The 72,089-nt window shown below is 36.9% G+C and overlaps 2 protein-coding genes across 5 annotated transcripts; both read right to left on the bottom strand.

Annotated features, from left to right (window-relative positions):
- Positions 1 to 17,458: 17,458 nt before the first annotated feature.
- On the bottom strand, positions 17,459 to 22,127 carry LOC116583518 (melanoma-associated antigen B10-like). Its single transcript, XM_032331588.1, has 4 exons — positions 22,029 to 22,127; positions 20,942 to 21,081; positions 18,923 to 19,046; positions 17,459 to 18,823 (listed from the first exon to the last, which is right to left on the bottom strand). The coding sequence occupies exons 1-4, from the start codon at positions 22,125 to 22,127 to the stop codon at positions 17,948 to 17,950; spliced, it is 1,239 nt and encodes a 412-aa protein (XP_032187479.1). The 3' UTR covers positions 17,459 to 17,947.
- A 6,874-nt stretch (positions 22,128 to 29,001) lies between these two features.
- On the bottom strand, positions 29,002 to 32,334 carry LOC116583222 (melanoma-associated antigen B10-like). Of its 4 annotated transcripts, none has more exons than XM_032331253.1 (2): positions 32,274 to 32,334; positions 29,002 to 30,205 (listed from the first exon to the last, which is right to left on the bottom strand). In XM_032331253.1, exon 2 carries the CDS (start codon positions 30,196 to 30,198, stop codon positions 29,179 to 29,181), a length of 1,020 nt encoding a protein of 339 aa, XP_032187144.1. In that variant the 5' UTR covers positions 30,199 to 30,205; positions 32,274 to 32,334; the 3' UTR covers positions 29,002 to 29,178. The 4 variants fall into 4 exon arrangements, 3 of the variants coding, with proteins under 3 accessions (XP_032187144.1, XP_032187145.1, XP_032187146.1); XM_032331254.1 differs by having other exon boundaries at positions 29,002 to 30,258; positions 32,274 to 32,291; XM_032331255.1 differs by lacking the exon at positions 32,274 to 32,334 and adding an exon at positions 30,907 to 30,932 and having other exon boundaries at positions 29,002 to 30,258.
- Between the last annotated feature and the right edge of the window lie 39,755 nt (positions 32,335 to 72,089).

Here is a 72,089-nt window from a genome sequence, read left to right as displayed (position 1 = left end):
ATCTTCCCAGATCCTACATAACAAAGACCTACTCTCCAGGGTGGTACAGAAACCTTATCCTACTAGGGGAAAGACTTTCTACCCCACTCCATCTTCCTCCAGCCTTTCTGTCTCACCTAAGGGAAATAAAACAAGACATAATCAACAAAAGACAGGTCTGCAAAGAAACAGAGAGTGAATGATGCAGCCAGGCAAGGAAGTAGGGGGTGCAGGTAGGTGGGCAGGGAGCTATATTACTGGAAGAGGGACAAATATTTGTGGTGGTCATACATCCTTGAAGCAGGCTGAAATATTTAGATTTAATTAGAAGATTATAGAACAATTCTCCTACACCTCATAGTCCCACCACAGTAACACCCTCCAGTATAACGATAGTGGATTACAGCTGAATGATGCACAACACAGATGCTCCCTGAGGACCAATGCAAAGAGAAGCCCTAAAGCAAAGGCAAGAAACAAAAATGAGACACTAGAGGAACTGGAAGCCTCTGGTATCTATAGCTATAATAAACATTAAATACAGGCCAACTTCCAGCCATGTTAATATAAATACACAAAAAGCATGTTTCCTTCAGTACCTAATACTGCTACATATCTGTCTTTCAAAAAAAAAATTAAAAGATATACCATAAAGCAAGAAAGAACATTGTCTGAAAAGACAAAAGAGAACATCAAAACCAGAGAGACATGGTACAGATTTTTAAATCATTAGACAAAGAATTTAATAAACATTATTACTATTTTAAGGGTTTTAATTGGACAAACAGACAACATGCAAAACCAAATAGATTGTGTCATTAAAAGAATGGAATTGGAGGGGTTTGATGTGGCGGGGGCGTGGGAGGTTGGAGTACCAGGTGGTGGGTATTATAGAGGGCACGGATTGCATGGAGCACTGGGTGTGATGAAAAAATAATGAATACTGTTATGCTGAAAATAAATAAAAAATAAATTAAAAAAATTCATCAGCTAGCCAAATTAAAAAAAAAATGGAATCTCTAAGTAAGAATCAAAGCTAAATGCTAGAAATTAAGAAAAAATGTAATAGACATGAAATGTGCCTTTAACAGGCTCATTAGAAGATGTGAACAGTTACAGAAACAATCAGCAAACCTGAATATATGTGGAAAGCAACCTCTCAAAGTGAATTAAAAAGAGAAGGAAAGAACAAACAAACAAACAAACAAAATACCCAAGAACCATGGGACATTATTAAAAGGAATAATATACAAATAATTGTCATGCCAAAAGGAGAAGAAAGAATGAGGGTAGAAACCATATTTGAAACAATAAGCCAATGACTTTCTAACATTTGTGGCAGACAGCAAATCATAAATGCAGGGATCTCAGAGAACACCAAGATAAATACTAAAACAAACAAACTACACCTAGACATATCATATTTAGACTGCAGAAAACCAAAGACATGAAGAAAATCTTGAAGAAAGCCAGAGGGTTGGTAAACACCTTCCAATAGAGGAAGAAAAATAAAATTATAGTAAACTTATCATCAGAAAACATGCAAGCAAGAAGGGAGTGAAATGAAATCCTTAAAATATTGAAAGAAGAATGTCAATCTAGAATTCTATATCCAACAAAATTGTCCTTCAAAACTGAAGGAGAAATAAAAAAACTTTCTCAGTCAAAATATGAGTTAATTCACTGTCAGTAGACCTACTATGTAAGATATGCAGAAGAAAATTATAGATCAGAAACTTGGATGAATATATAAAAAAGAAACCATCAGAGAAGGAATAAATGAAGGTAAAATCTTTAACTTTACTCAGTCCTAATTTTTAAAAATTGCTTGTTTAAGCAACAATAGTAATAGTGGATTAGATGATTACAGCACATGAGTAAGTGAAATGATTGAAAGCAATGTCACAAAAGGCAACAAATTGAAAGTACTCTGTCAAAAGGATTCTATACTGCATGTGAAACAGTATAGTGCTTTCTGAAGGTGGACTTAGATTCATTTAAAATGTATATTAAAAAACCCTAGGAAAACCACTGAAAAGGCCAAAAAAAGCATAAGTGATACATCAAGAGAAGAAATAAAATAGAATCACATAAAATGCTCAGTTACTACCAGAGAGCACCATAAAGGTGATATAAAAAGAACAAATTCAACAGATGGAAAACAGCTACACAAGTAGTAGATTTTAGTACAATTATATCAATAATCACTTTAAATGTGATGGGTATTAAGGAAGGCATGTATTGCATGGTGCCCTGGGTGTTATACGCAAACAATGAAGCATGGAACACTACATCAAAAATTTATGGTATACTGTATGGTGACTAACATAACATATTAAATAAAATAAAATAACTCCCCCAAAACAAATGAATAAAATAAATGTGAATACCACCAGTTAAAGGACAGAAATTGTCAGAATGGATAAGAGAATTTTTAAAGACTCAACTAAGTTCTGTCAACAGGAAACCTATTTTGTGTATTGAAACTCTTTAGCAGTTTAAAAGTAAATACAAGAAGGATTCTAAGATAGTGAAACTCCTTTGTATGATACTATAATGGCAGATATATGATACTATGCATCTGTCAAAATCTAAAGGGTCCATAAAATACAGAGAATGGATGTAAACTATGAACTTTAATTAATAATGATGTATTAATATTTGTTCATTAATTATAAAAAATGTACCACACTGATGCAAGATGTCAGTAATAGGGGAAAACTGTGGGTATGTGTTGGGGTGGGAGTATACAGGAACTAGAACTTAAGGCTCAATTTTACTGTAAACTTAAAACTGTTCTAAAAAATAACTCCTATTAATTTTTTTAAAAAAAGCAAATAAAATCCACATATATGGTGGACATATAACCAGCTTAGTGTAAATTAACTAAATTTGTATTGTAACTGAACTAAAGCACTGCTGGATCCCCTGCTAATTCTTTAATTTGTCTTATTTTTAGTACATTGATTCCCATATTCTGGATATTGCCCACAACCCAATTTAGCAGCTCTAATCTATCTGCCACACTCCCCTGTTCAACTTCCAGGAGTTACTTTAGAACATCCAAGATCAGACCAACAACCTGGGGGGTCATGGTGGGTGACATCTAGTCAGTATTCCACTATGGTATCTTTTTAAAGGAAGTATCCGATGGCCTCCTCACTACAGGCAAGGGTCAGCTGCATAAAATGGAAGAGTTTTTACACTCTTAGATGATGTGATGGATTAACTTGTTAGCAGCATACTTCTTAGCCATCTGGTAGATAGCTTTATCCTTAACTGACCAAGTTTCAGAATGTGCATGGGGTGCCTGGGTGGCTCAGTGGGTTAAGCCTCTGCTTTCAGCTCAAGTCATGATCTCAGGGTACTGGGATCGAGCCCGACATCGGGGTCTCTGCTCAACGGGGAGCCTGCACCCCCCACCCCCGCCTGCCTCTCTGCCTACTTGTGATATCTGTTTGTCAAGTAAATAAATAAAATCTTAAAGAAAAAAAATAAGACCAAAGTGCAGAGAAGGACAGGACCAACCTTGAAGCCTAGGAACCTAAGCATAAAACACATTAAACTTGTCCCTTTTACTAGTGCATGATGCAGACCAATAGATGACATCTATTATATTGAAATGAACCTATTAGGAAATCTGAATTGAGGAAGCAGGAAGCTAGAAAATGCAATATCAACTGTGCTCATCTCCAGATGAATAAAGAACTTTAAAGTTTGGGTAATTAACAGATAAATTCTGTTGTTTACTTGGATGGCAAGAAAAGATTGCTAGAAATTGCCACATTTTCATCTATATCTTCATTCATAAAACACTACTAAATAAACCTTAACAAATTTAAAAGAATATAAATCAAAGTATGTTCTTAGGTGATGACAGAATTACATTACAAATCAATAACAGAAAGATAGGTGGGAAGTTCCCAAATATTTGCGAATTTAAACAACATACTTGTGGATAACCCATGAGTCAAAGAAATCTCAAAATAAATTTTAAAATATTTTGAAATAAATGGCAATACAAATTACCAAAATCTGTAAATTGTTACTAAATGAGGGTTAAGCAAGAAATACAGAGGATTAAATGCATGTATTAGAGAAAAAAAAGAGAAAGATGTAAAATAAATAACTTAAATTTCCCCCTCAGGAAACTAGAGAAAAAAGAGAAAATTAAACCTAAAATGAGCAGAAGAAAGGAAATAATTTAACAATTAGACCATAAATGATATTTAAAATAGGTCAATACAATCCTCAATGACATCAGTAAAATTGGAAGTCTCTAGCCAGAATAACCAAGAAAGAAAAAAGAGAAGATATAAACTACCAACACCAGGAATGAAAAAAGGGTCACTACTACTGATTCCAGAGATATTGAAAGGATAAAATTGGAATAGTATGAACAACTCTTTTTTCTTTTTTCTTTTTTTTTAAGATTTTATTTATTCATTTGACAGAGAGAAATCACAAGCAGATGCAGAGGCAGGCAGAGAGAGAGAGAGGGAAGCAGGCTCCCTGCTGAGCAGAGAGCCTGATGCGGGACTCGATCCCAGGACCCTGAGATCATGACCTGAGCCGAAGGCAGCGGCTTAAGCCACTGAGCCACCCAGGAGCCCCTGAACAACTCTTTTTTCAAGCCGAAGCCGAAGTCAGATGCTTATCCCACTGAGCCATCCAGGCACCCCTGAATTATAATTCTATCTGTACAAATTTGAGAATAGATGAAATGGGTCAATTCCTTGAATGTCACAAACTACCTAAACTCATTTAAGTTGAAACAGATAATGTGAAGAGCCTTTTATCTATTAAGTAAATTGAATTAATAGTTTAAAACCTTAAAAAATGATTCACTAGGCCTAAATGTTTCATTGATGAATTACATCAAACATTTAAGGGTAAAATAATACAAATAATCTGTAATCTTTTTCAGAAAACAGAAGAATAGAGAAAGAAGTATTCATTTTATTAGGCTAACATCATTCTAAGCCCAAAGCCAGATAAATACATTACTAGAAAACTACAGACAAACATTTCCCATGAACATTGACAGGAAAAAAATCTTAACAGAATAATGGCAAATAAAAGCCAGCAGTACGTAAAAAGAATAATACATCATTACCAAGTGGGGCTCATTTCCCAAACTTTAAGCCAAATTCAACATTTGTAAATCAATTAGTGTATTTCATCATATAACAGACTGAATAAGAAAATAAATGTAATCATATCAGTAGATGTAGAACAACAATTTGAAAATTTTAATGCCCATTTATGATAAAAAAAAAAAACTTTAAAAACTAGGATTAGAAGGGAACTTCCTTAGATGAAGGGTATATAGAAAACATGTAGCTAACATTGTACTGAATGATCACAGAGTGAATTCTTTCACCCTAAGATTGGAAATGAAACAAGAATGTCTCCTCATTAATCCTATTCAGTATCATAATGCAAGTCACAGTTAGTATAAGACAAACATTAACAAATAAATAAAATAAAAATTTTAATTTTTGTGGAGGAAATGATTCTCTATGTCAAAGGAATAGCACAGAGGACATTAGGGGAAGGAAGTGAAAACTGAATGGAGGGAAATCAGAGGGGGAGATGAATCATGAGAGACTATGGACTCTGGGAAACAATCTGAGGGTTTCAGAGAGGAGGGGGTGGGGGCATGAGTTAGCCTGGTGATGCGTACTAAGGAGGGCACATGTTGTAATGAGCACTGGGTGTTATACACAAACAATGAATCATGGAACACTACATCAAAAACTAATGATGTTTTTCAGAGTCCATAGTCTCTCATGGTTCACCTCCCCTTCCAATTTCCCCCAACTCCCTTCTGGATTTTGAAGGGGCGGGGGGTGAGAGGTTGGGGTACCAGGTGGTGGGTATTATAAAGGGCACAGATTGCAGGGAGAACTGGGTGTGGTGCAAAAATAATGAATACTGTTATGCTGAAAATAAATAAAAAACAAAACATAAAAAACTAATGATGTACTCTATGGTGACTAACATAACATAATAAAAAAAAAAAATCTCAAAAAATCTACAAAAAAACCTCCTGGAACTAATACCCATGTATAATTCCTTTACTATATATGAGCAACAAACAATTGAAATTAGAAATTTTTAAAAGGCAAAAATCATTTACAGTTGCACAAAAAATGAAATGCTTAGATAAATCTAACAAAATATAAACCAGACCCATTTGCAGAAAACTATAAAGCACTTACCAAACAGGATCTAAATAAATGGAGAAACTATTCCCTTTCATGAATTGGTAGATTAACTATTATTAAGATGTCAATTATTTCCAATTTGGTCTATAGATTTAATGCAATCATAATGAAAATCTCAGAAATTTTCTTCTCAGCAACTTTTTGTAGATATCCGCAAACTGACTCTGACATTTATATGGAGTAGCAAAGGTCCTAGAATAGCCAACACAACATTGAAAAAAAAGAACAAAGTTTGAAGATTCACACTATTCAAGATTCACCCTATTTCAAGGCTCTACATAAAGCTATAGTAATCAAGACAATATAGTGTTGGTGAAAAAATAGACAAATAGATCATTTTGAGAGCCTCAAAATAGACCGACACAAATATAGTCAACTAACTTTTGACAAAGGTACAAAGGCATATAAATGAAAAAGAACATTTTTTTTTCGCCAAAATGCGCTAGAACAATTGGACTTCTATATGGGAAAAATGAACTTAGATTAGACACAAACCTCACGCCTTACATAAAATCTAACTCAAAATAGATTATAGATCTAAATGTAAAATGCAAAACTATGCAACTTCTAGATGAAAAACCATGCAACTTTCTAGATGAAAATCTGTGGCTTTGGGTGTGATAATGAGTTTCAGACACAGTACCAAAATCACAATCAATAAAAGAAAAATGATAGATTAGACTTTTTAGAAAAGTTTTGCTCTGCGGAAAACACTCTAAAAAAGAATGAAAAAATAAGCTGTGAATATTTATAAATCACACATCTAATAAATGACTTATTTGGAAAGAACTCTTGTAAGATAAGCGATCAGTAGTGGTGTGAATAGTGTTTCTAAAAAAGTATGTCCATTTCCTAGTCTCTGAAACCTGTGAATGTGATACTATTTGGAAAAAGTCTTTGCAAATGTGATTAAGTTTAGGATCTCAATATGTGATCATCATGCATTTATCTTTCTCAGGGAGAACTGAAACAAAACTAGAGAGGAAGGCTGTGTGAAGACAGGTATGGAGGCAGAGATTGAAGCTGTGCATTTACAACCCAAGGAACACCAAGAATTGCTTAATAGCTACTGGGAGGTAAGAAAAAAGCATGGAATATATTCTCCCTCAGAGCCTTTAGGGGGAACCAAGTCTTCTGACAGTTCGATTTCAGACTCTGCCCTCCATAATCGTGAGGAAATAAATGTCTTTTCTCTTCAAGCCACCCAATTTGTGTTTATTACAGTTGCCCTAGGAAAATAATACACAACCGCTTTTCTAAAGTAGGGAAAATATCTGAACAAAAATATATCAAGGAAGATATAGAGATGGCAAACAAGCATATGAAAGGATGCACAGCATAATTTGGCATTAAGGAAATGTCAGGTAAAACAGCAATTAGTTATAAGTACGTACCTATTAGAAAGGCCCAAATATCAATTACTAGCAAGGATGCAATTAGATCTCTCAACATATTGATGTTGAAAATGGAAAATGGGGGGTTCCTGGGTGGCTCAGTCTTTAAGCATCTGTGTTCTGCGCAGGTCATGATCCCAGGGTCCTGGTATCAAGTCCTGCATCAGGCTCCCTGCTCTGTGGGAAGCCTGCCTCTCCCTCTCCTACCCCCCTTGCTTGTATTCCCTCTCTTGCTGTCTCTTTCTGTCAATTAAATAAATAAATAAAATCTTTTAAAAAATGGAAAATGGTGCAGTGGTTTTGGAAACAGTTTAGCTTTTATTATAAAGATAAACATAGTGTTGGGGCTCCTGGGTGGCGCAGTCAGTTAAGCATCAGACTCTTGGTTTCCACTCAGGTCGTCATCTTGAGGTCCTAAAATCAAGCACTGGGCTGGGCTCCTGTGCTTAGCGTGGATTCTGCTTGAGATTCCCTCTCCCTCTCCCTTCTGCCCCTCCAGCTCATGTGCACACGCGAACTCTCTCTCTCTCTAGAATAAATATTTTTAAAAAGGTAAACATAGTTTGATTATATGATCCAGAAATTGCCCTCCTAGATGTTTCTCCAACTGATTTAAAAAACATATCAGCATGCACATAAATGCTTACAACAGCATTAATCATAATCACCATAAAGCAAGCTGCCTTTGATAGGTGAGTGAATAAATAATCTATTTCACATACACATAGTAGAATACTATTCAGCAATAAAACCTAGTAAGTTATCAATTAATGAGATAACATGGATGAATCTTAAATGCATGTTGCTAAGCAAAAGAAGACAGTCCACAAATGTTGCATGATGTTTGACTCCGTTTATATGACATTATGGAATAGATACAACTAAAGAGACAAAAAACATATCAGTAGTTCCTAGGGTTTTCTTTGCAGGGAGCAGGGGAGTGGTTGAAAAATTGACACACAGGATTTTTTTAGGATGGTGAGACTACCCTGTATGATATTCTAATGATGGATGTGTGACACCATGCATTTTTTAAATCTCATAGAATAAAATTAAAGCACAGAGATTAAGCACAAAGAGTTAATCTTAATGCATGCAAATAAAAGTCAGTTCAGATATCTAGGTATTACGGAATGAATGCAGACTGTGACCAAATCATTCCAGTGGTATTACAAATGCGTGAAGTAATATCAATGAATAGGATCGGGGAAGAGAGGTGCTCACATAAATAACTTTGAAAATGAGTGGATGATGTATGATGAAGAAAAAATAACTGTATACAGATACTATATTCCAGTTAGCAAAATTGTTTCTCAGAAGGGTTTGGGTTAGTAATCTGAAATCAATAAACCTGTATACTGGGATTGAATGAATAAGTATATGAATGGTGCATAGTTGGAGCCAATTTTCTCACAGAGGTAAGCAAAGGGGGAGCATAGAATGAATTGTGAGATACTAGATTAGAGTTTGGAGATATCAGTATAACTCATGTTTAGCTTAGTATAGGTACAGATGGACAAATAAAGAAATAATTATAGATATATATGCATACATGGGTTAGTATACAGACATTTTCCAAACTCTATCTTCTCAGAAGGCTTAGATGCATAAAATTCTAGTAGTAATGGAATAATTTGAGCAGGAAAATAAATAACGTAATACTGGCTTCTAACCCAAGTATAAAATAAATAGCCATGAATCCATGCTTCTATAAATAGGTGGCTTAATGAATAAATAAATCTGGGAGAATAGACAAATTGTATGTATAGACTAATTACAAAAAAAAAAAATTCATGTAGCTAATCTACCCTCGAGGAGATGGAAACTCCCCACTCTTTGAGTGTAGGCTGAGCACGATGACTTTTTTCCCCAAGGAGTCCTGTATTGAAAGGAAGGGGAAAGAGTAGCTTTACAGTAGAGAAACTTTACAGATACTACCTCGGTAGCTAGCTGATATCATCAGTTAAGTCATGTTTATGGTATGTAATACCATAGATAGATGAATGTATTGATAGATACATGTAATGATAGAATGTAATGAAAATAGTACCTTACTACCGAGGCCTTCCCTCCAAGAAATCATAGTGCCAGTCTAATCTTGAGAAAAACATCAAACACATCCCAGTTGAGGGACAGTACAAAATACCTTCCCAAAACTGTCAAGGTCATAAAAAATAAGGAAAGTGACAATCTGTCACCGCCTAAAGGAGCCTAGGAGAAATGATGACTAAATACACTGTGATATCATGGGTGGGATCTTGGGCCAGAAAAAAGATATTAGGGAAAAAATAAAGGAAATCTGTATGAAGTACGGACTTTAGTTAATAATAATGTATAGATATTGGTTCATTAGTTGTGACAAATGTATCATATTAATATAAGATTCTAAGAATAAGGGAGAGTGAGTACTAGGCATAAAGGAACTCTGTACCATCTTTGCAACTTTTCTAGAAATATAAAACTAATTTATAAGTTTATTTAAAAATAAATGATTTTAAAGAAATACGAATATGGCAATTTGTGGTATACTTACCTAGTGTCCACCAATGTTCAAGTCTCTCATTCAGCCGCCCTTCCTGGAGCCTGCCAGCAGGGGTTGGGCTCTGTGGAGATCCCTCTGTTCTGTTGTGGGTGGTTTCTTTAGAGACTTCATTTGGAGTTCTTGTGTTTACTTCTGTTAGAACCTGGGCTTCCTTCCTCTGCTGGCCTGAGGTCAATACCCTGGTCTAAAACTCTCAGCAGCCAGAAACACACAGGGAGAATTTAGAGGTGCTAAATCAGGTTGCACCTGCCTAGGTCTACCAGGGCTGGAAGCAGAGTTGGTATTCTGTGGGATACCCTTCAAATCTGGAGTGGGTGGTCCCCTCAAACATCACTCAAGGTCTTTACCTTACCTCATGGCAGGGCCTGGGCTCCTCCTCCATTGGCTGACCTGACTTCTCTGCACTCACAACAAAGCCTTCACTACTCTGACACACCAGAGGCAGAGGTAAAGGGATGCCAATTCCTGAGACCCCTGCATAGAGCCTGCCAGGGCTGACAGTAAGGGTGGGACTCTAAGCTGGTCCCTCTGTTTTGCAGGAGAAAATATCCTCAGTCCTCACTCAGATTTCCAAACTTGACTCCTAGACTCCTAACTTGACTCCAGGGACTCCCTTTTCTGCTGAACGAAGTCAGCTAGCTTTAGATCAAAGCCAAATCTAACCCCCCGGCCCGCCTATATGTCCTTCCCCCACCCCAATCTCAGGAGTGTGCAGTGAAGCAGTGCTTGTGCTTAACAGCTATAGCCAGTGTTCCCAGTGCAGACAGCAGAGGCAAGGCTCTGTGTGGGCAGTCTGTTCTCTGATGGGCATTTCCTCCAGACTTTCCTCCTGCTTCTCACCTTTACTTCTGTTTGGGTGGGATCCTTCTCTCTGCTAGCTTGAGATTGATACTCTGGTCCAATAATATCAGTTTTCATTGAAAGGTCGTAATATTTACTACAGAAATGAAAATGTTGAAAATAGGCAATACAGAATTGTACTTTTTTAATTCAGTCAAGCCAGAGTTATTATAATAATAAAGAGCTTTAAGCACTACATAGCACCATCACCTCCAGTCAATTTAACAAGGACCGGCACTATTTGCAGTGATTCTCTCCATCCCTTCCATAAAACATTTACACACCTGGGTTCAGCTCTCTGCCCCTAGAACGTATATGGTGGCAACATAAACCAGCAGACAGAGCCATAGGACATTCTTGCTCTGCAGGAAAAGGGGAGGCAGTCTAAGTTGACTTAGCATCTAGATCATTTTTTTAATGGTTTAGCCTCAACTTCAGTGCTGGAAGGGTGCTGTACACAGGAGAAGAAATAACCTTCTCCATCAGGCATCAAGACAGCTCTTGGCCCTGGTATACTGGAGAGGATGCACAGAACCATGAAAGTAGTGAAGAGATACAGGCTTCCCAAAATTCATTAATATTATCACTGGGTGATGCATGGGAACTAACTATATTCTGACTGAGAGTGGGCAGGAGGGATTCTAAGGCACAGAGGGGTATCAAGTATGCCTCTGGTTCTGTCATCCTAAAGATCCACCCACTCAAATAGCTGCACAACTTTAGGCTGGTAATAAAGATACATAGATATTCCAAGCCTTTTCCTGGAAGTTGTCCAGGACCCTCCAAGATTCCACATGCTTTCTCCTTCTGGTCCCCTTTCCATTATACACTGAGCTGTAAATTCACAACCCAGACTGCCAGCCTGCCCTAGGCTATCTGGGTTTTGTTTAGTATGTGGTCTCTCTCAGGGGCTCTAGAAATTTCTGTACCCTTCAGACCTCCTGATACTCCTCACTAGCTGACAGCATCCTGTCTAGACTATTTTCTGAGACCTAGTCATTCTGACCAAATCCTTGCTTCTTATAGTAAGTGGAAAAAATTTTAGCAACAGAATTTTGAAACACTTACTCACAGATACCCCAGTACTCAAGATACCTAGCAAAATATTGTCCTTACTATGGATGGGGAGTTAATTATTAAAGAATTATTTTTGAAGTATATAAGTAGAAAACATGGAAATTCCAAATAAAATAATGGTGAGGATTTATTTTGACACAAAACATTGATCAGCATTTAAAACTGACTTGAATGCCTGTGAGAGTTTAGGATATTTGTGTACATTAATATGTGAGAGTATAAAATGGTACAGCATTATTGAAACAGAATATTAACAAACTCATAAAAATTTGTAGTATCACACTACTTCCACTTTAACCCAATGTTTACTTTTCTACCTTTCCTATAAGAGATCATCCATATTTGTCCAATATTTTATATTTAATAATGTTGATATCAGTTTTATTAGTTATAGCAACAAATGTAAAGCAACTTATGTGTCCATCAGGAGGAGACTGATTAAATTAATTGTGACATATCTGCACATTAGAATTTTGGAGACTAGTTAAGAGTCAGGTGGATCTATATGTGCTCTCACAGAAAGATCCTGCATTTATTTTATTAGGGACATGGGCAAGAGAAAAAACAATATGTGCACCATTATCCAAGTACATTAAAAAATCCTCAGATTGTATTTTCCCAGTATGTTTATGTAAGAAAAAGCCCAGACTATATTTTAAAATAATATATGCAACATTTTAAAACTGTGGTTACTTCTGGGGAGTGCTGAATTTTGGAAGATGTAGTAAGGAAAGGGCTTTCTGATTTATCCATATTTTTAGAATTTCTTTAGCACCAAGAATATGTGCACTGCATGGAGTACTGGGTGTGGTGCATAAACAATGAATCTTGGAAAACTGAAAAAATAAAATTTTAAAAAATAAATAAATTCTGTTAAGCTAAAAAAAAGAATATGTGCACTATTTTGTATTTAGTATATTTAAGAAAGGCTAAAAATAGAAAAAGTAGCTGTGTGATATTCAGATGAAGTAACTACTATCTAATGTAATGGAAGGAACTTGAAATCTGGATGACTTAACACTACAAAAGTTTACTTCTCATACACATAAGGCCTGATGGGCTGCAGGATCTTTCCTGTCTGGTGACCCAGGGATAGAGTCTGCTTACACAGCATGGATCAACCTCTCAACACAGGATCTCCTTGATTTTGCTGTATGGGACAGAAAGCTTAAAAGTGGCGTACTGACTCTCAAATGCCTTGGTCTGCAAATGACAACCATTGTTTCTGTTCATATTTCAGTGGCAAGGGTAGTCACAAAACCTTTTTCTAATACAAATACATTTGACAATATAGTGTACCCCTGAGCCCATGAAGGGGAGAAAGACACGATGTGGAAGAACACTTAGAGTGTCTCTATAAACAGTTACAGAGTAGGTCATCAGTAGAGTACAACACTTAGAATTTGTATGATAAAAGCCCTCTTCATTCTTGGAGAAGTTTCCAAGAAGGCCCAAATTGCCTAGCAACACTCTAAATCTTTCGAAGTGCCTACTATGTGACGGGTGTTCAAATACAGAATCACAGCATTTTTCTAAAGGACACTGGAAATCTCAGCAGGGATGCATCATCCTTCTTCACTCTATATAGCACCTTCCTGCCGTGACCTTTTCAATAACCTCTACAGTCCCAATACTGTGAGAATTTTCTTCTTCCTTTTGCTCCATGGGCATATCATAATTTGAGTTTCTGCTATACACCACTTGATGAACATGACTGAACACTTGTACGGGTGTCCTTGGGCACACTGAAAACCAGGATTTTCCCCTGCAGCACATACAGACAAAAGTCAGTAAAATGATGGCCTGTTAGTTTTTCTTTTCTTATCAAAGCTGGCATGTGTCCCGGGAGACTTTTTCCACCTTGGAGGTACACTGAGTAATTGCTCCATGAAGATACCCATACCCTTATCTCCGAAACCTGTGAATTTGTTGTTATACTTTGTAGATGTAGTGAGGTTATGAAAACGACTTTAAAATAAGGCGATTATATACTGCATTATCAGAGTGGGCCCAATCGAATGACGTGAGCCCTTGTAAACAGAGAACTTTCTGTGACTGGATACAGAAGAAATGCAGCAGAGTTGGGGAGGGGCAGTTAGAGAGATTCCAAAGGTGAGAAGGATGCAATATTTTATTGCTGATTCAAAGTAGATGGGCTCAGGACTGGAGGCCTAGAAAAACTCTGTCAGCTTTGGCTGACAGTCAGAAAAAAATAAATATTAAAAATAAAAATAGGGGCACCTGGGTGGCTCAGTGGGTTAAGCCTCTGCCTTCAGCTTGGGTCATGATCTCGGGGTCCTGGGATCGAGCCCCACGTTGGACTCTCTGCTCGGCTGGGAGCCTGCTTCCCCCTCTCTCTCTGCCTGCCTCTCTGCCTACTTCTCTCTCTGTCAAATAAATTTTTAAAAATCTTTTAAAAAATAAAATAAAAAAATAAAAATAAAAACAAAAAACAAGGCCTCAGTATTATTTCCACAAAGAACTGCACCTGCCAACAACCTGCATGATCTTGGAAGGAGATTCTTCCCAGAACTCACGAGGAGAGGCCTACCAGCTGAAAGCTTGACTCTGGGCTGCAAAAATCCGAGCGCAGAATCTAGCAAACCCATTCCAGCATTTACACGTACAGAAATGTAGATAATACCTACTGAGATAACAAACATGTGCTGTTGTAAAGCAGCAAATTTGTGGTGATTTGTTACAGCAGCCACAGAAAACTACTATAAATTCCTGAAAAATTACAGGGTCTGTTAGAATCCATCATCTGCCAATGGTAGCTACACAGTGATTTCCCTTCCTTCCTCATCTACAATGTAAGAGGGAGGCTTTGGTTTTTGACCACTCGGTGCAGCTTACTGTTCAGTGTGTGAATTCAGTGGCCAGTCTCAAATAATTCATTAGCTTTAATTTTCCCTTATTTCTATTTTATATTCTTCTTAATATCTCCTAACTTCATGAATATATTTTTGCTCCAAGATATTATAGCCACTATATTCTGTGTCAAATTAGAGTCTACCTATCAGCAGGCATGGAACACTGGGTGTGGTGCATAAGCAATGAATTTTGGAACACTGAAAAAAAATTAATTTTTTTAAAAAAATAGACTTTTGTGAATGTGGTGGAGGTATCCAGGGTGGGGGGTAGGGGTAAGGGAGTGTCTAAACCTCACTGTCAGAATTACAGGGGAAGGCAATTGCTGTGAGAGGAAGAGCCAGGAGGAGAGATGGAAGCTGTAGAGAGTTGGAATGCTCTGAGTCAGGGGAGGCTGAGGGACAGCAGCTGTCTCTTCCACCAGAATCAGGTGTATCCTCCAGAGGAGAACACAGAGGAGAGCTGGCCAGCAGGTCAGATCCTAGTTTGGACACAAAGGCCCAGTGGGGAAGTCCCAATGGAGGGAGCTGTCATGCAGGAAAGTGCCGGGACTGGGGACTCCACACAAGTGCTGAGACCAGGGCAGAGCCAGTTCTCAAGGGACCCTGGGGTGAGGGGCAGGAGGATCCTAGGAAAATGAACCCCATGAACCCCCAAATTGTGTTTGATTTTAATTTGCACCTTCCTTCTTTAAACCTGCTTTTAGTACTTCGGCCACAGGGTCTTTCTTTCATTGCCTCAAAGCCATCACGGAATAGTGAGAAGAGAAAGGAATTGAGAGACAGAAGGTTGGCTTCAGGCTGCAACCGCGTGGGCTCCAGAGGAATTCAGACCAGGGCTTTATTCTCACGGTTGTGTTTTCTGAAACATGTGAAGTCATGAAAATTTCAGAGATATGTGTGCCTCAGGTTTCTCGTCTGCAAAATGGGCTTAATGTAGTCAGCTTGCGCTCTGGCTCAGTGATACCTTGTGAGGTCAAAAACTGTTGGAATGCAATTTATGTAAGGCACCTGGTACAAGGAATGGCTTTTTGGATATTTAATAATTACCAGTTATTACTATTAAAATTCTGACATCAAATGCTATCAACCTCCCATCTTGGAATTTTAAAATATATTTTTATCCTAGATATGTCAGAGAATATACATAGCAATACAAAGCTCTAATACATAGCACACCAAATCAGCCAAGATACTTTCAACCAAATAATAGTAAGTTACCCACTAAGGAACATTTTGAGGATTTTTATAGTGAGCTGGGAAAATCTTCCCCCGCTGTATGCATAGAATGTTCATAGAAAATGTGTCAAGGGCTACCTAGTTCACTTTCATCAAAACATCTATCTCTTTTTTTTTTTTGAGTTTACCAATTTACACACAAGATAACTTAATTTAAATACCCTATTAAAAGAGTGAGCTCTTAAAAAAAAAAAAAAAGTTAAAAGAGTGAGCTCTGTCTTTGACAGTACAAGTCAAAGATTGCCAGCAAAATGGCTTCTGAGAATCACAGGTTAAGGCGTAATTAATTACCCTTATTTCTCAGAGACTCCCTGGAAACAATCTACATAAAATATCTAGTTTGTGCACTGTGTTCACCTATACTGAGACAAGAGCACAGCACCTTTCATTTCTGTCCCATTTCTGGCTAATTCGTGATCTTAAAAAGTAATTTCTAGAAATAGTTTTCCAAACCAGGCTTTATTTTTTTTAAATATTTTATTTGAGAGGAGAGTGAGGGAGAGAGAGCATGAGTGGAATGTAGCAGAGCAGAGAGAGAGGGAGAAGCAGTCTGGTTATTTTCATAACCTCACTACATCTACAAAGTATAACAACAAATTCACAGGTTTCGGAGATAAGGGTATGGGTATCTTCATGGAGCAATTACTCAGTGTACCTCCAAGGTGGAAAAAGTCTCCCGGGAGACATGCCAGCTTTGATAAAAAAAGAAAAACTAACAGGCCATCATTTACTGACTTTTGTCTGTATGTGCTGCAGGGGAAAATCCTGGTTTTCAGTGTGCCCAAAGACACCTGGTATGGGGCTCGATTCCAGGGTCCTGGGACCGTGACCTGAGCTGCAAAGGCAGAAGGTTAACTGACTGAGCTAGGCATCCCCACACCAGGCTTTAGCCTCTTAACTCTGGACACAGCTTCTGAGGGTTTGGCCCTTGCCTCACTCCCACAGCAGCTTCATCTGATCCACCACCCAGCTTCAGGTAAAGCTGACTCACACCAAAGGACTTGCAGTTTTCCAAGACCCCAGACCCACGAACCTCGGGGTGCTTACACTTGACTTCTCACATCTGGATCCTCCCATGTCCTCTCCTTCTATTCTCATGTCCTTAGGTCTTAGGGTGTATCCCATCGTCTTTCTTACTTGACAGCTGTTTCTACACTCTAAAACTCTATGGGCACGGTGGGTGGGTCTTGTTTATTCTGACACTCCCAGTACTAGCAGAAAGCCTCCCAAAGATGCTGAAGGAATGTCTGAGAAATAAACGAGACAGTGTGCAAGAGATCTAATTTATTGTGCTACAATTAATCCTACATTCTTAAGTAATCTATATGTATATGTACACAGGCAGTATCATTTAGTTTTAAACAAACTAAAAGTGAAAAGAAAATGCAATATTTGGCCATCTTTTACTTTTTCTCTATTTCTTGACCCCAAGTATCTTACTGCTGAATTCTTTTACATTTCCAAGGAAATGCCTAATCCACTGACATGTTATCATAGTCCAAATCAGTAAATAAGATGAGGAATTTCCCAATTTGGTTTACAAAATAATAATCTCTTACTCTTAAATCTCATGTACAGCACAAAATTTGAAAATGTTATTCATAACCTTGGATTTTTGAAGCTAATAAACCTTCTATCGAAAGAAAAAACAATTAAAAAGTAACATATAGAATGAGAACATAAACAGTCTGTTTTCTCTGCCCCACCCTGACCTTCCACTAAGGAGAACATGTATTTTTTTTTAACAACAAAATGAAGAATCTGTCTCACATTTTACTAGGGGTGGGAGGAGCTGCTAGCCATGGCCCTGGAACGGGCACTGGCCATGGCCTTGGAGCGTGCATTAGCCCTGGCAGCAATAAGAGCCTTGGCTGCAGCTCTGGCTTGGGCTCGTTCTTCCTCATCTCTCAAAGCCTCTTCATAATAGGATGGAAAGGCAGACGGGACGGTATCATGGATCTTGGCCAAAAACTCAAGAACTCTCATCTTGCTGGTCTCAGCGTGGGCTCTGGGACCCCACAGGAACTCATAGCGTGGAGGATCACTGTTGACCACCTGCCTATACTCCAGGTAATTTTCTTTCACCAAATCTCTGGTGATGAGCTTCCTAGGCTCCCCATAGATGAAGTGCTTCCTCCCAGGATATAACCCCATCATATTCAGCACTTCCCAGACTTGCTCCTCAGTGGCACAGTTGCCCTTTGTGAAGATCACGCCCAGAACGGTCATCAGCAGACCAGTCTCAGGCACACTACTCTCATTACTCAGCCTCCCATCATAGCTTGGTTCCAGTTTGTTGACGAGCACATAGATGTGCCTATTGGGATCCACCTCCTTCATGTCGAGGCCAAAGACCAGCTCTAAGTGATCAGAGGCTTTCCTAAGGATCACATGGAAGTAATTCCTGTAGATCTGAATTACATTTCTAAGCATATCTGCCTTGGTAATGGGCTCTTTGGTTTGATACTTATATAGCAGGTAGTATACCAATATAAACACCTTCTCCCCCAGAGGGCTTCTATGGAAGGGCTCAGTGGCTGTTGGATTCTGGAAGGATCTTGGCCTTCCCTGTACTTCATTGGTGCCTTCATTTGATCTCATGTATGACACAGCTGCAGCAGTAGTGGCGGTGAATGTGGCTGTCCGAGGACCCTGGGGATTGCAAATGATTCAGCTAGTGAGCTCTAAAGGAATGCCTTCCAAATGAGGGGAGGAAGAGGAGTGCAACTGAGCAGCGGCTTGAGCACTTACCAGATCCTGTGAACCTTCTCGGGCCTGTCGGCGTCTCTCACGGGCCCGGAGCTTACTCTTCTGACCCCGAGGCATGATGACTCTGTTCAGGTGCAGCAGAGATGTGGACAGGTGAACCAGTGACCTGGAAGAAAGAGGATAAGATGGTGTGTGCCCATTCACAGGGCGATGCTGTCTTGGCTTTATAAATGACTACCTCTGCAGGTTTTCTTACGTGCACTGCTCAAGGATACGTGCACTGCTCAAGGAATTCACAATGTTCATTTCCTCTTCTCAGCTTGTTTCCTAAGAACCTTGTGAAGGTAATGAGAGTTCACCTTAAACTGCTACCTGCCTGATCTGCCTAGGGCCTTCTAGGGTGACAGCAAGGCCTCGAATAGCCAGGCTCTATGGAGGCCTCTCTGTTTGGGGTAGGTGTGTTTCTCTCATTTCACTTCCAGGACTATCATTTTGGTTTCTGGCCGCTTCTGGTTTCCCTTTATTGCTTTCAGGCTGACCTCATTTCAATATTTCATCTCCCTTTGATTCCAGAGGAGAAATTGAGGGAGACTTCAACTGACTATATCTTCTCAAGGATGACAATACAGAAAGAGCTCAGAAGGACTCTCTCCATCCTGGGGTAATTAGGGTCCTTACTGTTCACTCAGGGTCCTCACCTCATCTTCTGCTAGGGCTTGGTACTCTTCCCTCTCCTGGTGTGAGACCACATTTTAAGACAAGGCCCTTATATTTTTAAAAATTACTTAAGAGGTCATTAGGGAGCCCTTAGTCTGACATATCTGCCTGATACCTTCAGGGTTTATAGCATGGTTGGCACTCTGTGCAGACCTGCTTTGATATGAAGTCAGTGATTTTCTCAGAACTCAGTCAAGGTCTTTCTCATTACTCTTGCTAGAACCTGTAACCTCTTTCTGCTTTTCCGAGGTTGATGCTCCAGTCCAATGGCCTCACCTCTCTAAGTTCTCACAAGGAGAATTCAATGGATGCTTCATCAGACAATTCCTGCCCAGGGCCTGTCAGAGATCTGTGTGACCCCTTACCTTTTGGGATAAAGAGGGTTCCCTCAAACCTTTTGCACTACCTCTTGGCAGGACCTAGAAGTAGTTTCTTTCAAAAACTAAAGCAGCCCTCATCACATGAAGCCATTCACTTTGAAATGCCAGATTTTGTAATTTAGGATGCTTTGCATCCAACCACTCTCACCTTCGCCCTCCCTAGGCTGGAGAACAGTATCAGGACTCTGAAAACCCATTTTTTGGGGTGGGAGGTCACTCGGACCTCACTCAGTGTCCTCACCTTTACTTCTGTTAGGACCTCAGACTCTTCTATTCACTGACCCGAGGCCAGAAACCCCACCCCAATGCCATCTCCTCTTTGAATCTACAAAGGAAGAATTTAGAAGGTACCACAGAGGATGTTCCTTGCCCCAGACTCACTGTTGCTGATGGCAGGGCCCGACTCTGTGTAGCCCACTCTTACTGGATAGTGGGTATCCTCATATCTCATGAAGGGACTTATCTTACCTCCTGACAGAGCCTGGGTCTTCTCCCTCTAACTTACACAGTCCCCTTTGCACCAATTCTTTCATTTCCCTGAGACCAGAGATAGAATTCTGGGTGTCTTATATCCGGCCACTCCCACCGGGGTCTCCCAGGCCTGGCCGGAGGGGCCCGGGTTCTGACTAGCCTTTCTCATCTGTTGTAGGTGGTTCCATCAGAACTTAGGGTCCTCAACTAGCTCTGGAAGGCCCAGTGCCAACCCCTGATCTGATACCATCCACTCCCTGTCCAGAAAGGGAGAATTTAAGGGCACTACATGAGGTAATCCTCGTCCAGGGTCTGCCGGGATTCTGCCAGCCGCCTCCCCCCCTCCCCCCGCCTTTCTGGTGTGCACGGCCACGCGCGCATTCCTCAGACACGGAGTGGGGAATAGGGGGGTGGTGTGCCCTCAAGTCTCATTCAGGGTTTTTACCCTAATTCCAGACGGAATGGAACTCTTCCCAAGAGTTCTCCTGCTCACCTGATACCACCAGCCGGAACAATACTTTCACTTCTCGGAGAAGCCAGAGACGGAAGTTGGGGGGAATCCACTTCCCACTTCCGGTTATTCCCATAGGGGCTGAAGGCAGGGGTGTGGCCTTTGGAGGTGAGGGGTGGAGTCTGTTTTGTGGGGGTGGAAGACTCTGGCGAAACTTACTCAGAGGTCTTTCATTGTCTCCTGGGAGGTCTAGGACGCGACTCTTTCGTGATTTGAGTCAGTGAGCCTCAAGCCAAGACTTCGTCGTCGGGTATCCCACCTTCCAACCCTCCATTCCCAGTTGCCAGAGGGTGAAGTGAAGGAGCCCCTGAACCTAACAGCGAGTTATGGGCTTAGAAGTGCTGATAACAGGGATGGGTCTGTATAGGTCCATTCTGTTATGGTGGAATAGCTCCCAAAGAACTCCCTCAGGATCTTAACTGTTACATCTTAGGATCTGGGACCCTTCCCTCTAATGGCCTGAGGATGTGGATATAAAAATTTCTTTAGATTGTGTGATAATTTTGAGAATGGTTAGTCCGAATCGTGTTTTTAATTTTTTTTATTAAATATTTTTAAAAATTTCAATTCAGTCGAATCAGGGTTGTGGCAGTAATGGAGTTTTGGATTTCACATATAACCATCATTCCCAGCTTAACAAGAAAGTGTACCATCTCCAGTAGTTTTCTTTTCTTTTTTAAAAAAGATTTTATTTATTTATTTAACAGAGAGAGAGAGAGATCACAAGTAGGCAGAGCAGCAGACAGAGATAGAGGGAGAAGAAGGCTCCCTGCTGAGCAGAGAGCCCGATGCGGGGCTCGATCCCAGGATCCTGGGATCATGACCTGAGCCAAAGGCAGAGGCTTAACCCACTGAGCCATCCAGGCACCCCTCTCCAGTAGTTTTCCATCCACCCTGTAAACGTTTGCATTGTGAGTCTACCCCCTACTCTAGTTAGTGTCTGGTAGCAACACAGACCACCAAACACAGCCAGAATACATCTGCCCTCTGGTGTGCAAAGAAGTCAGGAACTACAGGAGGTAACCAGAGCTGGAGATAACACCTGGGTTGTTTTTCAAGGCATGTCTACACTCAGCCCTTTATTCCAAGGGCCACTGGGGTAATTAGCCTCCACGAATTCCCCGTCCAGTTTTCCCTCCTTGCAGTTGCACAAGGGCACTGCCCTCATTGGTAATACTTGGTAATACTTGGCCTATTTTAAACATTCTGAATCATCACCAAGCCCACCTGCTTGCACAGCTTCAATATCAGTGGCAGAAGGCCATGTACATAGGGGAATAAATAGCCTTTTCCATCAGGTATCAAGATCTCTCATAACTTTGGTCACTGGCATGGATGCATGGAATGATTAGAGTAGTGGAGAGATGCAGCTTTCCCAGATTCCATCGGTAACATTACTTAATGGGTGACACAGGGGAGATTTATTGTCTGACGCTGGTCAGGGGGCATTTTTTGGTGGGGGGTTGGGAGATTGGTGGGGGTGGGAGTGGGAAAGGATGCTGGGCTTGCCTATGGTTCTTTTAACCTGAAGATCTACCCACTCATATCACTCTACAACTTTGGGCTGGCTGTGATGATTCAGAGATTTCCTAGCCTATCCATGTAAACTGTCTGGTACCCTCCACCCAGATTCTACACGTTCTTACCTTCTGGCAACTTTTCTATTTTTTTTAATAATGGTTTTTATTTTTTTAATTTATTTTCAGTGTACCAGAATTCATTGTTTATGCACTACACCCAGTGCTCCATGCAATATGTGCCCTCCATAATACCCACCACCAGACTCACCCAAATTCCCACACACCACCCCTTCAAAACCCTCAGACTGTTTTTCAGAGTCCATAGTCTCTCATGGTTCATCTCCCCCTCCAGTTTCCCCCAACTCCCTTCTGCTAAAGCCTTCATTCAGGTTCCTGACCACCAGCTGCCCTGGGTTCTCTGGACTGGTTTTACTTACTATGTGATCTCTCTCATGGATCCTGAAAATTGCTCTACTTCCTCCACCCCTGGTCTTCCTGATATTTCTTCACTCATTGATGCTTTCCTGTCTAGGCCCATTTCCTGGTGCCTGGTCATTTTGGTAAATTCGAGCTTCTCGAAGTAAAGAGGAAAGTCTTATGGACATAGAATTTTAAACTATGCACTCAAAGGAATCCTAGCACTTAAGATATCACTATAGAAATCTTGCTTTATATAGGTGAATGATTAAATTAATTTTCTGCTTAATCTGTTTAGAAAATAGGGTAATACAAATTAAATTATCAGAGAGATAGTATATTTTTTATCAAAAGTTTGACCAAAATTTAAAAGATTGATAAAATAAAATGCCACTGAAAGCTTAATTTATTCACATATATAAATATATGAAAAGATAATTTGGTATAAAATTATTAGAACAGAATGTCATCAATATTTGTAAAACTTCACTGTTGTCAGATTCTTTCCACTCTAATTGCATTTTTCTACATCTCTCCATAATAAAACATCCACATTTGCCAAGAAATGATGTTCAGTTATGTTGATATCAGTTCTCTTAATCATGAGAAACAATTTACTGTGTCCATCAAGAGGAGAATATTTAAATTAATTATGGCACATATGTGGTTTAGAATTCTAAAATTAACAGAGTGAGGTAGATCTATTTGTGCTCTCTTGGAAAAATCCTGCATTTATTTTATTCAGGGATGAGGACAAGAGGCAAGATGATATGTACACTGTTACATGTGTATTTTTGAAACTCACAGTGTATTTTTCTTTTAAAAAAAGTTTATAGCAAAAGATATTCTTTACATTGGTACATATAATAACATGGATTAGAAAAAAATAAGTACCCAACATTGAGGCAATGGTTAAATGAATTGTGGTTTAAAGTCAATAAAATCAATCTAGTTTCTAAAAACTACAATTATAGAAAACAAAGTAAAACATGGCAAAAAATGGAGAATAAAATAAGAAGTAAGCAAAGAAGTAATAGAGAATTATATGTATCCTGTGATTTCTACAAAGTAAACATGTTCACATAGCAATACAGATTGAAAGGGGATATATGAAAATGGATATAAATGTCTCTGAATGATTGATTTATGGTTTTTTTCTTCAGAATTTTATTAAATAGTTCATATTGTTAGTGTAAAAGTTAGAATAGATTAAAAGGGTGTAGATATCTTTTTTTAAATTTAAAGTAATTTTTTATTATGTTATGTTAGTCAGCATACAGTACATCATTAGTTTTTGATGTAGTGTTCCATGATTCATTGTTCGCATATAACACCCAGTTCTCTATGCAATATGTGCCCTCCTTAATATCCATCACCACTTATTGGTGGAACACATGGAATAGCATGGAGGACATTAGGAGAAGGAAGGGAAAATGAAGGAGAGGAATCAGAAGGGGAGATGAACCATGAGAGACTGTGGACTCCAGGAATCAAACTGAGGGTTTTAGAGGGGAGGGGGGTGGGGGGATGGCTGAGCCTAGTGATGGGTATTAAGGAAGGATAATGGATATCCTCCACAAATAAGTGAAACCATAAGACAATCATTACAGTGTATTTTTCTAACCCATGTATGTAAGAATAGGCCTAGAGGGGCGCCTGGGTGGCTCAGTGGGTTAGGCCTCTGCCTTCGGCTCAGGTCATGATCCCGGGGGCCTGGGATCGAGTCCCGCATGGGGCTCTCTGCTCAGCAGGGAGCCTGCTTCTCCTCATCTCTCTCTCTGTCTGTCTCTCTGCCTATTTGTGATCTCTCTCTCTGTCAAATAAATAAATAAAATCTTTAAAAAAAAAAAAAAAAGAATAGGCCTAGAATCAGTCTTAAAATACTACACACAAGATTTTTTAATGCAGTTACCTCTAGGAAGGGATAAAATTTGAAAGAACATAGTAAGGAAGAATTATAATCTCTCCCTATTGTTAGAATTTTTTTTAAGATTTTATTTATTTATTTGACAGAGAGAGAGGGAACACAAGCAGGGGGAGGGCGAGAGGAAGAAGCAGGCTTCCCACTGAGTAGGATCTCAATCCCAGGACCTTAAGATCTTGACCTGAGCTGAAGGCAGACGCTTAACAACTGAGCCACTCAGGCGCCCCAAGCCACCCAGGTGTCCCTATTAGAATTTTTTGGCAACAAGAACATATGCCCTATTTCCTTTGTCATTAAAATATTTAAATAAGAGAACAGAAATACTATCTGTGTAGTTTTCAGGTAAAGTAAATGAGATGTAATTGGAAAAATCTGATTGCAAATGGCTTAATATAACAAAATTTAAATTGTTTTGTACATAAAATTTGATGGGCATTGGCAGGATGTCTCCATTGTCAGGTGACCCTGGAATCCACGGTGCTTCTATCATGAGCTTCCACATCTCAACATAGGCTCTGCATGTTTGCTGTTCAGTGAAACAAAAAGCATAGAGTTGGCACACTAGTTCTCAAATACCTTTGGAGGTGAGAGGCATGCTTCTGCGCATACTACAGTGTCAAGGATAGTCACATGACCCTTTGTAGCCACTGGCAGGTACCTCTCCATATGAACCAAAGATAATGAGACCTGAAGTGTCCTGAAGATCTGTAAACCTTCCCATTAATGGGTACACAATAGGTACTCAGAAAAGAGCAACTGTTCTAGTTTGTTGTAACATTAGCTCTCTTTGTTCCTGGAGGATTTTCTGAGATCAGATTTCCTTGCAATTCAGCAACTTTTTCTAGTGCCCCTATGTGACTAATGTTTTCAAATACAGAACCACAGCAGTTTTCTAAAGGACATTGAAAATTTCAGCAGGGAGGTGTCACCCTTTTTCACTCTATAACACCTTTCTGAACTTTTACCAATAACCTCTATACTCTCAATACACTGAGAATTTTCTGCTTCCTTTTGCTCAATGAAAAACCTCTAACTTGTGAGTCTTTGCTATCCACCACCAGAAGGACATGGCTGAACACTTGTTCAGGTATCTTTAAGCACACTGAAAAAGTTTCAGAATTTCCATCTGGTGCAGATATAGACAAGAGTCAGGTGTATGCTAACATTTTTTTTTTCTTTCTTATCAAAGCTGGCATATCTGCCAGGGAGACATTTTCTTCCTTGGAAGTGGACTGAATAATTGTTCCACAAGGATGCCCATACCTTTATCTTGAAAACTTGTCAATATGTTATGTTACATGGTCAAAGGCACTTTGCATATGTGATTAAAATTTTGAATGGACCTTAAAATAGGGAGATTATACTGTATTATCTGAGTGGGCCCAATCTAATGACATGAGCCCTTAGAAGCAGAGGACTTCGTTTGGCTGGAAGCAGAAGAGAAATGCAGCAGAGTGGGGGGCAGAAGAGTTTCCACATGAGAAAGAGTCAACATGCTGTTTCTGAAGCAGGGGCCCATATGCAAAAAGTGGAGAGAGACCTTGAGGAGCTATGGCAGTTCCAGCTAACATTCAGCAAGGAAACAGGGCCTCAGTCTTATAGTCACAAGGCACTGAATTCCTCATAGAACTAGATTTTGAAAGCAACCTGTGTATGTGTGGAATGAGATCCTTGTCAGTATCTCTCAGTAAGAACCAAGACTGACAGCTTGATTTGGGCTTTGTGTAACCCTGAACAAAGAAAACTGCACAGCCAACCCATATATATTACCTACAAAAATGTGAGATAAAGAGTGTGTGTTGTTCTAAGTACCTTGACTTAGAGCAATTTGTCAGCAGTAGAAAATTACTACATCCTCATGGAAGGACACCTGAGATTTTAGGAATCTAGTCTCTGCCATGGTTGCTATATAATGATTTCTTCTGGCTTTCCTCATCTACCACTTAGGAGGAAGGTTTTTGTTCTTGACCGCTTTGTTAAGTTCACTTATCAACATATGGGTTCAGTGGCCAGTCTCAAGTAAATGATCAGATTAAATTCCTCTTTATTAAGAATTTCATCTGCTTTCTAAAACCTCTTCCCTAACTTCAGGGTTATCTTACAAGAATCAGTAGATCCTGTGCCAAATCAGACTGCTCACAAGCTGACTTGGAAAAAACTTAGAAGCACCCAGAGCAGATGAGCAGTCTAAACTTTATGGCCAAAGGTCAGGAATGGGACAGACAGTGGACATCTTCAAGGGTTTGGAATGTTCTAAGTTAGGGGAAATGCAGGTGATTCTGGGCTTTCTGTTTCATTGGGAACATCCTGAAATTGTTTTTAATTCTCATTTTCTTTTTTATTTGTTAAACCTGGGCTTAATACATTGGCAAGAGGGTCCTTCATCTCAGTCGCCTGAAAGACATTGTGGAGCATTGAGAGTAGAAATGAATTAAGAGACAAAATATTTGCTTTATTCAAAGAGACATGAAATAGTGAGGAACCCTAAATGAATTCAGACCAGAAGTCCAGTCCCACTTCAGTCATTTATGACAGGGGAAGTCAGGAAAATTTCAAAGATCTGTAAGGTTTTTCTATGAAATGAGGTAGAGAGGCCCTGATGTGTAGGATTCCTGGCATGTATATAATGTATGAAAGCACTTGGCATAGTGTCTGGCATGTACTGAGTCTAATAATTTTCAGTTATCTTTTTTTTTTTTAATCCAAGAGGTATGGGAGGATATGTAGCACTCTATGAGACAGCATAACAAATCAGCCAACATGATGCATAGCTAAGTTGTAAAGCTAAATTGCTTGCTCTGCAAGTTTTCAGGATGTTACTTATAGCATGCTGGGGGGAGTCTTCCCCAGTTAGGTGGAACTTAAGGGTCCTTTGTGTCAAGAAGCACCTCCCTCCAACTGTCCTTTCATCCAGACCACTTCTGTTTTCCTTTATTTCAGTTCCATTAAAAATTTAGCCCTCACTTAGAGTTTGCCAAATTACACAAAACCTAATAAAATGAACTTTAATGTAGTGGGCTGTGTCTCTTCCAGGCCAGAGCTAATATCGTTAGCACAGTGGCTTCTGAACATAGCCATTTTGTATATCACTCCTATTTCTCAAAAACATAGTTTGTGTGCTGTGCTTAACTGCACTGGAAAAAGAACAGCAGGAAAGGATGCAGGACACCTTCCACTTCTGTCCCTGGTGGAGATTTCTCTCTGGTTAATTCATGATCTTAAAGTAATTGCGTGAAACAGTTTTCCATTCCAGGCTTTAGCCTCTTAACTCTGGACACAGCTTCTGAGGATCCGGCCCTTGCCTCACTCCCACAGCAGCTTCATCTGATCCACCCTCCAGCTTCAGGTAAAAATAACTCGTACCAAAGGACTTGCAGTTTCCCAAGGCCCCAGACCCACTAGCCTCAGGGTGCTTACACTTGACTTCTCACATCTGGATCCTCCCAGGTCCTCTCCTTTTCACTTGTCCTTAGGTCTTAGGGTGTATCCCATCCTCTTTCTTACTCGACAGCTGTTTCTACACTCTAAAACTCTATGGGTGGGTCCTGTTTATCCTGATACTCCTAGTACTAGCAGGAAGCCTCCCCAAAGGTAAGATGCTGAAGGAATGTCTGAGAAATAAATGAGACGGTATGCAAGAGGTCTAATTTATTATGATGTAATTAAGTCTACATGCTTGAATAAGCTAAGCACATCTAAGCATATCTCTTAAATTTACAGAACAGACCAAATAGTGATAAAGGAATACAAAGATGTATCATCTTTTTCTTTTTCTCTATTTCTTGATCCCAGGATTTACTGCTGACTTCTTTCACATTTCCAAGGAAGTGCCTAATCCACTACTACATTATCTTTTTCCAAGTAACTGAATAAAATGGAAAAATTCCCAATTTGTTCTATAAAATAGTAAAACGCTTACTCTTAAAACTCATAAATGTCAATAAATGTGTGATTTACACCATTCACAAACTCAGATTCTGAAGCTAGTTAACCCTTCTATTAAACAGAACAATATTGCAGTGCCTGAGTGGCTTAGTCAGTTAAGTGACTCTTGATTTTGGCTCACGCATGACCTCAAGGTCATGAGATCAAGCCATGTCAGGCTCTGTGCTGGGCGTGGAACTTGCTTAAGATTCTCTCTCTCCCCTTGCGCCTCCCCACCATTCTCATCCTCTCTCTCTCAAAAGAAAACAAACAAACAAAAAAACACAAAAAAACAGACAAATATCCAGATTATTATGTAAAACAGGAACACAAATGTGTCATGTACTCTCTTATCTCCAGGCTCACCCTGATCTTTCACTAATGAGAACATTAGCTCTTCTCTTCAAACACATAGTAATAACCTTCTTCAAACTTCACTTGGGGCAGGAGAAGCTGCTGGCCATGGCCCTGGAGCGTGCACTTGCCATAGCAGCGGTACAAGCCTTGGCTACAACTCTGGCTCTAGCTCGCTCTTCCTCATCTCTCAAAGCCTCTTCATACCAGGTTGGGAAGGCACTTGGGACGGTATTATGGATCTTGGCCACAAACTCTAGGACTCTCATCTTGCTGGTCTCAGCGTGGGCTCTGGGACCCCACAGGAACTCGTAGCGTGGAGGATCACTGTCGGCCACCTGCCGGTACTCCAGGTACTCTTCTTTCACCCAATCTTTGGTGATGAGCTTCCTGGGCTCCCCATAGATGAAGTTCTTCATTCCATCATATAACCCCATCATATTCAGCACTTCCCAGACTTGCTCCTCAGTGGCACAGTTGCCCTTTGTGAAGATCACGCCCAGGACAGTCATCAACAGGCCAGTCTTGGGCACACCTCCATTCTCATTTACTCTTCCATTATAGGTGGATTCCAATTTGTTGACAAGAACATAGATGTTCCTGTTGGGATCCACTTCCTTCACGTCAAGGCCAAACACCAGCTCCAAGTGCTCAGAGGCTTTCCAGAGGATCTCATGGAAGTGATTCTTGTAAATCTGGATTACATTTTTCAGCATATCTGCCTTGGTAATGGACTCTTTCATTTGATACTTGTACAGCAGGTAGTATACCAACATAGCAACCTTCTTATCTATAGGGCCTCTGGGCCAGTGCTCAGTGGTATCCTTGGCCTGTGAGGCATTTGGCTTTTCCTCCACTTGATTTTTGGCAGCTTCAGCAGTAGTGCTGGTGGAGTGGACTCTGCCAGTAATTTGAGGATTACTGTGTGCTCCTGTGGCAGGTGAGCTCTGGGGAGCATCTTTGAAATGAGGAGATGGAGATGAAGAGGGCTTTTCTTTCTCTGGTACAGTAGCCTGAGCATCCACCAGATGCCCTGACTCTTCTCGAGCCTGGCGGCGTTTTTCACGGGCACGAAGCTTACTCTTCTGGCCCCGAGGCATGATGATTCTGGTCAGAGAAGCAGGCACGAGTGTGAAAAAGACTACAGATGATTCAGTGAACTGGAGGAAAGAGGATGAAATGGTGTGATATCCTCTAGCAGGGAGATACTATCTTGGGCTTTATCAACAGCCACCCCTCCAGGTTTCCTTGAAGGCTCTACTCTAGGATCCTTCAAGGCTCCCCTTCTTGGATTAACCTTTACCCTGAGGACTCTGGAAGTAACCAGAGCTCACCTTGGGCTGAAGCCTTTCGCCCCTACCTGAGTCCTACTGGAGCTGATACAGGATTTGGCAAACCTAGGCTCTATGGTGCCTCCCCTGTTGTGGAGTAGGGGTATTTCTCTTCACATTCAGTGTCATTACCTTTACTTCTTGAAGGACCTAAGGTCCTCTGCTTAACTGATTTGATGCTGACCCCTCAGTTCAAAGCCCTCACCTCCCTGACATCCTGGAGAAGGAACTGAAGGAGAACCACTTCTGAGCACCTCTGCCTAAGGGTGTCCTGAGATGACAGCAATGGCAAAGCTATGTGGACCTTCCCCATCCTAAGATATTAGGGTTCTCACTCCTCACCTAGAGCCCTCACTTTGGCCTCTTGCAGGGCCTAGGACTCCTCTCTTGGCTGATCTTAGATCTATCCCCTCATAGCAAGACTCATATTTTTGAAAGGTTTGAGAAAGAGCTTAGGAAGGACTCAGTTTAACATACCTTAACCAGGAACCCCTTTGAGAGATGATATCACATGGAGTGCTCTGTGAAACAGCCTCTGTTCTGTGATGGGTGGTCTGCTCAATGCTCAGATTCCTTACCCTGGCTCCTCCCTTTGACTCTTGACTCTCAGGTATCCCTGCTTCCACTGACCTGAGGTCTATAAAATCACACCAAGGGTCTCATCCACCTGATATCCTGGGATTTGCAGTGGAGGGGGGTTTGGTGGGGGAGGCGGTGGGGGAAAGGGGGAAGGGTGGAGAGTCAGAATGCAGTTCTCTCCAAGGTTTTCCAAGACTGACCACAGAGGAGGATCCTAACTCTGTATCTTCCCTGCCTCTGTTCTCACTTTGACCTCTAGAATGGCCTGAGTCATCTCCTTTTAATTGGGCTCATCTCCCTGGGACCACTGAGGATAGAGAGACATCTTAGCCTCATAATCTTGCTAAGGATCCACCTGAGTTTAAGCATGGGAGACACTCTTTGGGACCCTTTTTGTCCTGAGGGAGGAATTCCCCTCAGTCCTTGTTTAAGGTTATGAATTTCACTCAAAACCATTCCCCTAGGGGGTCACCTGGGTGGCTCAGTGCATTAAAGCCTCTGCCTTCACCTCAGGTCATGATCTCAGGGTCCTGGGATCAAACCGCACATCGGGTTCTCTGCTCAGCAGCGAGCCTGCTTCCCCCTCCCCCTCTGCCTGCCTCTCTGCCTACTTGTGATCTCTGTCAAATAAATAAATAAATAAATAAATAATCTTTTAGAAAATTAAAAAAAAAAAAACCCACCCCTAAGACTCCCTCCACTTACCTGAATAGTATAGCCTTAAACCAAGGCTTTTATGTACCCCTCTTCCCCCGACTAACCAAAAGGTGAAGCGACAGGCACCTGGGCCCTGCAGCCATACTAAGAGCCTCCCGGGGCTAACAGCAAGAGTGGGGCTCTTTAGGGCCTCCACTGTTCTAGGGAGGCTGTTTCTCCTAGACATAAATAGGGGTGTTTGTCAACTCCTGGTAGAGCCTCGGACTCCTTCCTCTGATAACCTGAAGCAAACACCCGAGTCAAATATCTTCAGCTATTGGGGTTTCCCAGGGCTGACAGCAGGGGCCCGGATCTGAGGAGATGCCTCTGTTATGGGGGAGGGGAAGTTCCACTGAATTCACAGAAGGTCCTATATTGACCCCTCCGATACGAACACCCCGGGTCCAGGCTATTATTTCTCCGAGTTCTCAGAACGAGAATTCAGAGTATTACATCGGTTTATCCGTCCCCGGAACCTTCTAGAGCTGACAGCAGGGACAGGACCGTGTGGTCTTAGGGCTTTCGATATAGGGGATTCCCTCAAACCTTACTCAATATTCTTATTTTACCTGGAGTTGAGCCTGTATTTCTCCCTGGGCTGCTCCGACGCCGTCCTTCTCGCAACAAGACCTCTCCTCCCACAGACCCCCAAAACGGAAGTCAGTGTGCATACATCCGGCTACTCCTGGGGGCCCCCCCAGGGAGAGCGATAAGGAGCGCGACTTTGTGGTGCCCCCTCTGTTATGGTGTGAGTAGTACCGAAGGTCTTCTTGTGAAGTAGATCCTCATTTCGGCTCCTGGTTCATTGATTAAAGGCTCCTTAGAAAATACCACCTCCTCTTCGTAAACTGGGCAGTTTGTCAGCTTAAACTCTTGCAGATGGTGGGTCAGTGTTCCATCCAGGGTGTGAGATTGAGAAGCTGCAGCACAAGGTAGGGGGGCTAAGACAGATTCTGAGATCTCAGAGAAAATACATAGTGATGATAGGATTTCTTTACTAGTCAAACAGACTTCGGGGAACTTTTTGTTCAAAAAGATCTACTTGCTACAGGAAAGAGGCAGATCTGCATAACTTTGTGAGACCCAGGTATTTTGATGTATTTAATGTTGAACAGTGTAGTGAAATTCATTTTAGTTTTGATTCTCATTTATAATACATATAAACATATTTTAATAATTACTGCTTTGTACGACAAGGCTGTTCATATTACTATAGTTATCTATACACTAGTTTTTTTAAGTCCTTATTTACTTAAATAATCTATAATCTTTTCCCTTGGATTTTCTAAATGATCATATTTGCAACAAATAATTTCTATTCCTTTTTACTATTCCTAACTTTTATTTATTTTTGTATTTTTATCCTCTGGCTATGCATTCTGATCCAGTTTACAGGTAGAGTTGGTAACATACTGCTGACTTGCTCCTTACGTTAATGGGGATGCTACTAACATTTCACATTTAAGTTTGTTTGCTATAAGTTTTAGGAGATGGAAGTTCCCTTCCAATATTAGTTAGCTAAATGGTATCTTGCATTCACATGGAATTTTTTTTCAGAAGTTTTTTCTTTACTTCAGTACATGATCAAATGCCTTTTAAATCTTATCTGTTAATGTATTTTAGGCAGTTTTTTCCTAATGTGATATTGTTATATTTCTTAGATTCAGCCTCTTTTTTTTCTATTTAATTCACTGCTATATTGAAACTTATATGAATTTATTTAGGATTTTGCCTGTGTGGGTGAGCTTAGCTTAAGTGTTCTGTTTTCAACGTGTCCTCAGCTGATTTTCTTATCAAGGAGAAGTAGACTAGGAAAGTAAGCTGAAAAATTGCCTATCTTTTTGTATGCTTTGGATGTGTTTACATGAGATGGTTGTTAATTTTTTGTTTGTTATTTGTTAGAACTTGTCCCTGACCACTTTGTCCTGAAACTTGAAAGTGACTGAAAATTGGAGGATGGTTTCAGTTTGTATTTCTTGTTAATAGTTATCTATTTCTGCTTGAACCTATTGAGTAATTAATATTTTTTTCTAAATAATTATCTATTATCACTTGGGGTTTTAAATGTAATGGCTATGTATATATTATATATATTGTAGAAAGTTTCAAACACATATAAAAGTAGACTGAATAGTATAATAAAACCAATATACTTCAGTCATTCACACACGGCCTACCTGGTTACATTTCTACCCATATCTACTCTCATCTCTTCCACTGAAATTATAAGAAATAAATCCTAGATGTGAAGCCATTTCATCTTTAAATATTTAAGTATCTATTTCTAAAAGATAGGTATCCTTTATGAAACATAATTGTTCAATTATACATATCCTACCTTAAAAGTAATACCATCAAATGTCCAGTTATTTTTCACATTTAAAAATGTGCCTATTTAAAAATGCTTTTTTCTTGAATCAGAATCAAAAGTCTATTCATTGTTATTGCTCTTTAGGCACATTAATTTGTAGATACTACACCCCCCACATCCACATATTATCTATTTTCCTTGTCATTTTTTTGTTGTTGTTGAAAAAAAAAAACCTCATGTTTTGTCCAGTTTTATATGGCATGGGTTGTGCTGATTGCAACACTGGTATTCTTCTCCCTCTGTACTTCTTTAAATCAGGAGAAGTTTCATCAGATTAAAGTATAGTTTTTTACTCTCTCTTTTTTTGTTTGGAAAGACTTTCCATAGGTGATATTGTGAATTTCTATCATAAGGAACCTAATGTCTGTCTTCCTTTGTGTTCATGTTCACAATCTTTGAAGATTAGCATATTTATCCATTAATTAAAGGTTGCATAATGTTAATTTTGTATTTCTATCATTTTTTCTGAGTTTATTAGATGAAATACGTTTCTATGCAAAAAGCTATCCTTATTCACCATTTGGTAATTACTGTGAATAATTACTTATAATTTTTAAATTATAAATATAATTTATACTTATAATTTTTAAATTCCTTTTGCACCTATATTGTATACAATATTATTTAACTAATATCACTTACTTGTGTTTCTTTTGTTTTTTGATGAAATTTATAAAACTGTCAGTTATATCAGTTATATCAGGCTTTTTGGTAGTTGGCTCCACTGTCTTCTGATTCATCATTTCTGCACTTCATTATTTTCTACATTCTATTCTTTGGGTTCAGTATGGTATTCTTTCTCTAGTTTCTTGAAATTTTTGCATGTTGTAAATATTTCCATTTTTTGTTCATTGAGATTTTAATTTCAATAACTGTATTTTTATTTTATTTCTAGTTATTGTTTTTATTCTTTTTCAAATTAGCCTACTCTTTTTTCTTCTAATTTCTTGTTCTTATGGTCTCCATGTTTTCTCTTATCACTAATGGACTTTATTTTTTTAAACTTCTTTTTTTTTTAATTTTATTTATTTATCAGAGAGAAAGAGGGGGAGAGAGCGAGCACAGGCAGACAGAATGGCAGGCAGAGGCAGAGGAAGAAGCAGGCTCCCTGCTGAACAAGGAGCCCGATGTGGGACTCGATCCCAGGACGCCAGGATCATGACCTGAGCCGAAGGCAGCTGCTTAACCAACTGGGCCACCCAGGTGTCCCTTTATTTTTTTTTATTGAGGTATAATTGACATATAATATTAGCTTAGGTGAACAATATAATGATTCAATAGTTTGTATATTGTGAAATGATCACCACAGTAAGTCTATGTCACCTTTGCCCATTTCACCCACCCTCTGCCCCCTGCTTTTGGCAACCACTAATCAGTTCTCTTTATCTTTGAATCTTTGAGCTCTTTTTTTTTTTTTTTTAAGATTCCACATACAAATCAGGCCATATAGTTAGTATTTGTCTTTCTCTGACTCACTTTACTTAGTATAATGCACCTCAAGGTCCATCTTTGTTGTTGCAAATGGCAAGATTTTATTTTTATGGCTGAATAATATTCCACTGTGAATATATGTGTGTATATTTGTGTGTGGGTGTGTGTGTGTGTGTATCACAGCTTTTTTCCCTTCATCCATCGATGGATCCTGAAGTTGTTTCCATATGTTAGCTATTATAAATAATGCTGCAGTGAATATAGGGCATATGTCTTTTTGGGTTAGTGTTTTTATTTTCTTGCAATAAATACCCAGAAGTGGGGTTGCTGGACCATATCGTAGTTCTGTTTTGAATTTTTTCAGTAACGTCCATATTGTTTTCCATAGTGGCTGCACTATTTTATTAATAAATATACTTAAGACTATAAATATCCTTCTGAGTACCACTTGGGCTGTTTTCCACAAGTAACTCTACAGAGTTTTAGGTGTAGTGCTGTAATTTTCTTGCAAGCTGAATATGTCTCTGCATTTTTTATCTTCTTAGAATTTTTTGAATACACAGACAATACTAGTGAGTGCAGAAAATTATTTTGGAGAAGAATGTGAAGAAGAGAGAAATAGAATTATTTAGAGAGGGGCACGTGGATGGCTCAGTGGGTTGAGCTTCTACCTTCGGTTCAGGTCTGATTCCAGGGTCCTGGGATCGAGCCTCACAGTGGGCTCTCTGCTCAGCAGGGAACCTGCTTCCTCCTCTCTCTCCGCCTGCCTTTCTACCTACTTGTGATCTCTCTCTCTCTGTGTCAAATAAATAAATAAAACCCTTTAAAAAAAAAGAATTATTTAGAGGAAGTGTCAGGGCCCTAGGGCTGTTTTGCTTTGTTTTGTTTTGGTTATATGTGATCCAAGAGACTTGAGTACATTTAATTGTTTGTGACTGAGCTGAATTTTTTCTAGGAATGAAAAGAGGATTCACAGAAAGTCAAATTAATTAGTATAATTAGCTAAGTGCAACTGTCAGAAATTATACAGGAAAACAGAAATTACTCTAATTCTAGAACTCAGATGGAATTTAATGCGAGATATTGGTTATTCAGATGACGGAGAGGCCAAACCAGGTAGTCAGGCACACCAATACTTAGGAACTTTAGGAAGTCACTCCCATTTCTAGTGTAGAAGGAGAAACTGAAGAAGGAAGTAGTGTTACAGGAGACTGGGAATTGGCATCAACAGAATCTAAAACCATGGTTAACCAGTAAAATGGGAGTTAGAGCTAGAGTCACAGAGAAGATATAACCATTGAAGGAGAAGCCGCCTGATACAGAGGAAAAAGGCTCTTCCTGTCCTTCTGGGCTATAATCTGCTGGTGTCCTTACTGCCTGAACCATGAGAACAGCCAAATTTTGGAGAACTTAGGAATTGGAACCTACAGAGGTTATCTCCTGAACATTAGAGAGCAGAGTAAGGAAAGAGGAAAGAATGATTTGAAGGCAAGTAAGTACAGGACAGGCTTACCACATTGACAAATTAAAAGAGAAAAATATCTAAGTTGTTAAATATCTGCTCTGTAAAAGTCAGTATTAATCTGTGATAAGAAGAGATGTTTTCAGGGCGCCTGGGTGGCTCAGTGGGTTGAGCCGCTGCCTTCGGCTCAGGTCATGATCTCGGGGTCCTGGGATCGAGTCCCGCATTGGGCTCTCTGCTCGGCAAGGAGCCTGCTTCCTCCTCTCTCTCTCTCTGCCTGCCTCTATGCCTACTTGTGATCTCTCTCTCTGTCAAATAAATAAAAAAAAAAAAGAAGAGATGTTTTTAAACTAAATAATGGCTAGCCACCAACAAACAAACCCTCTATCAAGCATCATGCTTAGTGGAGAAAGAATGGAAATTGGAAATTAGATAAGAATAGCTACTATCACCATTATCATTCCATGTTGTAATATAGGTACCTGCCAGCACATAAAAGGAAAACAAATGAAATAAGAGTTAGCCTGGTAATGGGTATTAAGGAGGACACAGATTGCACGGAGCACTGGGTGTTATATGCAAACAGTCATTCATGGAACACTACGTGAAAAACTAATGATGTACTCTGTGGTGACTAACATAACACAATAAAAAATTACATAAAAAAAGAGTTAGAGACTGGAAAATAAGATGCTTTGGTTGTCATTTCTCCCTAAAGTGATCTGTAGATTTAGTAAAATTTCCACCAAAATCCCAACAAGACTTTTCTTAAAAGAAATTTATACGTTGTAAAATGTACACGGAAATACAATGGTACAATAATAGGTGAAGTGACTTTGAAAAAGAAAAGGAAATTTGGGGGACTAACACTACTTGATTTTAATGTGATGAAGCACTGTATGCAGCATTTATTATTTTTTATATTTATTTTAAATTTTTAAAAATTTTTTATTAACATATAGCCCCAGGGGTAGAGGTCTGTGAAGGTTTACACAGGTTTACACACTTCACAGCACTCACCATAGCACATACCTTTCCCAATGCCCACAACCTACCCCCTCCCTCCAGCAATCCTCAGTTTGTTTTATGAGATTAAGAGTGTCTTACAGTTTGTCTCCCTCCCAATAACATCTTGTTTCATTTATTCCTTTCCTACCCCCCCCAAAGCCCCCACGTTTCCTCTTAACTTCCTCATATCAGGGAGATCATATGATAATTGTCTTTCTCCAATTGACTTATTTCACTAAGCATAATACCCTCTAGTTCCATCCATGTCATTGCACGTGGCAAGATTTCATTTCCATGATAGCCAAACTATGGAAAGAACCTAGATGTCCATCAGCAGATGAATGGATAAAGAAGTGGGGTGTGTGTGTGTGTGTGTGTGTGTGTGTGTGTGTGTGTATATATATATTATGCAGCCATCAAAAGATTTTGAAATGAGATAAACATAAAGCTTTTACCACAGTTTATCAGTTTCTTAAAAAGTGAACCATACACCTGCAATTATATCTAGCTGTTATACTACCAGGCATTTACCTGAAAGAAATGAAAGCTTATACCCATGCAAAGGTGTATATATGAAAGTTCATAGGATCTTTTTTAGAATATTTTATTTATTTGAGAGAGAGAGAGAGCGAGAGAGAGCGAGCATGCAGAAGTGGGGGGAGGGGTAGAGGGAAAAGGAGAGAGAGAATCTCAAGAAGACTCTGCATTGAGCATGTAGCCTGACTCGGGGTTGGATCTCACAACCTTGAGATCATGAACAGAGCCAAAACCAAGAGTTGGACGCTTAACCCACTTAGCCACCCAGGCATCCTGAAAGTTTATAGCATCTTTATTTGTAATAGTGAAAAACTGAAAATACCTTAAAATATGCACCATCAGGTGAACAGATAAACAAACTATAGTATATACATACAATAGAATATTATTCAGCAATAAAAGGAATTAACCATTAATACATGCCATTGCATGCATTAATCTCTAAATAATTATTTTGAATGAAAGAAGCCAGGCTAAATAGCACATACTGCATAATTCCATTTACATAGAGTCCAGGAAATGAAAATGAATGTATACTGATATAAAGAATATTATTCAGTGTTGGGGTGCCTGAGTGGCTCAGTTGGTTAAATGACTGCCTTCAGCTCAGGTCATAATCCTGGAGTGCAGGGATCAAGCCCTGCATCGGGCTCCCACCTCCACTGGGGGTCTGCTTCTCTCTCTGACCTTCTCCCCTCCCATGCTCTCTCTCACTCTCTCTCTCTCAAATAAATAAATAAAATCTTTTTTTTTTTAAAGGATATTATTCAGTGGTTGCCTATAGACTGGGAAAAATGCCAAGGAGGCTTCAAAGGAGCATGAGGAATCCTTTGGAGATGATAGATATATTCATTATGTTGATGTGGTTGCATGAATGTATACATATGCCAAAACTTAACAAATTGTGTGTTTTAAATACATGCAGTTTATTGTATGTCAGTTACACTTTAATAAAGCTGTTAAAAGCTCTGGAACAAGTCGATCTAATTTATAGCTGACATCAGAACCATGGGAGAAGAGTGATGTAGAGGTGGTCCATTGGAATTGGCTAGAAAAGACATGAATGATCTTTATGAGGTGGTGGAATAATAACATACCTTAATAGGGAATGGTTTACATGCATTTGTGCACCTAGGTTTTGTGAATATGTTCTATGATTATTATATAATAATAAGAAGAATATGAATATTCAGAATAGAAAAAATGAACTTTAAAGAAACATGACTATTCCATTTTTATTGGTAATGCTTAATTATCCACTTTATTTAATCTCTGATAAAACATAAGTTAATACTTAGTTCTTCTTAACTTTGTATACATAAAATATTTCACTAATTTTACATGTATCTTTACTCTTCAGCATGCCTGCAATGGTATTTTATATATATATATATATATATATATATATATATATATATATATTCCTCAACTGATTTTTTTAAAAGATTTTGTTTATTTAATTGACAGAGAGAGATCACAAGTAGGCAGAGAGGCAGGCAGAGAGAAAGGAGGAAGCAGGCTCCCCACTGATCACAGAGCCCAGATGTGGGACTTGATCCCAGGACCCGGAGAGATCATGACCTGAGCTGAAGGCAGAGGCTCAACCCACTGAGCAACACAGGTGCCCCTGATTTTTTTTCAACTGATCTTTTTATCTCTTGGACATTTTAGGGCTCACCTTACTCTTTTATCTAGAATCAGTTTCTGGTATTTGTTGGTTGTAACTAACCCAATCCCAAATACTGCAATTAAAAAAAAAAAGAACAACTAACAGTGCTTTGTAATTAAGGCTAAATAAATTTTGGATGAGGATGTTTTAAATCCTGAACTGTTAAAAAATATAAGTAGTTAACCACGTACAGTGTTGCTAGTAAACAATCATTGTTATCATAATGGAAGCACATTACTGTATAATTACCATAAAAGTACAGGAAAATTCAATAAATTATTTTAAACAAAAGCAGAGAGAGTCAATTATCATATGGTTTCACTTATTTGTGGAGCATAACAAATAGCATGGAGGACATGGGGAGTTAGAGAGGAGAAGGGAGTTGAGGGAAATTGGAAGGGGAGGTGAACCATGAGAGACTATGGACTCTGAAAAACAATCTGAGGGTTTTGAAGGGGCGGGGGGTGGGAGGTCGGGGTACCAGGTGGTGGGTATTATAGAGGGCACGGATTGCATGGAGCACTGGGTGTGGTGCAAAAATAATGAATACTGTTATGCTGAAAATAAATAAAAAATAAATTTTTAAAAAAAGAGAATAATGAACTTACGACAAACAGGTTATGTTATCTAAAGGCATAAGCTCCAAAGAAAAGAGTAAGATGTGGTGTGTGAGTAATTTGCATATTACCTAGACCCTGTTTAGAAGGACAAGTTTTACTGTTCATCTCACAGGTAGCTGGTACTTTGTTCAAAATAGGCTACTTCTCCTTGAGATTGGTCACCACATTGATAACTGTGCTTTACCTATGCATCTGATATGGTCATTCTCATGAAGATCATATTTTGATATTAACATTTACTTTTGTGAGCCCTAAAGCAGCTTTTAAGATCCAGTTCATTATTTTGACATGTAATTTATGCAACAGGTATCCTTACCCCTTTTCTATTACTTCTATCATTCCTAAATCCATATTTAATCAGTCACCCATCAGCCACAAGCCAACACATTATGGTCACTACTTTATTGACAATATCTCTTGTGCTAATATTCACCACATCCTTAATTTCTGTCTGTTTCTTTAAGTTTGAACTAATTCCTGATTCTGTTTTCATTATCTGTTTATGGGGATTAGGATTGAGGATGAGTTGAGATTTTTGGAAATACTGAGTTAGCTTTAAAGAATAAGTAAATACTTCCAACATCATATAACATATGTAAGATATAACAACCATCAACATTTTTGTCTTTTTACTTATCTGTGTTTCCTAGCATACTGCTTAGCAATTAGGGACAATGGTGTCATTGCCTTTTTGGAGTTTATAGGTCTGAAAACAGGAATAGTGGAAGAGGAAGCACAGACTTCAAACATCCTTAAACTAATAGTAATGTGGTGAATGTCCAGAAGTCTCTTTTTCATGTCTACTTATATCTGGGTTTTTTGGGGGCCTAATCCTAAGCATGGAGTCATGCTGATACTATAGCTGAAGGACAGAATTCAGTCTAGTGAGCTAGAAAAGTTTCTTAAAAGATCAAAATTGTACTCTAATTCTAGTCTTCCAAGTTTTCCATAATGAATCCCTAACTGCATAAAAATGATTGACTAAAACTGTACCTATTCCTCAGGCTAGTCCTCATCCTTTGGTGAGAGAAATAACTTTGTGAATGTTGTTCAGAACTCTCACCCCACCAGCACTAGTATTCTGGTCAACACAGGCCAAAAAATTAATCCTGATGCTGATGAAATCTAGGGAAATGATATAATTTTGTCTAGCAAGCACCACAGTAATATAGCTAACTATGGCATGGAATTAATGATATTGCTGCCCACTTGTCTGTGTAGCTCAGTGATGATATCCACAGCATCACACCTGGATATAAAATTGCATGTTTTCCTTCCTTCACAGGAATACATGTTTGAAATTGTGCAGCAGTTAAAATTAAAAAGGAAAAAGACATGAGGTACAGATAGCAAGATAGTTGAATCATTATATTATACTATTATATTGTATTAGTATTATTATTTATATATTAGTATTATATTTATATAATTATACATTACATAATATATAAAATACAATTATATATTTATATAATTATATATAATTAGTATTATATTGTATTAATATATAACATTTATTAATTATTTTTCGATTTAAAAAATAAATAAAAAAGAAGACACGAAGGAGATCAGACATGAGCTTATGAAAGAAAGTCATGAAAATTTTCAGTAAATACTTCTATTTCCCCCTATATTCTTGCATATAATCCCATGCAAACATTTTTAGTTGTTCACGCATAAACTTAGAAGAAATTCAGTTACATAATTAGCAAAGGAGCTTATTGTGATATGGCTTAAACATTCACATGTATTCCTCAATATGGGAGTGAAATATATCTGTGAGTAAAAAATACATATCTTTGTGTATAAGACAAATATATAAATAGTATTGAAATACCTGTAAGTTTATATTGATGTATATTATACAAGTATATCATATATCCATGCATATATTATTTTTACTCCTCTGACATTTAAAGTAAAAAATGTTTGAACATAAACAAGTAAAAATAATGTATATGTAACAATATGGAGTTTATTTTTATAATTACTTAACTTCAGTGAGTTTGATGTTCTGTTAAAAAATTAAGGGGTGCCTGGGTGGCTCAGTGGGTTAAAGCCTCTGCCTTTGGATCAGGTCATGATCCCAGGGTCCTGGGATCAAGCCCTGCATCGGGCTCTCTGTTTGGGAGGGAGCATACTTCCTCCTCTCTCTCTCTCTGCCTGCCTGTCTGCCTACTTGTGATCTCTGTCTTTCAAATAAATAAATAAAATCTTAAAAACAAATTAAAGCAGTACTCCAAGTAGATAAGTTAAAATGGCTGTAGATTTGCTTTGATAAATAACTAATATCAAACATATATTCCTTTATTTACTTCCATTCCTCATCATATTACATATCTCACTTTTAAATGATATACATGAAGCTAGTTAAATGATTTGAAGAAGTTCAAATTGGTGATACATATTAAAATTTATTAACAAATAAAATAAAAACAAAATGAAAAATTTAAATGCTATTTTTATACCTTTTAAAAGCTATTTTATAGGCTAATTTTGTTTGTTTTTTCTTTGCAAAAGGAAAAATGAAGATATGTGATAGCTGTCACGAACTGTGAAGAGGCTTAGATTTTTATTCTTCTTGCAAGCTAACAAGTTAGCCTGTCACAATTTCATGGATGCTGGCAAAAGGCTCTTGGGTAAGAGACAAAAAATTTTATTCTCATAGCAGTAGTAGTCACCAGAGTACCTGCATTTTCTTACAGGGATAACTCAAACCTCAGTAATCACAGACTGATATGAAGAGGGCCAAAACATGCAGTGAGTTGCGTTTCAGGAGAGGAGCTCTGTGCTTAGGTAACCTGAATCTTATATAATGGGCAATAGGCAAGCCTTTCCCCCTCTCTGGAGACATTTTATATGTCTATGTCTATGTCTATGTCTATTTCTATGTCTATATCTATGTCTATGTTTATCTGTAGATAGATAGATATCTTCTAAGGCTCTTTGCTACATGGAATTTCTTGAAAAGATTATCTAGAACAAAGGGCAACTGCTGCCTCACAAGATATACATAAATGCAAGTGACCCATAGAGAATTGTCCCCTAGCCATTACATATTCTAGTTAGTAGGTAAGGTCACTTGTATAGTTGATTTTCTCCTTCTTAGACCTAACCTTTTGGTGAAGTAATATGAATAGATTTATTTGGGGAAAAGAGACACCTTTACAAAAATGTATTGTCTCACTTGATCCCATTTTCTTAACATCCATCTGGTACATATTTTATTGGAAGAAAATAAACATTAGGACATAAATTAAAATCCACATAAACAAATTGGTATCAAGTTATTATATGTTTAAGTGACAATTTGCTCACAAAGTGCTTACTATTATAAAACTTATTTTAGATGAGTGTCTTCAATAGAAACTTAAGGCTTAAGAAAAATGAGAAAAGATCCTTTGTTTTTCCATTTTGTATATCAAAATTAAATATTCCATGAAAACGTCTATGTGCCCCTAAGTGGAAATAATCAAAGATACAAAGGACAGATAGGTAAATATAATGAACCTGGAGGGATGGCATACACTGTTAGTTTGGTATCGTTCTGACCCCAAGGTCCTAAGCTTTTCAGTAGCACAATAAGTATTCATTTCCTTCTCTAATGAAACATATATTGTAGTCTCTAGTATCCTGTGCTATTAGGAGTTGGTGAGAGATATAATAATACATGAATCCTTACCAGAATACATGAAATGTTCTAATAGGAGTAACTTCTGGTTACAGGGAATTTTTTGAAGTATAACTATAAAATTATATTTAATGTTGTAAGCACTGTGATAATCTCCTTATAACAACCTGAAGAGTGGTCATCATTACCTTATAATTCAGAAGAAAATGCTTCTACTTGAGTTTTGAAACCACTAGTGTTTTGAACAGATAAAGTTTCTTGTCAAGGAGGATGGGGAGTGCTTTTGGATCAGATAGTCTTTAAACCAACTCAAATCACAGATACACACAAAACTGCTAAAAATCTTCTGGTTATTATATCACATCAGAATGTGTTGAAGCTATGTTTCAAAACCAAATATAGTCATATTAAAACTGCCTATAAAATAGTCCAAAACATATCAGCTCTGCCTCTAAAAATTCATGAGGGTGTAAAAATAAAAATACTGAATATGCCATCTAAGTTGAAGATCCCTTATGATTAATTTCTCTTTCTTGCTGCAAGTTTATAAACATGCCAATAATTCCTGCACTACATTAAAAAAAAATCTTTATTGTGAACTGACCGTAGTGACAAGAATACAAAAGTCCACATTTTTTTTTAAATATGAATTTGAATTTCTCCTTAATGTGGACATAAAAGCAAGCAGTGACTAGGAGTTGCATCAGTCCTTCCCAACTGTCTCAAAAAATATGTGCACTGTTACAATAAAAACAGTTCACCAGCTGTTTATGTAAAAATTATTTGACGAAAAACAAGCATGGCCATATGGCACTCTAGCTCTGCTGTGGGAGCATGAAGAATAATTTTGTAGGCTGTAGTACATAATGGTCATGCTAAGTAGGGTGTCAACTATTGCAGGCACATTACATTAATAGTTAATCTGTCCTTTTATCCTCTAAGTACTTACATTTCTTAACAGCTTGTAGTTTAGAAACAAATTAACAACTCACTGATTAAGAATTAAAATTTTGGAAATGACAAAATATTTGATGTAATGTGGACATAATATTCACTTGCTAATTAAAGATATTATTTAAATAATACATTAATTGGGTGATAGGAATGTGGTAGGGGAGCTGGTTCTTATTTCTATTTAGAGGTTCCAAAACTATGAATATATTGAAGGCACTATACCACTGATTTAGAAGAAAGAATAATTAGAAGAAGTAATTCATTTAAGAACCAAATCAACATATATACTCACATTCTGAGACTGTAAGAATTGTACCTCACTCAACATTATATTCTTTGCAATACCTGTAGCTGTGTCTTACACATAGTAAGCATGTAATAAATATTTGCTGAATAGAGTATTGTTGGAGAAAATGAATTATAAATGCCTCTGGCAGACCCTAGAGTCTTTAAGTTTATTTAGAATGTCTGGAATACATTGGGGAATAATCCTCATCCATTACATAGACTGCATACTTGAATGATGTTTATTAGCTTATAAAACTTCAATATTTTACTCTCACATTAATATTCCTTTTTGAGTTGTTTACATATTGGGAGCTAGAGTCAATTGAAAGACAAAACTGGATGGCCTAGCTCTCATTTAGCAAATGAGAGTACTTAATCCAAAATCCTGGAAAAGAAGGTAGAACAACCTGGAGAAGAAACCAGGTTAAAATCTAGTCATCCACATTCATAGTTTTAGTTTATACCCTGACAAAAAGATGTTCATTGACATGTGGCTCTGTTATTAATAACTTTAAAATGTCAACTGAGTGTCATGGTGACATTAATAACTGAGAAAGAAACCACAGTAGACATAGTTCTGTAAGAAAAATGTTGCAGACAGACCATCTATTTCTAAAATGCCTATTCTTTGTGGTTTTCATGTTTCATTTGATACATAAATACCTAGTTTAAATGCATAATCTATGTGGCTTCCCCCCATATCAGTTCCCAAACAAAAATGTTAATCTTTAATTTCAGGGATTCAGAACTTCACATTAAAATTTTCAAACTGGTAATGATTTCCTTGTTTACAAATGGTTAACACAATTCATATGTAGGTGATTATGTCTCAGGGGACATTGGAAGAAGTCTACAAACTCTGCTATGGGTATATAACTCATATTGGTTCATGGAATATAACAATCACAATAAGGGTGTACTATGAAAATAACTTGCAAAGTGTTCAAGGAAACAAACTCTTTAAGTTGGTATAGAATCAAATGGTAAGAGCTCATGGCTTAATATTTGAATGATGGGACAATTAAATACTACAATCAGAGAAGTGTCAATATTTCAATTGATGACAGTCACAATGAAGCAAATCTCACATGATTGGAAGAGACTAAGATATAACATTATTATCCCTCTATGATATTAATATTTAAGAAAGATTAGATTTTTTTAGTCAAATTTGTTCCACAAAATTGATCAAAAAGGCAATTTTCCAGGGGTGCGCATCTTTTTATTGATATTTACTATAACATGTGGTTAAAGTAACTGATATTTATCACTTTAAAAGATGGTTTTACAAGAAAGTCTACTGCTCATTTGTTGACTATAAGAAGTATTATCTTTAGTATGATGTTAGTTACATATATATTTAAGTTTTCAAGGTTACACGTATTTGAGAAGATAATAATAAGAATATCAAAGGATATACTCACCCAGAATGAGTATGGTAGTGTGAAATAATGAGTCATAATTAGTGAACTAAAGTGCTAATTTATGAAATAAAAATCAGCTGGTATTAAGAAATAAGAATACTTTTCAGGGGAAGTTGATATTTCTTGATTTATGGATACATATTTTTTAAATGCATGTTTTTAAAATATTCATTTTATGCTATTCAGATATCAAAACAAGGCATCCTTATTTTAAAAGTAGGGATCTGTCTAAAGAAGAAATAAAAATCACGCATAATTTTCTATCAAGAGAGAGCCTCTTGCTGAGTTATTTCACTTAGCTAATACTCTCTAGATTTCATTCTTTTTGATGGCTGAATAATATTCCATGGGATGGAGCTAGATATATATATATAGATATCTATCTATATAGATATCTATCTATCTATCTATCTATGGATAGATAGATAGATAGATAGATAGATAGATAAATCTTCCTTATATGTTCATCTGTTGATGGACATCTGGGCTCTTTCCATAGTTTAGCTATTGTTGATAATGCTCTATAAACATAATGCTCTATAAACATCAGAGTACATGTATCTCTTAGAATACCATATGGTTTCACTCATATGTGGAATTTAAGAAATAAAACAGATTAACATGGGGAGAAAAGGGGGAAAACCAGGAAACAGACTCTTAATTATAGAGAGTAAACTAAGTGTTGCTGGAAGGAGGTTGTTGGGGCAGTGGTTAAATAGGTGATGGGGATTAAGGAGGTGACTTGTGATGAGCACTGGGTGATGTATGGAAGTGATGAATCCCTAAATTATATACCTGAAACTAATATTATACTGTATGTTAACTAACTGGTATTAAAATAAAAATTTGGAGAAAGAAAAAAGTAATTACATTTTCATAAGTGGAACATGTTGAGTAAAAGGCAATATTAAAGAATTAACTATAAAAAAGAGCTTATTAGATATATTTTTCCAAGTTTGTTTATAATATTTTAAACTTTTTATAGAGCTTGTTGAAGGCATTTTCCCAATTTATATTTTTACTATGTTCATTTATTTTCCATACAGAACTTTAATTTTTTAAGGTTAAATCTGTCATATTTATCATTTGTATATGTTTTCTGAATTTGGAGTCATATTATAAAGGTTGTTCTTTCTCCCAAATGACCTTTAATATTCTTCTAGTGTTTTTTTTTAACCCTTAGCTTTATAATAAATTTACTAGGCAAATCATAAACAGCTGGTCTACAGTTTGGATTTTGTCAGGAATTGTTTTTATTCACACAGTGAAGTTTTTGTGGTTGTTGCTTTAGTTTGTTAGCATGTGTGTTTATGCACTTACTTTGAAGTATAATGTACATAAAAACAAAAAAGTGAACTAATCATAGTTACAGCTCAGTGTATTTTCACTAAGTGAACACATCCATGTAACTGTCATCCAGATCAAGAAAAGGAACTACAGCAGAGACAGTACTGTGAAAAAAAATATTGCAGTCTTGCCATCTGTTTCTAAAACTCAAAAGCCCCCAACATACCTCCTTCCAATTGCTATTACTTCTAAAACATAACTACTACCCTAAGTTTTAGAAGTTTTAAAAGATAAGTTTGCCAAGTTTTTGAACTTCATGTAAATTGAAGCAATGAAATTGACTGCTTTTCGTATGATTATTGGCCATTTGGATCTCCTCTGTTCCAAGTGCTTATTTGTGTCTTTGGTCTATTTTTGTATTGGGTTGTCTCCCTTTTTCTTACTATTTCATAGACGTTCTCTATGTATTTTGGACATAAGAACTTTGTTGGAAGTTCCTGCTGAACTTATCTTTTCCCTCTTCTCGGCTTCTTTTTTCATTCTCTTAATAGGGCATTTTAATATCAAAAGCATGTCAGTCTTAATGTACTCTATTTAATATGTTTTCCTCATTTTTAATTACTGCTTTTTATGTCTTGTTTGAGAAATTATTGCCTATTCTGTGGTTATAAGGGTGTTCTACCACATTTTCTTCTAAGTACTATCTTGTTTTAACTTTCACAGTTAGGTACACAGTGCATCTAGGACATGTGAGTTAGAAATTATGAGGGTTATTTTTTCTCATAAATGTTTAATTGTTCCAGGACCTGTTACAAATAGACACCACTTTCCCTACTGCATTCAGTTGTCATAAATCAAGTGGCTGTCCATAATGTGTGTCATTTTAGAGCTCTCTAGGTCTTTTCCGTTGGCCTATTAACTATTATTTTGCAAATACCTTATTGTCTTAATTATTTTTTAGTAATTTATTTTTAAGTAATTCTTTTAATTATTTAATTATTTTTAATTTATATTTAATAATTTTCAATTTTTTGTAATCATTTTTGATATTTGGTAGTATAAGTTACCAAGTTTTGCTCTTCTTCAAGATTGCCTTGGCTGTACTTGGCCCTTCAGATTTCTATACACATTTAGCGTCAGCCTGTCAATTTTCATTTTTTTTTTTAAGATTTTATTTATTTATTTGACAGACAGAGATCACAAGCAGGCAGAAAGGCAGAGAGAGAGAGAGAGAAGCAGGCTCCCTGCTGAACAGAGAGCCAGACGCAGGGCTCGATCCCAGGACCCTGGGATCATGACCTGAGCCGAAGGCAGAGGCTTTATCCCACTGAGCCACCCAGGCACCCCTCAATTTTCATTTTAAAGAAAACTGCGGAAATTTTGACTGGGAGTGCCTTGAATCTAATATTCAGTTGGAGGAAATAACATCTTTAAATCATTCAGTTCTGCAGTCAATGACTATTTAGTTCATCTTCCTTTTGTATTTAGCACTTTTTAAATTTCTCTCAGCTATATTTTGTAAGGACATCTTGTACATATATCTTACACTTATTTTGGGATATTTTATGTTCTTTAAAAAATATTCTATTTATTTATTTATTTATTTTTAGAGAGAGCTTGTGTGCACAAGCGGGGGAGGCCTAGAGGCAGAGGGAGAGAGAGAATCTTAAGCAGACTCCATGCTGAGCCTAAAATCTCACTCAGGGCTCCCCATCCCACAACCCTGAAATCATGACCTGAGATGAAATCATGAGTAGCATCCTTAACCAAATGAGCCCCCTAGGTGTCCCTTAGGTGACTCTGTAAATGTTTCTATTAATCTCATTATTGTTTATAAACCACAATATAAGGGTACCATTAATTTTTCATATCAACTTGTATTCCACAACCTTGATAACATTCCTTATTAATTTTAAATATTTTGTCTATAGATCCTTTTAAAATTGTATGTATGCATGAACAAACACTTCTCCAATGAAGACATACAAATGGCTATCAGACACATGAAAAAATGTTCATCATCACTAGCCATCAGGGAGATTCAAATTAAAACCACATTGAGATACCACCTTACACCAATTAGAATGGCAAAAATTAGCAAGACAGGAAACAACGTGTGTTAGCGAGGATGTGGAGAAAGGGGAACCCTCTTATACTGTTGGTGGGAATGCAAGTTGGTGCAGCCAATTTGGAGAACAGTGTGGAAATTCCTCAAGAAATTAAAAATAGAGCTTCCCTATGACCCTGCCATTGCACTACTGGGTATTTACCCCAAAGATACAAAGAAGGGCCATCTGTACCCCAATGTTCATAGCAGCAATGTCCACGGTTGCCAAACTGTGGAAAGAACCAAGATGCCCTTCAACAGATGAATGGATAAGGAAGATCTGGTCCATATACACTATGGAGTACTATGCCTCCATCAGAAAGGATGAATACCCAACTTTTATATAAACGTGGACGGGACTGGAAGAGATTATGCTGAGTGAAATCAGTCAAGCAGAGAGAGTCAATTATCATATGGTTTTACTTATTTGTGGAACATAACAAATAGCATGGAGGACATGGGGAGTTAGAGAGGAGAAGGGAGTTGGGGGAAATTGGAAGGGGAGGTGAATCATGAGAGACTATGGACTCTGAAAAACAATCTGAGGGTTTTGAAGGGGTGGGTGGTGGGAGGTTGGGGGAGCCAGGTGGTGGATATTATGAAGGGCACGTATTGCACGGAGCACTGGGTGTGGTGCATAAACAATGAATTCTGTGACTCTGAAAAGAAAGTAAATAAAAAAATGTATGTAGAACTCTATATGGTTATTAATGAAAATTAATAATGATTTAATTGTTGTGTTAAATCCTTATGTCTTTATGTATTCATGTATAAATTCTTGTTTCTTTACAGCAGCTGGGATGGCCTTCAAAATGTTAAATATAAGTGATGACAGTGTTATTATAGGCATATTTTTTTGTTTCTGATTTCAGGAGAAAACTTTCAATATTTCACTATAACTAGAATGTTTGTTCTAGGAATTTAAGTCCTTTTTATTCATTTCAGGAAATTTTCTTTTCTAGATTAATAGGTTTTCTCAATAATGACTATTAACTAGTGTGCCTGGGTGGTACAGTTGGTTAAGCAGCCTATGCTTGGATTTGGCTCAGGTTGAGATCTCAGGGTCATGAGATCAAGCCCACTGTCAGCTCTGTGCTCAGTAGAGAGTCTCCCTCTCCCTCTGACCCCAGTCTTCTGCATGCTCTTTCTCTCTCTCTCTCTCTCTCAAATAAATAAATCTTTAAAAAATTATGTATTAAAAAAATGATGTATTACATGGAGCACTGGGTGTGGTGCATAAACAATGAATTCTGGAACACTGAAAAGAAATAAAATTTAAAATTTAAAAAAAATGATTATTTACTTCTGTCAAATACATTTTCTTCATTGATATATATGATTTTTTCCTTTTGGCCCTGTTCATATTTTTGAGTTAAAATATTTGATATTTTTAACGTTAAAGAAATCTTGCATTCTTGGAATATACCTCATCTGATAATGATGTATTTATTATCTATCTTTAAGCTAGAGTTATTTATTATTTATTATTTATCTTTTTACTTATCACTGCATTTAATTTTCTGATATTTTATGATTGTTGTATTTGTGCTTATAAAAGAATTTAGCTATAATATTATTTTTCATAATGTCCTTCTCATGTTTTGGTGTTACAGTTATGCTACTATCATAAAATGAGTTGAGATGTCCCCTATTTTTCTATTCTTTGGAAATGTTTTTGTGTATTGTTGGTTTTTTTCTTCCTTAATGAAGTCATTTTTTCAGGAATTTGCTTTGAGGGAAATTAAATTATGGTTTCTATTAATTTCACTATGATTCAGATTTTCTATTTCTTTTTATGTCAATTTTAGGAAAATGCACTTTTCTAGGAATTCATCTACTTTAGTAAGTTTTCTCTAATACATTATTTTTGATGTGTGTTGGATCTGTAGTGATACTCTTTTTCCATTCTTTTTTTTAATTCCTTTTTCATTCTAACAGTGATTTTTTTAATGCTTTCAATTTATTTTTCTTGATCTCTCTTGCTAAGAGTTTATCCATTTAATTAGTCTTTTTAGGGAATTAAATTTAGTTTGTTGGTACTTTCTTGTGTATTATAACTCTGGTTTATTGATTTCTTTCTTTTCTTATCTATCAGAAGCTTTTTTATATTCTTTGGGTTTATTTTTGCTTTTCTTTTGCTATTTTCTTGAGATGGATGCTATTTTTTGTTAGCTCATCAACCCTTTCCTCTTCTCTAAAACATGGCTTTTTAAACTGCAAAATTCTGTATATATTCTTGATATTTTCATTTAATTAGTGATTAGTGACTATGGTTTTCATTATTTTAATTCTCTGAGATTTCCTTTAAGTTATTTTGTGGCCTGATATGTATAGTTACTGATTTTATTTGACTTTTTTAAAGATTTTATTTATTTGAGAGAGAGAGAATGAGCAGGGGGAGCAGTAGTCAGAGGGAGAGGCAGGCTCCCCGATGAGCAGGGAATCTGATGTGGGATTTGATTCCTGGACCCCAGGATTGTGACCTGAGCCAAGGCAGACACTTAACTGACTGAGCCACCCGGGCTCCCTACTTAGTGGTTTTAAATATTCCCCATGTGCTTGAAAAAAATGGATGTGATTAATCCATTGGATAAAACGTTCTCTGTATATCCTTCACATCAAATTTAAAACTCTTAAAATATTATTTTATAAATGTTTTGCTTGCTTGATCTCTCAGTACAGGGAAGCATACTAAAATCTTTCACTATTTTTATAGATTTTTCTACATCCTCTTGTAATTTTGTCAAATTTTGCCTGTGTATGCAGAGTACATTTTATTTGAGGTATAATGATTTAGAATAGTTTCATCTTCCCAACAAATCAAACTTTTGATCATTCAGAAATAATCTTTATATCTAATGTTGCTTTTTTGCTTTAAAATATATCTTATCTAATATATATATTAATTATCTATATTAATCACTTACTTTGATTGGTATTTACATGGCACATTTACTTTTTCTATGCTTTTTCAATATTATTGTATACTTTTGTTTCAGATAACTCCCTTATAAATAACATATGGTTGATTTGTGGGGGGCTGGGGGTGGGCAGAGGGAGAGGGGAAGAGAGAGAATCTTAAGCAGGAGCCATGCTTAACGTGGAGCCCAGCTTGGGGCTCAGTATTGCAATCCTGAGATCATGACCTGAGCCATAATCAAGAGTTGGACACTTAATCAGCTGAGCCACACAGGTGCCCCAACATATGGTTGATTTTTTTTATTATGTTATGTTAGTCATCATACATTACATTATTAGGTTTTTTTTTTCAGTGTTGTAAGATTCATTATTTATGTACTACACCCAGTGCTCCATGCAATACGTGCCCTCCTTAATACCCACCACCAGGCTTACCCATCCCCCCACTCCCCTCCTCTCTAAAACTCTCAGTTTGTTTTTCTAAGTCCACAGTCCCTCATGGTTCATCTCCCCATCCAATTTCCCCCAATTCGCTTTTTCTTTCCGTATCCTAATGTCCTCCATGCTATGCCTTATGTTCCATAAGTAAGTGAAACCATATGATAATTGACTTTCTCTGCTTGACTTCTTTCACTCAGTATAATTTCCTCCAGTCCCATCCATGTTGATGTTTACTCAGCCATTGGAAATGATGATATTTTAAATCAAGTCTGGATCTGTTTTCCTTTAATTAGTGCATTCATTACATTTCTTTAACAAACTAGTGTATTGAGGTTTATAAATATTAAGTTATTATTTCTATTCATATTGTCCTACTTGTTTTATGAAACTTTTTCTCCTTCTTTACATTTTTTGAGTTAAATGTTGTTTAATTTCTTTTTCCCTTTCTATGATATTTATTAATATTCCTTATTTTTTAAATTCTCTTTTCTCTAGAAATTATAGCATGCACCCCTGAATTACCAAAGACTAGTATTTTTTTTATTTTTACCCTCTTCTTAGAAAGTGTGAACAATGTAGTTTACTTGAACTACAGTTACCTCCATTTTTTATTTATGTATACATTATTTCTATGGGGTTTAATTCTTTAATGTTAAGCACTGACAGCTATTATTTTTGTTTCATGTACTCTATGTTGATTTAGATTTAATTGTATTTATGGTTTTACTTCGTTCCTGCATCTCAGACTTTACATTTAGAGTTTTTTTTCTTTTCTCTTGTTTTTTTTAACCTTAAAAACACTTTTTGGTGTTTTCTTTATTGTGAGATAGCGGGTGATAGATTCTCATGTTTCTGTTTGTCAGTCTATGTCTTTATTGCCTGTTCATTGTTGAAAAATATTTTTGTAGAATATGTGATTCTATATCAGTGATCATTTTATTTTAATACTTTGAAGCTACAACTCCATTGGCTCCTGGCTTTCACAGTTGACATTACAAAGGCAGCTACCCTTTAAACTGTTGATCCTTTAAATGTGATTCTCCTATGAGCTTTTTTAAAGATGTTATTTATTTTTTGCTTTGTTTTTCCACAGATATATTGTACATATGCCTGAATTTCTTTTATTTTTTGTAGGATTCATTGGGGTTCTTGAATGTGCAGGTTGATATATTCTATTTGTTTTGGAACATTCATAGCCCTTTTTAAGTTCCATTTTCGTTCTCTCTTCTTCTGAACTCCCATTAAATATATTTTAAAATATTAAGTCTCTTAGTTTTTCTTCTGTATTTTATTTACTTTTTTCTCTTCCTGATTCATTCTGGGTAGTTTCTACTGATCTATCTTACAAATCACAATGGTTTCTCTTTTTTGTTGTTGTTGTTTTTTGGAGTTTTTTGTTTGTTTGTTTTGGTTTTTTTGGTTTTTTTTGCAGCTGAGTTAAATATGCCATAAATTCCACACTTTATCTTCTTAATTTTGGTCATTGTTATCTTTTAGTTCTATAATTTCTGATTGGTTCTTTTTGAAATTGTACTGTTACTTTTTATACTTTGCTATTCCTTGTTGAATATTTTAAGTTCAGCCCTTACCTCTGTGATCATGGATGACATAGCTGATTTACAGTCTCTGTGTGTCATTATATATGGCATTTGTACTAATTGTAGGACTGTCAATCATCTTGTCTCCTCATGTATTGGGTTATTTTTTATTGTGTTTAGATCATTTGTTTGGATACTTATTTAGACACATTGTTGTGTTCTGCCCATGAATATGACCATCTCATGTATTTGTGCTAACAACTTCCAGGGAGCTTCCCTCCTACTGCCAAGTGTTTGGAAACATTAGCAATTTAAGATCACCATAATCCAATTTTAGAGTTTGAGAATTTTCCAGAGATTAAATGACCTAAAACTGTGCTTTAGTCCTTGCAAGGGCAAGTTTCTTTCTGGTTCATAATTACTCCTAGTTTACAGGATCCCAAGAACTATCCTAAATGAGGGGTAGGTTACAAAATGATTCTACATCTTGGCAGGATCTGGATATCATCTTTTTATCACTTAGACTTTGAGCCTTTTCCTGCCATTGTCGACCTCTTAATCACCTGCAAAGGGTAGCATATAACATTGCAAGTACTGCTTTCACTTATGAATTTCTGCCTTCTCCAAAATATTGGCTTTCCATTTCCTCATCATGTTGTTAGCTTTCTGATTATATGTTTTTTCTTCTCCAAATTTTTAGTTAGGTGTATTGGGATGCATGTCCTAGATTTTGCAGTCTACCATTTCAGTAAACTTTATAGGGCTTTCTTAGTCATCATCTTATGATGTTGACACATTAAGTGTGGACAAAAAGTGCTCATCACATTTCTATTTGGGCTTCCTTTGCCTGTAAATTTTCCAGTTATGAAACTCTAGAAAATACAGAAATTGGTGCAGACTTAATAAGGATTATATATTCAATAATATATAAGACAGCTCTTTGTAAGTTTCTGACAACCATTAAATTCAGTTTGTTTTTGGCTTCGAAAAGATTATTTCCAGGTCCTTTTAAATGTATATTAAAATATATTAACAGTATAAAAGCTAAGCAAAAAGTTAAACACACTTGGTTGCTGGTGAGGTGGATGGTTATCTATGTGTGTCTCTAAGAAATCATGCTAGAAAACATTCTAGAAACAACTAAAAAATTGTACTGGGGACGCCTGGGTGGCTCAGTGGGTTAAAGCCTCTGCCTTCGGCTCAGGTCATGATCTCAGGGTCCTGGAATCGAGCCCTGCATCAGGCTCTCTGCTCAGCAGGGTGCCTGCTTCCCTCTCTCTCTCTCTCTCTCTCTCTCTGCCTGCCTCTCTGCCTACTTGTGATCTCTGTCTGTCAAATAAATAAATAAAATCTTTTTAAAAATGTACTGAAATTCTGCACAATGCTACACACTTCTTAGCTGGGCACTTAATCACTTTACTTAACAAGTTTTATTAAATATATGTCATGTGGCAGGCACCATCCTATCTACTGGGGGTATAGAACATGCTGTCCCTATTCTCAGGGACACCAAATTCCCATGGTGATATCTGCTCAAAAAATAAATACTTTTGTAACAGTGTGGTGAGTTATCTGGTAGAGACAATGACATTAAGACTTCAGAGTCCTGAGGATAAAAGATTTGATGGACAGTAGCATAACTTTGAGAAATTGGTGTGTGTTTCCCCTCATCACAGTGCCTAAAAGCCAATTGCATGTGAAATTCCATCTTTCCTCTCCATTCTGTTTCCCAGGGGAGAATCCATAATTCCTAGGTTTTCTTCCCTACCACGTGCCTCATTTTTAAATAGAATCCTTAAATGATTTAAATAAAAGCCTTGGGCAGAAATGGCATGTACAGATATGGAAAAAAAAGAGGTGAAGGAGGTGAAAGAAATCAAATATATCTTTTTTGAAAACTCATCAAAGAAGACTGCATTAAGTAGATGCAGCAATTTTTTTGTGTGTGTGTGTCAATCTTATAATCTTCAAATTGACTTTCAAATATACTTCTGAAATATTTCAGATTTTGTATCCTTCCATGCATTATGAAAACTTACATGCTTATCCCATTTAAAATTCACTGATAATTATAATTCTTTATATTGAATTTGTTATTATACATAATATAATAAAACTAAATTCTCTCAAAGATGGACCTGCAAATAAAGGTAGTTTTCCAAAGTAAACTAACTCATGGTAGCACCTCTACTCAAAGGTTTATGAATTATGTTGTTAGAATAATTTTAATTAATTTAAAGACATTAAATCCTGTATGAGTTGGATGTATTAGCAAGTCTTTGATTATTTAAATAAAAGCCAGTATTTGAAGGAAAGTACAGATGCAGGACAAATCTAATTCAATAAATAAAGGGATATAAAACCAAATTATTTGTAATCTTACACTGAAACAGAAAATAAAAGTAATAAAATAAATTTACTTAGATCAATGCTGAAAATTCAGCTATCCATATATTCTTACATAGTTTTCCATTCTCTATCAAAAAGTATTACCAAATGAATCCAATTTTAAGATATACTTGTATTTGTGAATTTCATTCTGCCTTCCTCATAAAAAATGAAAATGGGCCTTTTGAAAGTTAACTAATCTAAGAAAAAATGTTAAAAATACAGGATCATATATTGAACATTCAAAAACAATATGGGTGAGAGTTACTTTTTTTTATTTTGTGATATTTCTGTGTTTACTCATAATCCTGAGGACTTTTGATGAAAATATATTTAAAAAAATTATTTTAAGATTTTATTTATTTATTTGACAGAGAGCACAAGCAGGCAAAACAGCAAGTAGAGGGAGAGGAAGAAGCAGGCTCCCTGCTAAGCAGGGAGACTGATGGGGAGCTCTCCCCCAGGACTTTGGGATCATGACCTGAGCCAAAGGCAGACGTTTAATGACTGAGCCACCCAGGTGCGCCAAAAATATACTTTTAAATGAGGAAATCTTTTCTAATACTTATGACCTGATAAAATGTTCTTCTGGTTCCACTAATTATATGTTATTTATCAAACATAAATAGAATTAGGCTAAATGATTTTTCTGGTACATATGAGGCAATCCACTTTATAGATTTAGACTTAGAATTAAGGTACACAAATCAATATATATGAGCTGGTAAATCTCCTTTTTTATAATGTTATTTCATTTACTAGACAGTAAAGTGATTTTTTAGTTGGATGATGGGATTAGATATAAAGAGGAGCAGAAGGAACTGTTGATGTCTTTATTTTCAACTTATATTTTAATTTTTTCTTGAAGTTATGACTTTTAGATGATTTTTGCTCCATCATTTGCTCATCTGATTATTAAGTATCAACTTTAATTTAAAAGCATATATCAGTCATAAACCAGGCAGAGAGAATTTAAGCTACAGAGTTCAATAGAGGGAATTTAATATTGAGAATATTATGTCCAAAAAGCATTAGAAGAACAGATAGGGTGAACAGGGGACCATAAAGCAATCTATTAGTACTGGAGGAAGCCACTGCTATACTTAGTTCTAGAGGGACAAGGGTAGGAAGCAGTGTTACAAAGAAACAGGAGTAAGGACCTTCTGAAAGGACCTGGGACTTAGGAAGGAGGAACACTCCTGGCAGTTACAGCCACAAAGATATTGAGCCACATCAAAAAGGTAATGTAAAGCAGAGAGGTGGGAAAAATATCCTAGAATCTGTTCTCCACTCTCCACTTACCCTCACATATCCTGCTAGTAGATCCCATTAATATAAGTGATCTGACAGCATCAGTCAGATGCTAATTGGTAAAAGACCATGGGCTTTGTAGTTGTGGGGCTGAGCCCCCTGAGATAGAATATACTAAGAGTAAAGTAGGAAATGTCCCTTAGAGCATACTGACCAATAAACAGATATTATATATATATATATATATATATATATATATATATATATATATGATTTTATTTATTTATTTGACAGAGAGAGAGAGATCACAAGTAGGCAGAAAGGGAGGCAGAGAGAGAGGGAAGCAGGCTCCTCACTGAGCAGAGAGCCCTGTGCGGGGCTCAATCCCAGGACCCTGAGATCATGACCTGAGCTGAAGGTAGAGTCTGGCTTAACCCACTGAGCCATCCAGGCGCCCCCAGTTCAATATATTTTTAAGAGTAGTTTAATGTTGTTCTCTTCTTGCATAGCATCACATTCTCAAATTTGTAGAAAATTAGAAAATCATCAGACTATAGATGACAAACTTTCAATACTTACAGGGTTTGAGGTAATGGAAGATTTAAAAGTATTAAAAGGAAAAATGTACCAAAAGGCATTGATAAAAGGAAATACTAACTCTGATTTAAAATGAAGGGATAAAAAATATAAAGATCCCTGCTTAACACAATAATGAATACCTTTGTATTATCTATACCATCAAGCACTGAATTGACGTCTCTAATTCTGAAATCATACAAAGGTGATGTTCCTACCTTGCTTTTTGGTATTGCTGTACTAGTCCTAGCCTATGGAATAATGTGGAAAACAGAAATGACATATAACTATTGGAAAGTAGTGAAGAAAATTAGCATTATTTTCAAAAGATGTTATTGTGTACATAAAGGGTCAGAAAATTATCTGAAAAAATTATCACAACTTAAAATGCATTTTATTGCTGAGAGCAAAAAATAAGTAAATATTATGAAAAATTCTATACATCATCAAAGTAACATAAAAATATAATGAAAAATATACCCCATCCATAATAATAACAAAAAATTAGTAATACTTTGGTGTAACTATAAAAAATGAATGTGAACTTCATGAAATTCTATACAACCTCACATTGAGACTTAAGGACTTGAGTAAATAGGGACTCATATCAGGTTTGTGATGGTTAAATTTAAGTGTCAAATTGTCTGACCATATTAATTATAATTTCTGGGTATGTCTATGAGAGTGTTTCTGAATGATATTTGCATTTACATTGGTGGACTCTGTAAAGTAGTTGTCCTGTCCAATGTGTGTGGGCATCATCTAGTCAGTTGAAGGCCTGATTAAAACAGAAAGAGAAAGTAGGAATTTGGCTTTTTTTAACCACCCCCCCAACCTTGACTCACTGCATGAGTTGGGACATCTTATCTCATCTTCTCTGGTCCTTGGACTAGGATTTATACCATCTGCTCCCTTGGTGTTCAGACCTCAAGACTCTGAGTTATACCACCTTTTCCCTGTGTTTCTGTTAGTTTGCAGATGGCAGATGATGGGAATTCTTAACCTCCATAATCATGGGAGCCAATTCCTCATAATAAATTCTCTCCTTCTTTGTATGTATTATATGTATAATATATTTATTACATATAAACTATAATAGAATTGTCAGTTAAGACAATTTTGTATTTTTAGATAAGATGATTATTGGTAGGTAGAAAGCCAATGAGTTTAGACTAATAGCAAATTCAGAAGTGCCAAAAGTAAAGCTAACACCACAAGTAAGCAGATCTTCTCAAGGAAATCCTGGGAAGACTAAGCCAAGAGTCAACAGCTATCAAAGCCAGACTGAGCTGTGGGTTATTCCTCAAGATAATTATTTTAAGAAACTATTGACAACACCCAGAATTTTTGTGTTGCTCTGTCTATAGCTCATAAATAGAATAACTGGCTGTATTGAATTTTGCCCTCAGAATGAAGTCCAAGAAAATTTTCTAGATAGCAGTCTGTTCTAGGACAAGGTTACAAGTAAGTGTATTGTGACTTGGCAAAGAAGCTAAACTGAAGTTGAGACAAGCCTCAAAGGATTATGAAAAGGAAAGTGTTGGACAAAAAAAGAAAAAAATATTAGATATTTTCATTCCCAGAATAAAACTCTTTGGTTTAGCTATTATGAAGACCTTGGGTATGCCTATTTAACTGCTCAAATCATCCATACAAAGGTGAATAACTGCCACAGAGTAAAATCTGTTTACTTACACAGAATCAGTGGACAGCCTGAATTATGGAAAAGTTCTGTTGGGGAAACACAACTACCACCATTGTGAATCCCAGCATGCTATGTATCAATGACAATTAATGCATTACTTCATTTATAAATAAATCAACACATATGAGAGTGTACTTGAGGAAAACACAAAGCATGAAGGAAATGGACAAAGATAAACAGAGTAACAGAAGTAAGGGATGAAAAAATGCAGAGGAAAAAAAATAAATTAAATCTAATTCACATCCTGAGAGACAACTGAGATGAATATTGCTTCCATGACACAAGAAAACAAAGAAGATCTGAAATGTAGGGATGCCTGGGTGGCTCAGTCCATTAAGTATCTGCTTTTGACTCAGGTCATGATCCTGGGGTCCTGGGATAAAACCCCACATTGGGATTTTATCAGCTGATTTAACCTCAGCTGGGAGCCTGCTTCTCCCTCACCCTTTGCCCCTTCCCCTTCCTCTCTCTTTCACTCAAATAAATAAAATCTTTAAAGAAAATCTGAGATTTAAACTACATTCGTGGAAGTATATAATTCAATGGACTGACTAAATACAAATGTACCTATCTTACACTTGAATTGAAGCCCTAGAAATCTCTCAGAATAATTGAGACAAAGTCAAGAAAAAAGTGAGAGATGTGATGTATAGATTCAGGAAACCCCAGAGAAAGGAAGAACTAATCAAGTTAAAAATGAATCCCTGAATTATGGAAAGGTTTGAAAAGCCTTTATCAAAAGGTTTATGCTCACATTTAAAGGGTCCATTCACTGCCTAGCAGAGTAAATAAAATAAGACTACACTTATCAAATTTCATCTTAAACATTAAAAAAAAACCTACAGATTTTATACAGAAAAAGTAATCTTATTTGCAAAGAAAAGAGAAGTGTGGGAAGGTAACTTTTCATCAAAAACAAGCTGTTCCAAAAAATTAAGCAGTATCTTTAAATTTAAATTTTTATGAAAAATAAATATTTGTAATTAAAATTCTATACCCAGTCATATCATTTATCAGCCATGAATGTCAAATAAATACATTTTCAGAGACTTAATTAAGGACAGAGAAATCTTATACCTATGAAAATGTTGCCCAAACGACATTTCAGCAAAACAAGAAAGACATCCAAGAAAGAAGACAATATGGACTATAAAAAACACTGACATCAGAATATGACAGAAAATTTAAAGAAAATTAAAAATAAATTTAAGGAAAACCCATTATATGTGCATCATATTTTTTCCTTTTTGCAGAAAATAATAATGGTTCAAAGCCTGATCAGTTGTACTATTTAATTGTATGATACACATTTGGATAGTTGAATGGAAAGTGATGTTTATTGCTTTTCATGCTTTAATATCAACATATAGAGAAAATCTTTAAAAATTATAGAGAAATGACTGTAGATGTTACATCAAAAATGTCACATCAAAAATACATGATGAACAGAAATTGATAATTATGGAAAAGAGGTGCAAAGGAGGAAACATGTTAATTTTAATTTCCTCTTTCAAAAACAGGAAGGGGTGTCTGACTGACTCTTGATTTCAACTCAGGTCATGATCCCAGGATCCTAGGATTGAGCCACTACTTAGGCTCTGCACTCATTGGGGAGACTATTTCAGGATTCTATTTCCCTCTGCCATTCCTTGTTAAAATAAATAAATAAATCTTTACAAAATATAAAAATAAAAACAGGGTGTTATTTTTTAGAGGTGAGACAATAAGAAATGCAAATTCAAGTACCTCATTTATTAAAAAAACAAATAAATGAAACCACCAGAAGAACTAAAAAGAATACAGTGAAGACAGGAGGGAAGTAATGTAAATGTCATACATTCTCTACTTCCCCTGAGAAGAGAGAATGGAAACTGCACATTTTATATTTGGTAAATCAAACTATTTTTGAAGTAATAACGATAACTACCATAACTAAACTCAAAAAACCATTAAACATGGGTAACACTACATTGTGTTTTTGTGTGTGTGAGAGAGAGAGGGAAAGGACAACACTTTCACTTTTTAAATTTTAGTGTCTTCAGTAATATTTTCTTTACCATATGCATTTATTATCCTCACAACAAAACATAATTTGTTAAGGTTTGAATTTAGATGTATCTAAAACTACCTTAATAAAATTATATACTATTCTGATGATGATGACTATGATAAAAGAGAAGTTCCCTACAGAGTCTAGAAAAGTTGTAGGGAAAGGAAGTGTTATTATTTTTGTATTAACATATAATGTATTATTTGCCCCAGGGGCACAGGTCTGTGAGTCATCAGGCTTACACATTTCACAGCACTCACCATAGCACATACCCTCCCCAATGTTCATAACCCAGCCACCCTATCCCTACCCTCACAACCCACAGTAACCCTCAGTTTGTTTCCTGAGATTAAGAGTCTCTTATGGTTTGTCTCCTGCCCTATGCCATCTTGTTTCATTTCTTCCCTCCCTACCAACCACGACCCCCTGCCCTGCCTCTCAAATTCCTCATGTCAGAGAGATCATATGATAATTGTCTTTCTCTGATTGACATATTTCGCTTAGCATAATACCCTCTAGTTACATCCACATCATTGCAAATGGCAAGATTTCAGGTTTTTTGATGGCTGCATAGTATTCCTCTGTGTGTGTGTGTGTGTGTGTGTGTGTGTGTGTGTAAAACTTCTTTATCTATTCATCTGTTGATGGACATCTAGGTTCTTTCCATAGTTTGGCTATTGTGAACATTCCTGCTGTAAACATTCGAGTGCATTTGCCCCTTTGGATCACTACATTTGTATCTTTAGGGTAAATACCCGGTAGTGTGATTGCTGGGTCATAAGGTAGCTCTATTTTCAACTTTCTGAGGCACCTCCATACTGTTTGCCAGAGTGGCTGCACCAGTTTCCAGTCCCACCAACTGTGTAGGAGGGATCCCCTTCCTCTGCATCCTTGCCAATATCTGTCATTTCCTGACTAGTTAATTTTAGCCATTCTGACTGATTTGAGATGGTATCTCATTGGGATTTTTCTTTGTATTTCCGTAATGCCCAGTGATGCTGAACACTTTTTCATGGGTCTGTTAGTCACTTGGATGTCTTCTTTGCAGCAATGTCTGTCCATGTCTTCTGCCCATTTCATAATTGGATTATTTGTTCTTTGGGTATTGAATTTGATAAGTTCTTTATAGATTTTGGATATTAACTTTTTATCTGATATGTCATTTGCAAACATCTTCTCCCATTCTGTTAGTTGTCTTTTGGTTTTGATGACTACTTCCTTTGTTGTGCAAAAGCTTTTGATCTTGGTGAAGTCACAAGTAGTTCATTTTTGCCTTTGTATCCCTTGCCTATAGCGATATTTCTAGGAAGAAGTTGCTGTGGCTGAGGTCGAAGGTGTTTGCCTCAAAGATTTTGTTGGATTCCTGTCTCACATGAGGTCTTTCATCCATTTTTTTTTTCAGTTTTGTTTGACCCCTTTTATTTTTTTTATATTTTTATTAATTTATTTATTTTCAGCATAACTATATTCATTATTTTTTCACCACACCCAGTGCTCCATGCAATCCGTGCCCTCCACAATACCCACCACCTGGTACCCCGACCTCCCACCCCCCACCACTTCAAACCCCTCAGATTGTTTTTCAGAGTCCATAGTCTCTCATGATTCACCTCCCCTTCCAATTTACCCCAACTGCCTTCTCCTAACACCCCTTGTCCTCCATGATATTTATTATGCTCCACAAATAAGTGAAACCATATGATAATTGACTCTCTCTGCTTGACTTATTTCACTCAGCGTAATCTCTTCCAGTCCCGTCCATGTTGCTACAAAAGTTGGGTATTCATCCTTTCTGATGGAGGCATAATACTCCATAGTGTATATGAACCACATTTTCCTTATCCATTCATCCATTTTGAGTCTATTTTTGTGTGTGGTATAAGGAAATGGTCCAGTTTCATTCTTCCTCATGTGGCTATCCAATTTTCCCAACACCATTTATTGAAGAGACTGTCTTTTTTCCACCGAACATTCTTTCCTGCTTTGTCAAAGATTAGTTGACCATAGAGTTGAGGGTCCATTTATGGGCTCTCTATTCTGTTCCATTGATCTATGTGTCTGTTTTTGTGCCAGTACCATACTGTCTTGATGATTACAGCTATGTAACAGCTTGAAGTTTGGAATTGTGATGCCACCAACATTGGTTTTCTTTTTGAACATTCCTCTGGATATTTGGGGTCTTTTTTGGTTCCATATAAATTTTAGGATTATTTGTTCCATTTCTTTAAAAAAAAAAAGGCTGGTATTTTGAAAGGGATTGCATTAAATATGTAGATTGCTTTAGGTAGCATAGACATTTTCATAATATGTGTTTTTCCAATCCATGCATGGAATGGTTTTCCATTTCTTCATGTCTTCCTCCACTGCTTTTATGAGTACTTTGTATTTTTCAGAGTAGAGATTCTTTGCCTCTTTGGTTAGGTTTATTCTTAGGTATCTTATGGCTTTGGGTGCAATTATAAATGGGATCGACTCCTTAATTTCTTTCTTCTGTATTGCTCTTGGTGTAAAGGAATGCAACTGATTTCTGTGCATTGATTTTATATCCTGACACTTTACTGAATTCCTGTATGAGTTGTAGCAGTTTGGTAGTGGAGTCTTTTGAGTTTTCCACATAAAGTATGATATCATCTGTAATGAGTCAGAGTCTGACTTCTTTGCCAATTCAGATGCATTTTAATTCTTTTTGTTGTCTGATTGGTGAGGCTAGGACTTCTAGTATTATGTTGAATAGCAGTGGTGATAGTGGACAGCCCTGCCATGTTCCTGACCTTAGGGGAAAACCTCTTAGTTTTTCCCCATTGAGAATAATATTCACTGTTGGTTTTTCATAAATGGCTTTGATAATATTGAGGTATGCACCCTCTATCCTTACACTGTGAAGAGTTTTGATCAAGAAAGGGTGCTATACTTTGTCAAATGTTTTTTCAGCATCTATTGAGAGTATCATATGGTTCTTGTTCTTTCTTTTATTGGTGTATGATAGCACATTGATTGATTTGCAGATGTTGAACCAACCTTGCAGTCCAGGAATAAATCCCACTTGTTCATGGTGAATAATCCTTTTAATGTACTAAAGTACTGTTGGATCCTATTGACTAGTATTTTGGTGAGAATTTTTGCTCCATGTTCATCAGGAATATTGGTCTGTAATTCTCCTTTTTGGTGGGGTCTTTGGTTTTGGGATCAAGGTAATGCTGGCCTCATAAAATGAGTTTGGAAGTTTTCCTTCCATTTCTATTTTTTGGAATAGTTTCAGGAGAACAGGTGTTAATTCTTCTTTAAATATTTGGTAGAATTCCACTGGAAAGATGTCTGGCCCTGGGCTCTTGTTTGTTGGAAGATTTTTGATGACTGCTTCAATCTCCTTGCCGGTTATGGGTCTGTTTAGGTTTTCTATTTCTTCCTGGTTCAGTTTTGGTAGTTTATAGTCTCTAGGAATGCATCCATTCCTTCCAGATTGTCAAATTTGCTCGTGTATAGTTCCTCATAATATGTTCTTATAATTGTTTATAATTGTATTTCTTTGGTGTTGGTTGTGATCTCTCCTCTTTCATTCATGATTTTATTTGTTTGGATCCTTTTTCTTTTTTTCTTTCTTTCTTTTTTTTTTTGGTAACTCTGGCCAGGGGGTTTTCAATCTTATTAATTCTTTCAAAGAACCAGCTCCTCATTTCATTGATCTGTTCTACTATTCTTTTGGTTTCTATTTCATTGACTTCTGCTCTGATCTTTATTATTACTCTTCTCCTGCTGGGTTTAGGCTTTCTTTGTTGTTCTTTCTCCAGCAACTTTAGGTATAGGGTTAGGTTGTATATTTGGGACCTTTCATGTTTCTTGAGAAAGGCTTATATTGTTAGATACTTTCCTCTCAGGACCACGTTTTCTGTGTCCCACATATTTTGAACAGTAGTGTTTTCATTTTCATTTGTTTCCATGAATTTTTAAAATTCTTCTTTAATTTTTCTGGTTGACCCATTCATTCTTTAGTAGGACACTCTTTAGCCTCCATGTATTTGAGTTGTTTCCAACTTTCCTCTTGTGGTTAAGTTTTAGTTTCAAAGTGTTGTGGTCTGAAAATATGCAGAGAATGATCCCAATCTTTTGGTACCAGTTGAGGCCTGGTTTGTGACCCAGGATATGATCTATTCTGGAGAATGTTCCATGTGCACTAGAGAAGAATGTGTTTTCTGTCGTTTTGGTATGGAATGTTCTAAATATATGGATGTCCATCTGGTCCAGTGTGTCATTTGAAGTCTTTATTTCCTTGATGATATTTTGCTTAGACGATTTGTCCGTTTCAGTGAGGAGGTTGTTAAAATCCCCTACTATTATTGTATTATTGTTGATGTGTTTCTTTGATTTTGTTGAATTGGTTTATATAATCAGCTGCTCCCATGTTAGGGGCATAGAAATTTAAAATGGTTAGATCTTCTTGTTGGACAGACCCTTTGAGTATGATATAGTGTCCTTTCTCATCTCTTATTATAGGCTTTGTTTAAAATCTAATTTATCTGATATAAGGATTGCCACTCCAGCTTTCTTTTGATGTCCATTAACATGGCAAATTTTTTTCTATCTCCTCACTTAAAATCTAGAGGTGTCTTTGGGTCTAAAATGAGTTTCTTGTATACAGCATTTCAATGGGTCTTGGTTTTTTATCCATTCTGATACCCTGTGTCTTTTGATTGGGGCATTTAGCCTATTTACATTCAGGGTAGGTATTGAAAGAAATGAATTTCATGTCACTGTATTGCCTGTAAGGTGACTGTTACTGTATATTGTCTCTGTTCCTTTCTGGTCTGTTACTTTTAAGCTCTTTGTTTAGAGGACACCTTTCAATATTTCCTGTAAGGCTGGTTTGGTGTTTGCAAATTCTTTCAGTTTTTGTTTGTCCTGGAAACTGTTTTTTAAGATTTTATTTTTATTCATTTGACACATGGAGAGAGAGAGATTACAAGTAGAGAGAGAGGGGGAAGCAGGCTCCCCACTGTGCAGAGAGCCCAATGCAGGACTGGATCCCAGGACCCTGAGATCATGATCTGAGCCAAAGGCAGAGGCTTAACCCACTGAGCCATGCAGGTGCCCCAGTCCTGGAAGCTTTTTAATGTCTCCATCTATTTTCAATGACAGCCTAGCTGGATATAGTATTCTTGGCTGCATATTTTTCTCATTTAGTGCTCTGAATATATCATGCCAGTCCTTTCTAGCCTGCCAGGTCTCTGCGGATAGATCTACTGCCAATCTAATATTTCTACCATTATACATTATTGACCTCTTGTCCTGAGCTGCTTTCAGGATTTTCTCTTTGTCACTGAGACTTGTAAGTTTTACTATTAAATGATGGAGTGTGGACCTACTTTTACCGATTTTGAGAGGGGTTCTCTGTGCATCCTGGATTTTGATACTTGTTCCCTTCACCAGATTAGGAAAATTCTCTGGTATAATTTGCTCCAATATACCTTCTGTACCCCTCTCTCTTTTTTTTCTTCTTCTGGGATCCCAATTATTCTAATACTGTTTCATCTTATGGTATAACTTATCTCAAATTCTACGCTCGTGGTGTAGTAGTTTTTTGTCTCTTTTTCTCAGCTTCTTTATTCTCTATCATTTGGTCTTCTATATCATTAATTCTCTCTTCTGCCTCATTTATCCTAGCTATAAGAGACTCCGTTATATATTGCACTTCATTAATGGCTTTTTTAAATTTCAACTTGGTTAGGTTTTAGTTCTTTTATTTCCCCAGAAAGGGATTTTATTTCTCCAGAAAAGGGTTCTCTAGTATCGTCTATGTTTTTTTTTAAGCCCAGCTAGCTTCTTTATGAACTCTAGGTCTAACATCTTACTAATGTCTGTATTGATTAGGTCCCTAGCCATTGGTATTGCCTCTTGTTCTTTTTTCTTGTGTGGTGAGTTTTTCTTCCTTTCCATTTTATCCAGGTAAGAATAGATAAATGAGAGAAAAAAAATACTAAAACAGTAGCATCGACCCCAGGAAAATATATACTAAACAATTCAGAAGAGATCTGAAACTGGGGGGAGATGAAAGAGGGAGGAAAAATTATATATATACATACATATATATGTGTTTATATGTATATATATATAAATATGTAAAATATTTATATACAAATATAAGTATAATATAAATATAAATGTTCCATATGTGTGTGTGTGTGTGTTTAGACAGGTGAATAGAACAGAGCCCCACACTTGATTTTGGGTGTATTTTGGTCTGTTAGAAGAAGCTTACCTCCTAAAATTTTAAAGAAAGAAAATCTTATATTTATACAAAAATAATGGTAAACATGATGAAAGGATGGAATATGACCATAAAGATGAAAATTTAAAAAGATTCTAAAAAAGGAATTGATAAGATAAGAAGTTGGTTGAACAAAGAAAAAAAAAAGAGTGAATAATGTGATCAGGCTGTGGACTAGAGGAAAGCCATGCACCAGATTTAGGGTATATTTTGATCTATTAGAAGAAATTGTATCCCAAAATTTTAAAGAAAAAAATCTGTAAATATATTAAAAATAAGGTTAAATACAATGAAGGGATAAAATATGGATTCACTTCTCCACACGTCCTACCTTCCGGAAAGTGGTCGCTTTTCTGTTCCTAGAATTGCTGCTCTTCTTCTGTTCTATCTCCTGTTGAGTTTGTAGGTGTTCAAAATGGTTTGATAACTATCTAGCTGAACTCCTGGATCCTGATGATATTTAGGTCTCCTACTCTTCTGCCATCTTGCTCCTCCCTTTATTTAATGTCCCAGCTACAGTGCCTTGTTGGAATTCACCCGGGAGTCTTGGCAACAAAATCATACAGCAAATCTTTGGTGGCTGAGACATACCATACTTACTTGATTAGAAACGGGGATTCTTTAGAGGAGCAAGATAAACTTGTTTCTTCGGAAATCAAGCAAACAAGATGAAGGTAGAGTGCATGCTGAGAGAACAACTTTAAACTAGAATTCTGTACCCCAGGAAATTAGCCTACCACACTGTCTCCCTCCAACCATGGAGAATCTTCTTCCAATCCTCAGATTGATTTCCTGGGTATTCCATGTGATCTGACCTCAATGCAGTAGGGGTTCCAGGGAGGAGAAAAGCCCAGGATCACCCTACTACTTCCCCACCATCTTAACTCAGAAAAGAAGTGTTATTAAGTAAAAATTGTCAGGCTATTTAGAAAAGTAATAAATAACTATTTTTATGAAATATATATGAACATTTTTTTTATATGAGGAAAAGTTTTCTATACATGAACACAATGGTAGGTGACAGAATGGTATAGATTGTTAATGTGATTATTTTTTAAATCTTGTAAAAAAGAGCAAATATAAACATAAAATATATTTTTGTCAAAATTAGTAAGGGATGCTCTCATTATCAAAGAATACTTATAAAGCAACATAAACTTAATTTCATATAAATAACTGAAGCACAAACTGACAAATAGAAGAATATGGATGACCAGTAAATATATGAAAAAATATCCAATCTCAGTAATGATGACATACTTTTTAAATGCCACTTAAGATCATTAGATTGGCAAAATTTAAAGTTATAAATACATTTTTGACACTGAAACTTCTTTTCAGTTTTTATGGGGAGATATATATATATATATACACATATTATGTATATATGCTTATATATGCATAACTTTAAATCCACTTACAATAAATAGTGTATATAATGTGTGTGTGTGTGTGTGTGTGTGTGTGTGTGTATAGGCATAACCTTTCTGAAAAATCCACTTACAGTGCATATTTTAAGAGCCTTAATAAGGGCATTTCTCATCGGTCTTGTAAAATAGAAAGAAATGCAGTCAAAGACATGCACAAAATGGCTATTATACTATTACATTAAATATTTATAATACCAAAACAATGGATGTAGCTTCTCCAGGAAATGAAAATATTTTAAATAAATTAAGAAAAAATAATTTTCTTAAGAAAATGGAACCTGAAGGAAGAATTAATTTGCCTACATTTCACATGGGAGGTGTCAGCCCAGTGCTTTGGGGGTAAAGAAAAAAAGGAAATGAGTTAAGATCCAAAGCATTGTCAAGCAATACCTTGCCACATTTGCTACTGGATCAACTAAGCCACAAAGAGACAGATCAGATAGCTTTGAATGTTCATTTAGCATATGAGACTTCTCTTAAAGGGTAGCCAGTCCTGGGAGTAATCCACAGAATAAAGAAAAGGGCAGTACTTACATAACCTGCTCTCTTCAGTTTCTTATTTCCTATACGCCAAAGTTGACCTCAAGGTACCTAATCTGCTGCTAATTTGGTGACCACTCTGGAAGCTAGAGTCTGCTCTTCATAATGTACTCTTTCATCCAAGTTCAAAAAAGGGAGGCATGACCTGAAATAGCTTGCCTACCACCCAAGAAAGTAAAAGAAGGGGATAGTCAAGGAAATATGACAAGACACACAAGGGTAGAGTCCCAGTAAAATCTAAAAGAGTAATTATCATGGGACCCTTATAATCAAGTTTTCTGAAAACAGAAGTAATACAAAAATATTCATGGAATAATGTGTAATTTTAGAAAAGCAAAAGAAATGGCTATATGTCTGATGGAAACCCAAGATAGCTATATGAATATATAGAAAGACTGATGGATAGATCAACAATCTAGAAATGAACTTACTACCAGTAAGTTGCTCTCCGTGTAAGTGTAATTTTTTCAAATAGAGCCTGCAATGTTCAAAAATT

The sequence above is a fragment of the Mustela erminea genome, chromosome X (genome assembly GCF_009829155.1).
Source record: "Mustela erminea isolate mMusErm1 chromosome X, mMusErm1.Pri, whole genome shotgun sequence".
Classification (NCBI taxonomy): domain Eukaryota; kingdom Metazoa; phylum Chordata; class Mammalia; order Carnivora; family Mustelidae; genus Mustela; species Mustela erminea.
This window is presented reverse-complemented; position numbering and strand designations above follow the sequence as displayed.

Excerpts from the sequence above, each read along its gene's own strand:
- LOC116583222 (XM_032331253.1), bottom strand. The coding sequence starts at position 30,198 with ATGCCTCGGGGCCAGAAGAGTAAGCTTCGTGCCCGTGAAAAACGCCGC.
- LOC116583518 (XM_032331588.1), bottom strand. The coding sequence starts at position 22,127 with ATGAGGGCAGTGCCCTTGTGCAACTGCAAGGAGGGAAAACTGGACGGG. Across the intron at positions 21,082-22,028 it reads CTTGGAATAAAGGGCTGAGT|ACTCCACCCCTCACCTCCAA; the intron begins GTAGACATGCCT and ends CCCACAAAACAG. Across the intron at positions 19,047-20,941 it reads GTTCCGGCTGGTGGTATCAG|GTCACTGGTTCACCTGTCCA; the intron begins GTGAGCAGGAGA and ends TCTTTCTTCCAG.